Source organism: Gossypium hirsutum, chromosome D10, assembly GCF_007990345.1.
Source record: "Gossypium hirsutum isolate 1008001.06 chromosome D10, Gossypium_hirsutum_v2.1, whole genome shotgun sequence".
Lineage (NCBI taxonomy): Eukaryota > Viridiplantae > Streptophyta > Magnoliopsida > Malvales > Malvaceae > Gossypium > Gossypium hirsutum.
In genome coordinates this window covers 60,557,446-60,629,388 of record NC_053446.1, presented here as the reverse complement: position 1 = coordinate 60,629,388, position 71,943 = coordinate 60,557,446, and the positions used below count along the sequence as shown (strand labels likewise).

General features: G+C 30.9%; 6 protein-coding genes across 12 annotated transcripts; all 6 read left to right on the top strand.

Moving 5' to 3' along the window:
• Positions 1–23,280: 23,280 nt before the first annotated feature.
• Positions 23,281–27,611, top strand: LOC107934553 (ras-related protein RABF1). Its single transcript, XM_016867005.2, has 8 exons — positions 23,281–23,552; positions 23,876–23,955; positions 24,369–24,452; positions 24,627–24,721; positions 24,920–25,025; positions 26,305–26,394; positions 26,490–26,576; positions 27,326–27,611. The coding sequence occupies exons 1-8, from the start codon at positions 23,528–23,530 to the stop codon at positions 27,362–27,364; spliced, it is 606 nt and encodes a 201-aa protein (XP_016722494.1). The 5' UTR covers positions 23,281–23,527; the 3' UTR covers positions 27,365–27,611.
• A 799-nt stretch (positions 27,612–28,410) lies between these two features.
• On the top strand, positions 28,411–28,979 carry LOC121222104 (SKP1-like protein 11). Its single transcript, XM_041102012.1, has 2 exons — positions 28,411–28,546; positions 28,696–28,979. The coding sequence occupies exons 1-2, from the start codon at positions 28,411–28,413 to the stop codon at positions 28,977–28,979; spliced, it is 420 nt and encodes a 139-aa protein (XP_040957946.1).
• An 8,385-nt stretch (positions 28,980–37,364) lies between these two features.
• On the top strand, positions 37,365–41,192 carry LOC121222518 (U-box domain-containing protein 14). Its single transcript, XM_041103503.1, has 4 exons — positions 37,365–37,892; positions 38,938–39,054; positions 39,267–39,680; positions 39,796–41,192. The coding sequence occupies exons 1-4, from the start codon at positions 37,602–37,604 to the stop codon at positions 40,885–40,887; spliced, it is 1,914 nt and encodes a 637-aa protein (XP_040959437.1). The 5' UTR covers positions 37,365–37,601; the 3' UTR covers positions 40,888–41,192.
• A 2,813-nt stretch (positions 41,193–44,005) lies between these two features.
• Positions 44,006–48,188, top strand: LOC107915593 (putative ribosomal large subunit pseudouridine synthase SVR1, chloroplastic). The gene is made up of 10 exons (XM_016844730.2): positions 44,006–44,613; positions 45,104–45,183; positions 45,335–45,435; positions 45,532–45,604; positions 45,784–45,877; positions 45,997–46,045; positions 46,319–46,469; positions 46,661–46,717; positions 46,980–47,035; positions 47,801–48,188. The coding sequence occupies exons 1-10, from the start codon at positions 44,097–44,099 to the stop codon at positions 47,859–47,861; spliced, it is 1,239 nt and encodes a 412-aa protein (XP_016700219.2). The 5' UTR covers positions 44,006–44,096; the 3' UTR covers positions 47,862–48,188.
• Positions 48,189–58,406: 10,218 nt separating this feature from the next.
• On the top strand, positions 58,407–61,607 carry LOC107915812 (uncharacterized). Of its 2 annotated transcripts, XM_016845012.2 has the most exons (7): positions 58,436–58,704; positions 59,396–59,613; positions 59,698–59,893; positions 60,172–60,209; positions 60,301–60,368; positions 60,440–60,532; positions 61,079–61,208. In XM_016845012.2, exons 1-6 carry the CDS (start codon positions 58,672–58,674, stop codon positions 60,505–60,507), a joined length of 621 nt encoding a protein of 206 aa, XP_016700501.1. In that variant the 5' UTR covers positions 58,436–58,671; the 3' UTR covers positions 60,508–60,532; positions 61,079–61,208. The 2 variants fall into 2 exon arrangements, with proteins under 2 accessions (XP_016700500.1, XP_016700501.1); XM_016845011.2 differs by lacking the exon at positions 60,440–60,532 and having other exon boundaries at positions 58,407–58,704; positions 61,079–61,607.
• Positions 61,608–62,893: 1,286 nt separating this feature from the next.
• LOC107915811 (serine carboxypeptidase-like 18) lies at positions 62,894–66,303 on the top strand. 6 transcript variants are annotated; one of them, XM_016845009.2, is made up of 14 exons: positions 62,894–63,135; positions 63,239–63,375; positions 63,454–63,530; positions 63,679–63,801; positions 63,879–63,981; positions 64,058–64,095; positions 64,180–64,281; positions 64,365–64,451; positions 65,077–65,235; positions 65,321–65,392; positions 65,475–65,593; positions 65,665–65,778; positions 65,853–65,898; positions 65,976–66,303. In XM_016845009.2, the coding sequence occupies exons 1-14, from the start codon at positions 62,996–62,998 to the stop codon at positions 66,057–66,059; spliced, it is 1,401 nt and encodes a 466-aa protein (XP_016700498.1). In that variant the 5' UTR covers positions 62,894–62,995; the 3' UTR covers positions 66,060–66,303. The 6 variants fall into 6 exon arrangements, with proteins under 6 accessions (XP_016700498.1, XP_040959433.1, XP_040959435.1 ...); XM_041103501.1 differs by having other exon boundaries at positions 62,897–63,135; positions 63,247–63,375; positions 63,491–63,530; XM_016845010.2 differs by having other exon boundaries at positions 62,913–63,135; positions 63,491–63,530.
• Positions 66,304–71,943: the final 5,640 nt, after the last annotated feature.

The following is a 71,943-nucleotide window of genomic DNA, read 5'->3' as shown; positions in this document are numbered from 1 at the left end:
TATTTATTTAATATAAAGTAAGTTGTATGAAAATCATAATATATAATTTTTGAAGCATATAGTTTTAATATTTTAAAATCTAATTAATAATTAATTAAAAAGATGAAAGCACACGAATGCGGAGGTGTACACGCTTGCTTACTTTGCCTTTGAGGCAAACTTCAGTCATCAGTCAAACAAATGGCAACCCCAAAAAGGAAGATCTAGAGCAAAATCTAAAGGAAACTCTTTAGGATAATCTTAGGATTGTCCTTTAATTATTGGGAAACCCAAATATATATAATTTAATTTATTAGTTTTAACCTGATTATTCTCTACTTTTTGTTTTTAAAAATATAGTTTAAGCTTTTGAATACTACAATTATTACTTATATAATATATTAACGTGTTTAAAATTATTAAATTATCAATTATCATTTTAGAAATACATATTAGTAAGTTTCGGTATATTGCAGATTCAACTTAGGATAAAAAAAACCATAAATACCAACTAAGAGAAGGTCACAAAATTCAAGGGCTAAATCAATATTTAATCCTAATAATAATAATAAAACAATCCCTTTGCTTGAGAATGGATGACAGAGCATTTGGTCCATAAAGGAAGTTACCTTTTAATCCCTAAAGTATTGATATAAAACAATAAGATATACTAGGGTGTTATAGTCTTTCTAGATGTCCAATTAATCTATGTCCTTGAACATTATTATAAATTATATAAACCCCCAAAAATGTCCTCCTTCTTCACCATCAACCAAACTATATTACCAAGAAAAAAAAAACCAATCTCTCTCTCTCTCTCTCTTTTCGTCTAAATTAAATATATATATTCACAGTGAAATGAAGGAGGAGAGTAACACTAACAGAAGCTTCTGCGGACGACACGTGGGGGATCGGTGTAAGGCATTCGGACGGCGGTGCAGCCGGCTGGTGAAGGAGCAAAGAGCAAAGTTCTACATTCTCCGGCGGTGCGTCACCATGCTTGTTTGCTGGCATGAATGTGGTGACACTTGAAGAAAAGAAAAACCGTAGACAGCTAAAATGTAGAAGTTATATTAGTAGAAAATCCATGTTAATATATATTGTGAAAATCCATGTTAATCTCTTTCTCTTCCTCTTTAGTTCATTTTTGTTATGAATTTAGGGCAAAAACAGAAAACAAAAAACAAAACATAGTGTAGATCATCAACTGTCAGAAAATTAGTTCCATATAATTTCATGGAATTTTTGTCGGTTTCATTTTTCTTATTTTCTCCTATATATATATAGAGAGAGAGAGAGAGTTCATTGTTTTAATGAGTTTAGGGCAAAGAAACAGTGTAGACTGCATCAAATGTCAGAAAAATAGATCCATATAATTTCATGAAATCTTTTGTTGGGTTCATTATTTACCAGATTTTTTGAATGCTTTACTTATTTCATTTTTCTTTTCCAAATACATTAGCCCTAAGAGAAGGAAAATGTAAATCTGGGTTTTGGTTAATTATTTTATTTGTTTTTTTAAGGTTTTTTTTGTTTATTTATTGAATATAATTATCATCTGTTAGTCCATAAGTGAATGCTTATATCTCTACAGATTTAATTTGTTGGGGAAAAAACAAAATTATACCTTTTTTTGGGGGGGGGGTTGTTGGATAACAATGGCAAGTTGGCAACTATATATGATTTAACATATTATAATTTTTTTTCTGAAAAATAAAATAAAATGATTTCTAATTTGGGCTTCGATTGAATTACTAGTTTGAAACTTTGATGTATGAATTATGTTGCAATTATATTGACTCATAATTATAAAGATTATTAGATGTTTACTGCAGTGAAATTCTATGTAATAAATCTATAAAAACTAAATGGTAAAATTGAGACTATAAAAATCATAATTTTATGAGTTCAAATTCCAGAAATGATAAAAAAAAAACATCATTAAAATAATAAGTTATTTTGATAATTTCATAATTAAATTGAGACTCGAGTGATTGATGACACTAATTCAATTAAAGTATCAATAATATAATAGATATATGGTGAAAATTAAGTCAATTTGGACAAAACTCATATATAATTTATATAATATGAGAGTGCTTAAAAGTTTTAATCGAATTATGAATAATTTCTTTTAAAAATAATAAATATATTTTATGACTTTTAAATTTGTCAAATATGGATTTAAATTAAAATTTCACCATATTATATATTTAAGTTTTGTCATTGAATTTGAAGCTATACTTGCAATTTTGTTGAAAAATGGTTTAATTTGATTAGTGCAAGGGTTTGTTTATCAATTATGGATGTATGAACTAATTTGGGCACCTCTTCTTCGTACTCAATATGTTCACTTTTCAAAAAACCTTTAAAATAAGGCAGTATTTACAAAGCCGAAGTCTTTGGATTTTGGTATATTAAGTTGGATTCTCACCTTGCATAAATTATAAATGAGTGGGTGGGTGTTTGGGATGCCAAAAAAAACTTAAATTTTTTCCTGAAAAATTAAATTTGGAGCAGGATAAATCGGGTGAAATTAAAAAAATAGTTGGATCGAAGACGGGTTTGAGATAAATCCGCTAAATTTTAGGATATTTATAAGAATACTCTATAACATATATACATATAGTAATTTTTTTTTTCTTTCAATAAATGAATATATAAATAAAAAGATAAATATACTTTGCTTCTAAATAAAAAAATAAAATAATTAAATTAAATTTGAGTAAGGTCAAATTAGAGTCAAATTTTCTATTAAATTTCGGGTTTAGATTTAGGGACAGATTTTTTTTCTTAAGAGTCAAGTTCGAGGCAGATCGATCAAATTTTAAGTCGGGGTTGGAGCGGATAAAAATCTGGCTCACTCTGTCCCGTCTCGTTGCCATCGCTAGTGGATTCATAATAGATGAACGATTTTCATTTTAATTAAGAAGATTTGGATTTTAAGAAAGCAAAGAAGAAAGAAATAGTTTCAAATTTGGACAGGGATGGTTGTTGGTTATTGATTGAGTTGACTCAACCAACGGGATTTGGCGAACTCGGTAAAACTGAGTAGACTCAAATGGGTGGTTTGTTGAATCAAGGATCCCGAGGGAAGACGTAGACGTAATAAGGCCGACAGCAAGAATCGTTCGAAAGAGCGTGACGTTGAGGCTCCGTTAAATCGTTTTCACCCGCACGTGCAACGACTTTTCACGCTCTCTCTCAAGTCCCTTTGTTCAAACATTAAAAAAAAAAAACTCACACACTAAGTGGACCCCACTTCTTTAAAACTATAAAATTAAACTTATATCCCCTTAATCTTACCTAATAGTACTAGGGTTTTGGCATAATATTCAGATCCGAAACAACCTCTGCCAATCAACACCTAATTATGGGTTGAGTTGGGTCGGGTGGGGTCTGAATCGATATAAAATTTTAAATTTTATTTTGATTCAGTCTGAAATCTTGTTTAAATCTGACTCGAATTAAAAATGTTAAACCTGAGCTTAACTCAACTCGAATGTATTAATTTTTTAAATTTATTTTTTTATATAAAAATAATTTTAAAAAGTATAATATATCAAAAACATTAAAATAAAATTTTCTCAATAAATTGAAAATATATTTTAAAAAGTCTTTATACTTCAATAACAATAAGATTGTTGCAACTTAGCAAGCAAATACCTCTAAAACAGTAGCAAAATTAGCAATAAAACAAGAGTTATACAATACCCAAACGATCATAACAAAATAGTAGCAGCATAATAGCGAAATGATAGCAAAACAACAGTAAAATGACAACAAAATAGCAATGAAACAGCTGATTCCGGTCGAGCCAGATCCGAGCCAAAAATCTTATTCGAGACTCGCTCCATTTAAAAAACGGGCATTATTTTTGTCTAAACCTATTTTTTGGACTCATATTTTTTTTCAAATCCTCCTACTTTTTTAGCGAATCTTTAAACATGACCCGTGATTAAATTTATCTACAATCCTACCATGTGCTATTATATTTATATTTATAAAATCTCAAACAAAATCTTCAACCATTCTCATCATCCCTATTTTTAAGAAAAAATTGTTTAAATAATATTTTCTATATTATTAGACTTTATGTTATGAGTTAAATAATACTAATTCAATCATTTAAAATATCAAAAAAAAATTAAAAACCTAATTTAGTGTACAATGTTATTGCAATTTCTATACAAAGTTTAAAAAACTATTTATTTTTTATTAAACATTTTAATTAAATTAATAAATGAATTACATTATTCGAGGCATACCAAATTTTGAGTTAAACTTAAAACAACCTCTTCAAATGACACTACCTTAGTGGTGTGTTCTTAGAATAGAGTCTCACCATACCTAAATATTGTCTTAAAAACTATTAATGCTATTACTTTCTAAAATATAAAATTTATATAATATAATATTATGCTTTCCATTTGGGATAAAATTCATCTCTATTAATATTAGATTTAATATTTTATTAAATTTGGTGTCTCGAGTCAATCTGTTTCAATTAAATAATTATGGAAACACCCTCACTTTACAAAAATAAACTATATTATTTTAAAGGAAAACATATCATCTTTCATAAAGCTGTATATCGATATTGATGATTAATCAACCTTTTAATTACAGTAATCAGCCGAATTAATTGATCGTTAACTAAATTCAAAAAAAAATTAAACTTATTTAATAATGAAAAAGAATGTTAAATTAATTCATACCTTCTCATGAATAACACGCAAAAATACAAAATCAAATCATCAAATTACATGTATATTTTTTGGGTGAGATAATATAGTTTAGCTTGCCATAATTGTTCTCAATTTCCATCACAGCTAAAAAGATGGTGCAATGATACAATTCCCACTTTTGTATGCTTTGTCCCTTATTCTAAGTTCATCTTACTAGTCTTTATTTGTGGCCCCCAACTTTAGGGATGAAGCAAATGTGATGACAGATAGTCAAATTTTACGAAATTTCTGTTGGGAAGAAACCGAACAACCGAAACAAAGCGAAAGCACAACCGGTGTTCTTTCTCTCCTTATAACTCCTGTAAAAATTATGGCAAGCACAATAGCACAAGATATGTTCTCTAGCAACCTTAATCAACCACAAATCAACTAATGCAACCACAACAAAAATAAATAGAGACACCGATATTTTTACGTGGAAAACCCCTTTAAATCAAGGGTAAAAAACCACGGGACTTTAGAGTCCGATAAAGAGCTCTACTATCATCAAATGTTCGACTACAAGATCACAATATCAAGCCTACAACAAGCATTCAACTCCGACAAGGCTAACAATATGTAATCTTTAGCAAAAGAGAGAAAAATGAGAGAACATCACCAAAAACGTAGCTGCTGAAAAATGGGTATTTCCGACGCTACAAGACTCGGATGAAAAATCTGACCGTACAAAGTCAAGAACACCTTATCACCTAGCTGCTGTCCAAAAATCAGCTCAATCGAACCACGGATGGACCTTCGATCGAAGAGTTGATCACTGCTGCACCAAGCTTGAAAAACTGAAATTTTCTTCTCTCTTTCTCTCTGTTTTAATTTGAGATTTTTTTTTTTTTTGCTCTCCTGCTAAAATTTTTGCCCAACAACCGTTAAAAAAACCCCCAAAGTGGCTTTTTGACAAAACCAAAGAAGGGACAAAACATTATAGCATAAAATATGGGTTTCCCACATAGTGGGACCCATACCCAACAAATCTCCCCCTCCAACTATGTGGGGAATGCCTCCATACCGGAGGTCAAACAACATGCTTCAAACTTTCCTCTTGGTAAGGCCTTCGTCAACATATCAGCACCATTATCATTAATGTGTATCTTCTCAAGCTCTAACAGCTTAGCTTCAAGAACATCTCGTATCCAATGGTACCTCACATCAATATGCTTAGATCTAGCATGAAAAGTTGAGTTCTTACCAAGATGAATAGCACTCTGGCTATCACAGTACAGGACATACTTCTCCTGAGTAAAACCAAGCTCATGCACAAACTTCTTCATCCAAAGCATCTCCTTACACGCTTCGGTTGCTGCAATGAACTCTGATTCGGTGGTGGACAATGCAACACACTTTTGCAGTCTCGATTGCCATGCCACAGCTCCCCCTGCATAAGTGATTAAGTAACCTGAAGTAGATCTCCTCGAGTCAATGTCTCGGCCATGTCTGAATCTGTATACCCAACAAGAACAGGTTTCTCATTGCCGAAACAAAGTTTCATGTTGGAAGTGCCACGAAGATATCTCATAATCCACTTCACTGCATTCCAATGCTCTCTGCCTGGATTAGAAAGAAACCGACTAACTGTACCAACGGCATAAGCCAAGTCTGGTCTCGTGCAAACCATTGCGTACATCAAACTACCCACGGCTGAAGAGTAAGGAATTTTCTGCATCTCTTCCTTCTCCTTTTCTGTGGAAGGACTATGCTTAACACTCAATCTAAAGTGCATAGCAAAGGGAGTATTCACCGCTTTAGCTTTGTCCATACTAAACCTTTGAAGTACTTTCTCAATGTACCTCTCTTGTGATAACCATAATTTCTTGGCCTTTCTATCACGTGTCAGTCTTATGCCAAGAATTTGCTTTGCTGGCCCCAAATCCTTCATTGCAAAGGATTTACTCAACTCTTGTTTCAACTTCTCAATTCTAGAAGCATTCTGACCAACAATAAGCATATCATCAACATAGAGCAAAAGAATAATAAAATCATCACCAGAGAATCTCTTAACAAACACACAATGATCAGAAGTAGTCTTCTTGTAGCCTTGCTCCCCCATAACAGACTCAAACTTCTTGTACCATTGCCTTGGAGCTTGCTTCAAACCATACAAGCTCTTCTTCAATCTGCACACATAGTCATCTTTCCCTTGTGCAACAAAACCCTCTGGCTGCTACATGTAAAGCTCTTCTTCCAAGTCACCATGAAGAAAAGCAGTTTTCACATCCATTTGTTCAACCTCTAGGTCATAACAAGCTGCCAAACTCAGTATAGTTCTGATAGAGGACATTTTCACAACCGGAGAAAATATTTCTTCAAAATCAACCCCCTTTTTCTGAGTATAACCCTTGACGACCAATCTAGCTTTGTATCGTGGAGATGAAGACTTCTCTTCTTGCTTCAACCTGTAAACCCACCGATTCTTCAAAGCTCTTTTGCCCTTAGGCAGTTTCACCAATTCAAAAGTATGGTTCTCATGCAATGATTGAAGTTCGCCTTTCATCGCTTCAACCCACTGATCTTTGCATTCACTCTCCATAGCCTCTTCATAACATTCAGGTTCTCCCCCGTCAGTCAAAAGAACATATTCATCAGGAGAATACCTGACAGAAGATCGTCGATCTCTAGAAGACCTTCGAAGTGGAACTGCTGGTGGAGCTATAGGTGCTTGTTGTTGATCATTCACAACATCATCCATGGGAGTATCAAAGTCACCTATAGTCTGATGGTCACCACTAACATCACCATGCACATCATCCTGGATAGGATCTGGTGAAGAGTCTAGGGGAACCGGATTCACATCGATCAAGTCACCACTACCTTGTGAATCCACTTTCTCCGTCTTATCAATGTCATCAATGGTCTGATCCTCAATGAAGACAACATCTCTGCTTCTCACGAGTTTCTTCTGAACTGGATCATAGAGTCTATAACCAAACTCACCATCTAGACCATAACCAATAAAAATGCATTGTCGAGCCTTGGCATCCAACTTGGATCTTTCATCCTTTGGAACATGAACAAATGCTTTACAACCGAACACACGTAGGTGATCATATGACACGTCTTTACCAAACCAAACTCTATCTGGCACATCACCTTTCAAAGGAACACTAGGAGACAGATTTATCACATGTGTCACTGTATTCAAAGCTTCAGCCCAAAACGATCTTGGTAACTTTGCATCTGACAACAAACATCTGACTCTCTCAATCAATGTTCGGTTCATTCTTTCAGCTAACCCATTTAACTGTGGAGTCTTTGGTGGTGTTCTCTGATGTCTGATTCCCTGTCGCAGACAATACTCATGAAACGACCCTGTGTACTCGCCACCATTATCAGTACGAATGCACTTCAACTTCTTCCCAGTTTCCCTTTCAACTGATGCTTGAAACTGTTTAAACACCTCAAAGACTTGATTTTTAGACTTTAAAGTGTAAACCCATAGCTTTCTTGAACAATCATCAATGAAAGTCACAAAGTAAAGTGCACCACCATGTGATCTTACTTTTATCGGACCACAAACATCTGAATGGACCAACTCTAGCAACTCTGATTTCCTATGAGGAGGATGGCTTCTAAATGAAACTCTTTTCTGCTTTCCTGCTAGACAATGAGCACAATTCTTCAGTGTAGCATTCTTTAAACCTGAAAGTTGATTCTTCTTCGCTAAACAGTTAAGCCCCTTCTCACTCATGTGACTGAGTCGTTTATGCCACAACTCAGTTGAGTTGTCATTCAGTGTCACATTCACCGTCTCTCGAGAAGTCAAAGCTTGCATCAAGTACAAATTTGAGCTCTTCTTTCCTCGAGCCACAACCAAGGAGCCTTTAGTCAGCTTCCACTGCCCTTCACTGAAGGTGTTACAGAATCCCTCATCATCAAGCTTTCCTGCAGAAATCAAATTCAAACGGACATCCGGTGCATGTCTGACATCCTTGAGAGTTAACTTTGTTCCATTGTTACTTACCAAGCTAACATCTCCCATACCAATAACCGAAACCAAACCATCATTACCCATCTTCAATACCCCAAAATCACCAGGAGTATAAGATGTGAAGAATTCCTTCCTCGACGTGACATGAAGTGATGCACCAGTATCAATCACCCAACTAGTCCCGTCGCATGCTAGGTTGACCAAATTCTGATCACAAATAACTAACAAATCTTCACGAGTAACAGTAGCAACACGCTCGGATTTTTCATCGTCATTCCGGTCGTGTTTATCACCACCACCTTTGTTCTCTTTCTTCCACTTGAAGCAATATTTCTTGATATGGCCTTTCTTACCACAATGATGACACTCAAGATTCTTGTATCTCGATCTTGACTTGCTTCGGCTTTTATCTCTACCCTTTCCATCTTTGTCTCTGTTTCTCCCCCTATTCTCGATAACCAACACCTCGGACTGTGATGTAGAACCCTGAGATCTTCTTCTAACCTCTTCATTCAACACACCACTCTTAGCCAAATCCAAAGTAATAATACCCTGTGGGGCAGAATTAATGAGTGAGACTCGAAAGGTCTCCCAAGAGTCTGGTAGAGTAGCAAGCAACCAAAGTCCTAAAATCTCGTCATCAAATTTGACACCCATACCAAGCAACTGATTCATCATACTCTGAAATTCACTAACATGGTCAGCTATAGACATTCCTTCTTTATATTTCAGCGCCATCATTTTCTTCAGCAAAAATAACTTGTTATTGCCCGACCTCGAAGCATACAAGCTTTCAAGCTTCTCCCACAATGTTCGAGCATGTGTCTCCTGATCAATGTGATTGTAAACATTTTCTTCAATTAATTGCCGAATAAAGCCACACACTTATTGATGCTCAAATTCCCATTCTTCATCACTTTTCGAATCGGGTTTTTGAGTAGTAAAGACCGGAAGATGCAAAGCCTTCACAAACAACAAGTCCTTCATTTTATTCCGCCAAAGTTGATAATTTGTACCATTCAACATAATCATCTTGCTCGTATTAATTTCCATAATTATCTGACACAATAACCAAGCTCTGGTACCAGTTTGTTGGGAAGAAACCGAACAACCGAAACAAAGCGAAAGCACAACCGGTGTTCTTTCTCTCCTTATAACTCCTGTAAAAATTATGGCAAGCACAATAGCACAAGATATGTTCTCTAGCAACCTTAATCAACCACAAATCAACTAATGCAACCACAACAAAAATAAATAGAGACACCGATATTTTTACGTGGAAAACCCCTTTAAATCAAGGGTAAAAAACCACGGGACTTTAGAGTCCGATAAAGAGCTCTACTATCATCAAATGTTCGACTACAAGATCACAATATCAAGCCTACAACAAGCATTCAACTCCGACAAGGCTAACAATATGTAATCTTTAGCAAAAGAGAGAAAAATGAGAGAACATCACCAAAAACGTAGCTGCTGAAAAATGGGTATTTCCGACGCTACAAGACTCGGATGAAAAATCCGACCGTACAAAGTCAAGAACACCTTATCACCTAGCTACTGTCCAAAAATCAGCTCAATCGAACCACGGATGGACCTTCGATCGAAGAGTTGATCACTGCTGCACCAAGCTTGAAAAACTGAAATTTTCTTCTCTCTTTCTCTCTGTTTTAATTTGAGATATTTTTTTTTTTGCTCTCCTGCTACCCCCAAAGTGGCTTTTTGACAAAACCAAAGAAGGGACAAAACATTATAGCATAAAATATGGGTTTCCCACATAGTGGGACCCATACCCAACAATTTCCTTTTCTTTTTAGAAACATTCAAAGACGTGATACCTATCAAATTCATTGGTGAAGATAAGGTTACTATTATGGGGGTAGGTTATTTGTTTTGGACGTGTCTCCCTTATCAAGGTAATGGAAATGAGTTTGAGTATAATTTTACTCGGGTTGGAATTGGTATCCAGGTAATTAAAGTCTTTTCAATAATATCGATTTCAATATCCGAATTTGATCCAAATGATTAAGGAAAAAGTTTACTTCCAATTTCAATTCTTCTAATTATTAGTCATTAGCTTCCAGATTTTTGTCATCTAATCACTTTAATTTTGCATAGGTTTTGATCATATATGTTCTTTTTTAAACAATACTTAGAATTATCTAAAGCTTCTCCCCAACCCATAAATAGAAGGATATTACGTTTTAACGCACTCGAACTCATTTCCTCCTGCTTTGACAACAATATCTATACCAATCGAACTAATATCCAATCTACAAACAAGTAATATATTTAAACGAAGTAGAATAATCGGAATGTAAAGCAATTAATATTTAGCACGTTGCCATCCCTAGCTTGTGGTACTATTTTTCTACCCAAAGGAATTTGGTTAAATTGGATTTTGGCAACCTTTAATATTTGTTCAGAAAACACTATTGTTTCAAGGGACATTGTCTTGACTTTTCTAGTATAATAATTTTTTTTAATAAATTAGTTGAGCCAACAAGTGTTAATTATTCTTATTTTTTAATATTTTTCATGTTCAATTTATGTTCATGATTTATTGTTGTTCTTTCTAATAATATCGCCTTAAAGCGTGAATTTACGTTTTTTCATTAAGAATGTAATATGCCTTACTACTATACCTAATATTTATTGATATAAAACTTATCCGTAAAATTATTAGATTCTAATCTATTAGAAAATTTAGGAAAAGGACATATAATATCCTTATTTTAAAAATAAAAACTAACAACATAGATAAAATATGTGAGAATCTCTTAATTCGTTTATGAAAATTAAAGAATTTCACCATTGATGTGAAAAAAATAACTCATATTAATGTTTTGTTTTATAAAGTGAAGAAAATTAAAAAGAAAAATATATAATCTTGAATTAACATATATTTTTTTCTTATTTTCTCACCTCTCATAGTTCTAATTTAGAAAATTTGAGATAAAAAATTATAATTTCTCTTATTTTCTTTCCTTTCATTTTTCTTTCCTACCAAGTACATCCTGAATTTTATCCAACAATATAATCCATATAGAGAGATATTTTCCTTGTCCATTGAACTTGAGAGAGGAGTGCTCAAGTCTTCAGTTGACATAAATATTGGATTCAATTCTAGGAAAACCCTTACCCCTACCCCTTATAAAAAATTGTCTTCCTTCAGTTGTGGGAATGGATTGCTCTTAAATATGTAAAACCAAAAGCCTACAGTCTTCAAATAGAACTATTGAGTCCATGATTTTCTAGGGTTCATTCCAACTACAGTTTGGGGATTGGGTTTTTGATAAGATTTGGGGTATTATAAAAAGAACATGAACAAAACACTAAAGCAATGAGCCTAAATTGCTTAGAATTTAATTATAATATTGTCAAATAATGGACCCCAATTATCTTAAAACCTCAGGTGCTAATGTCTCCTAGTAGGTTGATTTGTCCATTCAAGAACTCCAAAAATATATCACCCATACATGTCAAATATGTGGCCTTTGTTTCATAGTTTTTTTAGTTGCTATAATTTAGTGGAACTTTAGTCACAGTCTCTTTAGCTACCATACATATTACATAGCACTTCCTTCATGAACTCCTAGCTTTTTCTCCTCACAAAATGTCTAGCTAGGTTCCACTTGTTATAGCAAGTTAGGGCCCAATGTTATTTTCATTAATGAAAGAGTTAAAAAGAAAAAAAGTCCCATGTGTTAGGATAAAAAGAAAAAAAGCCAACATCAGGTGTTGGCTTATTAACATAAACTTTAAAATACTTCTTTCACTTTCAAGTAATTTTAATGGATAAAAATATCGAGATTTCAACTTAAACAGGTTAAAAAGTATTTAGATAGAACTACCCAATGCTCAAAACTATCATTAGTCCTCCATCCATAAATAAGAGGATAATACACTTCAGTACACTCAAATTCATATCATCTTATATTGACAAACAATATTCATACCAATCGAGCTAATACTCAATCCATAATTATCTAATAGAATCATATTCTATTAGACTAAAAAGTAAGCTTGCTAAACAAAGTGTTTGTTTGATAACTCATATCAACCATTTGCTTGATAAAGAAATTTCAACTAGTGTACTATAACTTATCCTTTAATGCAATATATGTTTAGTCAATGTTAAAGATAAATATGAGTATGATTCTTTGAGTTCACATTGGGTTGATTATTTATTTGTGTTGAATTATGAACTATAAATTTGAATATTAAAATATATTTAAATTCTACTTTTAGTTTCAGAAATTTAGACACTCCACTTTTTGGATTTAAAAATTTAGGTCCAATTGTTAACACGAGTAAAATTCTTCTATTAAATTCACTAATGTGATATTTTGAAATTAAAAAATCACTTCTTAATCATGTAATAATAAAAATAACATTGAAAATGTTTATATGGATTCTTTTTCTTAAAAACATTTATTAGAACTCGTCGTGATAAAATAATTTTTTTGTTGGAATGTTGTTCTTTAGAAAAATTGAGGTCCTCATTTTGACTGAAATAGTTAACAATATTAAATATTTAGACTAACTAATAACATTATAAAAGTAAAATGATCAAATTATGTAAAAAAATAAAGTATATAGATTAAATCTCAAGTTTCAGCATAGTACAAATTTAAACTAAAGTTTCATATATATATAATCATGTAATATTTTAATCTAAAAATTAATGATATAAAATACTTGGACTAATTAATAACATTATAAAAATACATGGGCCAAATTACATTCGAAATTAAAGTGTAATAATTAAATCTAAAATTTAGGCATAATAAAGGGACCAAAATTGAAATTTAATTATTTTTTCTAAAACTACAAAATAAGAGGTAAGATCAATGCAAAACTAAAAGAAATAGGAAACCATGTGTCACTCTCTAAGACTTTTAGGGTATTGAAATTATATATAACCACATATTATTTTAACAGAAAAGTTAACAATATTAACTACTTGGGTTAATTAATAACATTGTAAAAATATACGGACTAATTTATATTAAAAATTAAACCATATTGATAAAAAAAATAGAAAGCATAATTTGGGATGCCACGTGTAAATAAAGGGAAAGGATCTTCCTTTTATATATAATTTTAAATTATTTTAGCTAAGAGTCTGTTTGATAAATTGAAAAATTAAGTGTTGAAAAATAAGTATTAGAAAATTAAATGTTGAATTTAAGTTATAAAATATGTTTGGTATATTACGAGTATGTTTAAATTGTTTGATAAAAAAATAATATAATCTTAATAGAAATAACATAAAAATAATCGAACTTATTCTCTATTAAGTGATAAGTAGGTCCCTATTTACTTATCTTTTTTTTTTTACATTTTTTTGTAAAAAAAATTTATCCAATAATTTTCATCTAACATCTTTAAAAATAAATAAATTACTGAAAATATTGATTTTCAATTAGATTTTTTTTCAACACTATATCAAACACCACTTAAATTATAGTCAAAGCTACCTAAAATTATGTAACATATTATGTTAAATTAATTTCTAAAATACAAAATTTACAATAATCAAATACTATAATTATATTATATAATTAATTTTTATAATATATTTAAATAAATTTTATAATATAACTTCAATAAAAAATTCAATAACTTATTTTTTATTTTATGGAGTAACATCTTAAACAACTTCTTAATATATATATATATATAACTACGATAAATTCCACTTATATATCTTGATTTGTATAGCGTGGCAATTACAACTTTTGTCAGACACCCGTTAAATATGTATATTGAAAATAGAATATTAATTGGTGTTTTGATTTGGACTATGGGAATTTCATTCATGGGATGATGTTGGATGAAACTTTAATTTATCTTCACCGACTTTTGCTTAAAAAGAATACCAACAATCAAATTCATATGGTCCTTCAAGGCAATTATGACGATGAGATCTGCCTCTCTAACTCAACATAATGAAAGGGATGAGAACCATATCTTTATCAACACCAAACCATCAATGCTACTTCATGCTTCTGTTTTTCCTTTGATTTAACATCCAAAAAAACACACTTGACCAAACTGGTTTTGGCATTTTTTTATTTTCTTTTTAAGACCCCAACATCCTCACATTAATGCTCAATCTTCTTCTTATATCTATATATATTTTAATCACAACAAATAATTATTATAGCTTCTAATCACATCTGATTTTTTTTTTTACATGATATCTAAAATTACCTTAAACCCCTCCCCAACCCATAAATTATGCCGTTGATTCAATTACTTTTTCATAAATAATTAATATTTAAATAGATTGATCAATATAAATTTAATTCACCTAATTGGTCTACTTAAAATCGATTGTCAAACTTAGAAATGTTAAGTCAATTAACTTTCTTTTATTAATGATTTTTCCTAAATATTGTAGGTTGAATTTATCTGTTCGTATTCAAATTAGGTTATATGTTTTAAATATATTTTTCAAAAATAAAAAAATATTGAAACAGTTAATTTAATAATTAATAATGAACCAGCTTAACTATTTTAATCAAAGTCTAATCTGAATTAGCTAAAACAATCTATTTAATTGAAATCAATAAAACTGAAAAATCCATTCGCCTAATTAATAGCACGAGGCACCTACTTTTTGTAGTAAAAGCCTTTGTAGCCTTAGGAATTTGGACCTACCATGTTAATACAACCATTCCTTTCTTATATATATTAAAATTGTCAATGGGTAGAATCGGACCAAGTAAAAGAGTTAGATCTGTTTTTAGGCTCAGGTTGACCTAAAAAATAGACTTAAAATTTTGCCCAAACTTGATCTGACCTGACTCACATTAAATTTTTTTATATAAAATTAAATTTAAAAAATATAATACATCAAATATACTTAAAATATTAAAAAAATATTTCTCAATAAATGGAAAAAATTTAAAAAAATTATACTTAAATAACTCTAAGAGAAGCAAGCAAATACCTCTAAAATAATAACAAAATTAATAATAAAACAAGAGTCGTACAACATTCAAACAACAACAACAAAATAGTAGAAGTATAATAGCGAAATGATAGCAAAACAATGGCATTAACAGTAAAAAAAACAACAACAGTTTTTTTCAAATTCGGGCCATTTATTTTTAAATATATATTTCAAACTTATATTTTTGCTCAAACTCTTACTTTTCGAGCAAGCCTTCAAGCTGGGCCACAAGTCTAATATATATAAAATAATAAAAATTTAGATTGAAAGTGTTCATAAATCATATTAGATCGGATTAAAGATAAATTTCATAAATATTATAAATTTGAGTCGATATCCAGCCCAATCTAACCCTCTCAAATAACTCATCTTACTATTAAAAATAATAAAAAGTATTTGTATTTAAATTTAATTATAAAAATGTATTAGATAAATTTTTTTTCATATTTTATATTATTTTAAGCAATAAAATGGGTTTTTGAAGTTAAAAATTTAAACCCAAACAGGCCAGACCTCTCGGCCCATAAATATATGTTTGATTCAAAAGCTGAAAGCATTTTTTTTTCTTGATGTGTTGAATCATAATTTTTAAGCCTAAACTATATAAATTGTCATTTAATTGTACTCATATTTCTGTTTTAGTTATTTAATTTTAAAATTTTTTATTTTAGATACTAATGTTTAAAATTTTTTTTGTTTTAATCATACGTCGTTAAATTGGTAACGAGAAGTATTTTTCTAACTGGTATAATAACATATTCAGTCCTCAATACTTATTTATTTTTATCAATTTTATCATAATTTTAAATCATTCAATAATTTAACCATTCACATTTCTAAATTCTATCAATTTTATCCTCAAACTTCCTAATCAAAGCTTTCTAACTTTTAAAATAGAGGCATTCCACATCTAGTAATTGTTTTATTTATGGTTAAAATTATTCAATTCGATACATAACCCTTTTTGTTTATATTTTTAAGAAATTGATGTTAAAAATTAACTAAACACCATTGAAAATAATAGAAATGTAAATTTAAAAACTATATAATATATAATAAAAATATATAAATAATTTAATATTTGTAAAAATAAGTTTTCACTCTGACTAGCATAATGTTAGTTTTTAATTAATCTAGTAAATGATTTGACACTGGATTGGATTATTAGTGATGTGTATTTCTTATTGTGGATTTAAAAATTAAAAATAAATAGAACACATAATAATCTCTTACCCAGTTTATAAAATTAAAAAATTATTATCAATGTAACAAAAGGAAATTCAATTAATTCTTTCACTTTTTTTTCTTATGAAAAATTAAATGTTCATAATGTTTTTTCTTATATAATTGTTGATTGAACAATTGAATTTTTCAAAGCCATATTTTTTAACTCTGGATTTAATTTTCAAATTCAATGAACAACTTTGAGGACTATTTCTATGTACCTTGAAGGAAATATTATACAGTTAAAAATCAGAATAAATTTAAAGTGTTTTTTTAATGAGTATGTGACTAAATTTCAAATTTTAACACCATAATTTGACCATGGATATTTGAACATCATATTGATTCTAACATTTATCTTTACTAAATTAAAATGTTTCAGTGAGTTGATATTACAAGTCAACGGTACAATAACTCAATTGAGAAATGATTAACAAATATTTTTATTCAAAAAATAATAAAAATTATTATGGTAGTATTTTTGAATTTTTTATAAAATATATAAAAAAATTTTAAACCCAAAATAAATCTAGGAACTTGAATTTCTAGCTCAGTCTCCTTTTTTTTCATTTCTTTTTCATTTTGCTTTTTTAAAATGCACACTTTGATTGGACTATAGTGTATTAACTAATTTTTTTAAATATAAATGTCTTTTTGAACCCGAAATGATGGCTTGATGGTTAAGGGTATTCACTACTCTAAGTATGGCTTGGGTTCAAGTCGCACTAGTCGCGTTTGTTGTTTAGGCTTTACCCTGTTATTGTAATTCACCAAAAAAATTTATAAATGTCTTTTTTAAATGCTACAAATTCTATTACATGTGTATGCGTTTAGAGCACATATTTAATATATAAACAATGTGGGTGAAATAATGTGTACTAATTTTAAAATGTATATAAACATCAAAACAAAATTATGGCTGAAGTAGTAAAGAGAATATTTTATTAGTTTTTATTAGTTCAAATCTCATCTTTTACAATTTTTTATTAGTTTTTTAATTGTGATTGGTAGCAATTAAATTCTCGTATTAGTCTTGCACTATTTTAAAGTTGCAAATTTAGTCCATATTCTTTAATTGGATCATTTTTAATTTTTATACTTTTTAAATTTTGAAATTTAAATCTTAATGCAAATGATAGCCGTTAAATCAATTAACTAGCTTTTTTGTGAGTAGCATGTGTAAATAATAAACCACATTGCATTACACATGTGATAGTATGCCTGCAACATCAGGTTTTAGAAATAGAAAACTTAATGAATTTAACAATTATTGTTTGGTTAAGGCTAACAATTTTAAAATTCAAAAATCACAAAGACTAAAAATGACCAAGTTAAAATATAAGGACTAAATCTACAACTTAGACATAGTATAATGACTAATAACATAATTTAACTGAAGTTCTAATACACCTATGCAAGAGAAAAGAAAAGGATAAAGAAACATTTAGTCCACCTAATTCTTGAATTTTTTCTTGTCCACATTAGCCTTGAACTTGGCAGCTTTCTCAATTTGGTCTCTGAACTTGAATTTCATTAAAATCTAATAATATGGCACTCTAAGATTATGCCTTGTCATCATTTTTTTTTAAAAATATTTTTTATTTTTTAGATTTTATATAAAAAATTTAAATATTGAAGTGATAACATGACACAACTTTAGAGTGACAAACATTAACATAATCCAAGTCCATGGACTAAATTAAGGAAAATTACCAACATTTGGGACTAATATAGAACAAAAATGAAGTTCAAGGACCAAGTTAAAAATTACTAAATTCAAAGACCATCCCAAAAAGAAAATAACTCAATTTTTGTATTATGTTTTAATGATGGTTTTGTTTTGTGTGGTCTATTATGTTGGTCATGAAATCCATTTTTAGTTTTACTCTTTTTTTTCCCCAAGAAATGATGAAATGATGCAGTAGAAATTAACATTTTTCAAATGGGTAAATTTACTACAAGTCATCTAATTATGCTTAAATTTCTTTTTTGGTCATCTAACTATAAAATATTACAATTCCGTCACTTGTTAACTTTGTGACAGAAAAACGATATGATAGTTCTATAGTTGGCATAACAAATTTGATCATTATTTTAAAAAATAACCTCCAACATTTACAAATTATCTCAATTTGATCCAAACTTTAAAAAATTATAAAAAAATTATAATATAACTTTCATTAATATAAAGGCATAATTGTAAAAAAATACTCTCAACGTTTATGGGTTTTTGTGTTTGAGCTCTTAACCTTATTTTTTTTTTTGGGATTGACACCCTCAACATTATGATTTTTTTCAAAAATCATGGTAAACGTGAGTTGACCGTCAATTAAACTGTAGGTCAATATAGTAGCCCATGTGGCGTGCCACATTAGCACGAGGTCAAGGATGACACATCTATAAAAACAAAATTGTTTAACAAAATTATTATTTTTCATTTTTTTCCCATCTTTTTTGTTCTTCTCCTCTTTCTCTCTTCCCCTCTATCTGTTGTTATCTTTGTGTCCAACCATCGATTGATCAAATTTTCACATCAGCCTATTTATTATAGTGTTTGAGAGAGAGAAATCAGAGCCATAGATTTCTAATCCTTTTTTCCTTCTCTTTTTTCTGCTAGATCTAGCAATATCTAAGTCGATTTTCTTTTATTTTCATTTTGGGTTCTCTTGAGAAGGCAAAACAGTAGAAATGAGGCTTTGTTGAGTGTTGCTTTCTCTTTGTTGGAGGTTCCAATTACATTTTGGAAGAGCTAAGGGAGGCTGATTAGTGGATTTATGTCGACTGATTTTGACTTGGCGTTAGTATTTCCATGGATTGGACCATAGATGAGCAAGCTATACTCGAAAATGTATTACAACAATGAGTCCTCTTTTTACTTTTTCTTTATTTTTTTGGTTGCATAGAATTTTGGGTGTTTGATGAAATTGTCTTTTGTAAATAGACATAATTGTTGAAAATATCAGACATTTACGCCACAATGATTTTCAAGTACGGCGACGAAGAAGATGTAGATGACTCCTTGCTCCCTTCTCTCTTCAAACGTTTCCTAAAGATTTCGTCGGTGGCCCTACAGACTTTGACAACGATGATGATGCTAGAGATTTTGGGACCGTGATCGTGAAATTTGATTGCGGACATAATGTTCACGATCAATTGTTGTATTTGTTTAAGCCTTTGGCTACAGCTGTGGCGAGCCCAATGAGGGCTAGGAGAGATAGATTGGACGTTGATGATGATGGTGATGATGGTGATGAGGAGGATGGAGATGGAGAAGGTTTTGGAACGTTTGTGGTGAGATCGACGGTGAGGAGTGAAAGGGAAGGGAACGATGGTGGGGGTTGAGACGGTGAGGAGTGAGAGGGAAGGTGGCGGTGGTGGGGGTTGGGATGAGTGGAGAGGGCTTTTTGAAGTTGGAGATGGGCAGACTGCGAGAGCAGGGGGAAAGAAATGAGAGAAGGGGTAGGCATCTTTGAAATTGGTCAAGCATCTTTGACACGTCATCTACTTGTGATTGACTGATGGGGTCAACTCATGTTTTCCGTTAAAATTGGGCTAGTTTCCGAAAAAATCGTAACGTTAAGAATGTCAACAAAAAAAAGTTAAGGACTAAAACTCAAAAACCCACAAGCGTTGAGGATATATTTTACAATTCTGCCTAATATAAATAAGTTTCTCTCTCTTGAGAGTGGATCATTAATTCATCCTGGGTTCTCTCCGTTTCTTTTAATATTATTTTAAGGTTTATTCTTTAATTATAAGGGTTTCTTGGCTTATTTTTCCTCGTCTGTTCCTTTTCTTAATGCCACTTACTTCTACTTTGCTTGATAATAAAGGTTTACTTCTTGCGGCATATCGTCGATCGCTTCTCTAGTAAGTGTTAAGCTTTACTTCTCTCGCTTCCGTTTTCCAAGATTTATTCTATCTGGGTTTGATTTAGTGGACCGTTTGTTGGAAGATTGCTTGAGGTTTGAGTTTATTAGTTTCTTGCTTCCTTTCTCTGGCTTATATCATTTCTTCATTTTTTTTCTTGTGTTTTTAGGGGTTAGGCTTCTGTTTAATCATTCTGCAATGGATTGTTTGGTTTAATCTATGTGCCTTCTCATCTCCTTTTTCACTCTTTGCCTCCTCTTCCCTTTATTTTAGCTTTGGTTAGGTTTAGTTTTATTAGACATATGTTTAGTTTTTTTGTAATTTAATTTATTTTTTTGGGTTTTATTTAGTTTTTTTTTTTGCATAATGTTATATCGTGGAATTGATGGTTTGGAAAAAAATCCACGTACCAAAATTTTATTGTCAACTAACGGTGTTAATACCAGGTACCATAATAAAAACACATATTGATAGTTCAGATATTATATTGTACATTTTTAAATTATAGGTATCACATTGGACATTTTATGAAAGTACAAGTACCATAATAAACTACATATTAATAGTTTAGGTATCACATTAGCCCTTTTTTGAAAGTACAAATACCAAATTTGACATTATATACCTTTTCAATTAAAGAGAAGAAAAGTGGTTAAGTTTTACTATTAGTCCATGTACTTTAATTTGATAAATTTTAGTCACTGTACTTTTTCAAAATTTGAAATTTTAGTACTAACCCAAAATAGTATCATTTAAATTCGCTTGATTAAATTCAATTACTGGTTATGTACTATGCATGCAATTGTAGATTTGATCCATATTCTTCAATTGACTCATTCTAAGTCCCAATGCTTTTTGAATTTTGAAATTTCAGCCTTAACATAAATGACAGTCGTTAATCCATTAATTGGATTAATGAGTAATATGCAGAAATAACAAGATAACATAGCATTATAGATATGATAAAATGTTTAGTACATCGGATTTTAGAAATAACAAAGCTTAACTTAGTTAATAGTGAGGATTAAAATTTTAAACTTTGAAAAGTACCGGAACTAAAAATGACCAATTAAAATATAGGGATTAAATCCACAAATTTTACAAAGGATAGGGACACAAGCAGATTTAACCAATGAAAAAATCCGTAAGTTCTAATTTGCTTTTTCAATATGTGGACATTGAATTTCGCCACGTGGAAATTATGGGGAAATTAATCATATCTATGTGTATTAGCCAACTGAGATTAAAATAATAGCTAAATGAGAAAAAAAATTATATAAATAATATTTGAAAGATTTACTATTATAAAAATTCGAAATAACGTATATGCACAAATAGAGTTGCCCATGGTTGGTCGAGTTTGAGTATGATATTAATATATTTTATATTTATTTAAATCTAGCCCAACTTGAAATAAAGATTTAAAAGTTTGCCATATGCCCATTTTTATAAAAGTTTAATCCAAGCCTATTTTAGATCCATACATATTATATTTTAAATATTTTTTAAAATATTTAGATTATATTATTATAATATTAATAATTTTATTTTTTATTTATTGAAAATTTTACATAGTCATCTTAATATTATTTTAATGTTTACATTAGAGTAATATTATATATTTAGTATAGGTTTATTTTTTTTAATGTATTATAAATTACATAATATATAAAAATAACATAATATAAAGTATTATAAATTTAAAAACGGGTCGGGTCGGGTCGAACTTGGGCCTTCAATGTTCAAGCCTGAGTCCAACTCATATTTTAAACAAACATTTTTTTACCTAAGCTCATTTTTTGAACTTCATATTTTTGCCCAAACCCTCCCAAATTTTGAGTGGGCCTTCGAGACTGGACGAGTAGCCCATAAACAAGTCTACCCACAAATTAAGATAAAAGACCCATACATCACAATTACGCATGATAAAACACAAATAAAAATATTCAAATACTCAATATCTTTCATAACAACATCTAATAGCTTTCAAAATACAATTCAACAGGTCAAAAGAAAAAAAAAGATAAATTACATCTAAACATGATTATAATTTAAAAAGACTCAAATTAAAAAAAATCAACTTTTTTAATTTGAAATCATTCTCATTTAGGAGTACGTCAGTTAGAACATAGTTACGTGTAACTTTTCCTCTTATATAAAAGTAGGCGAATATTGATGGAGTATTAACTAGATTGGCATAGACATTGTTACCAATTCAAGAGAAGGTGAGTTCGAATATGCTGAAATATATTATCCTCTTATTTATGAGTTGAGAAGGGTCTACCCAATATAATCTAAAAATGTGCAATCAATTATTAACAAGTGCTGGATGTAATACTAATAAACATTGGCACTTTTAAACTTAAAAAAGAATACATATTCGAATTTTAAAGATAATATTATTTTTAATATTTAATCATGAATTCCAAATATAAATAAAAAAATCCGAAAAAATAAAAAAAATGTAATCAATTTACCGATAAAAATGCAAAATGAAAAAAAAAAAGTTTCCGAGGAAATGAAAATTGGAGGACGTAATTGATTATTTTAATTTTGTAGGTAATAAATTGACCCAACGTTGTATATTATAAAGCTAAATCAAATATTTGACCCCAAAGCTAAAGCCTAAAAGGAGTACGGTGAGTGCAAATCCTACCAGCCTGCCATTAACGCCTTTTAGCAATTAGGAATTGCCCATTGCCCATTCCTGCACTAAAATCAATCAAAAAAAAGGAATCAAAATTCAAAACCTTGTTCTTTTATCCACTGCTTTAAAGCTCTAAATCAAATTATTACGTAGGAACTTATAGCAATTTATCCCTCTTCATGGGTTGCTCTTCTTCTCTCCCAGGTAAAATCCCTACCCAATTACCTTGATTTTCTTTTCGATTCTTTTTTTCTTTTGGGTTTTTTTTTTAGTTTTTAGGGTTTTTCTTATTCATCTGCAAATAGGATTGGTTGATCTTTGTAATTAGGTTGATTTCTTTGGTTTTGAGCTGAAAACGTTGTTGAATTTGATTTGGGAATTTTGGGTTTGGTAGTTGGTGATTTAATTGGGTCTTTTGTAGTTAGCTTTGGGTGTTGCTGAATTGCTTGGAATTTGATTACCCTTTTATGAGTAGTTGTTCAAATTTTGGTTCTTTTTGTTTTGGTCGGTTCTTTTATTGGTTGTAGATCGGAGTTCCGGGCGGTCCACTGGACTTAACAACGCGGACAATCCTGAAGGTCCCGATGCCAAAAATCTACGCGTAAAGGTAAATATTTCTTTTAGGTCCATGTCTGTTGTTGAGTATTCGAACATTGAGCAGTGAAGTGTTTGATATTTTCCAATTTCTTACTATTATAAGTACAATCAATGAAAAATGCGCCTCAGCCGAAAGGGTCCAAGGTATTTTTGCCGCATGGTGCTGAGGTGCAGCACCTTGACGACCCTGGTAATTTGTTTAGCATGTTTGGTGACTTCTATTTAGCATTTGATCTTGAAATATTATGTAAAAGATTGACTATATTACCTAGTTGCAAATGCTGAAAACTAACTTTGATAATTCTGTAATTTTAACAAAGTATCTCTTTAGTATACTGTGACTACTAATTACTATGACCATGATCTCCTTCAATTACATTCTAATTATGCAACTAACTTTTGATGTCTTTTTGCTGCACACAGCTGGTCTTGTTAGGTGATTCTGGAGTTGGAAAAAGTTGTATTGTTCTTCGCTTTGTTCGTGGCCAGTTTGACCCTACATCTAAGGTAAGGAGTTTTCTCTTAAGCCATCAACTTATGATATTGTCTTCTGGCTTTCTTTTTTAGCTTCATTTTCTCCAACCATATTCTAACGGATTGGTGTTAGCATATAATCTCTGAGGATGAAAAAGTTATATTCTGATGAGATTTCTTTGATTTGTCAATCTTTTAAAATTTCAGGTAACTGTAGGAGCTTCATTCTTGTCACAGACAATAGCTTTGCAAGATTCAACTACTGTTAAGTTTGAAATATGGGACACTGCTGGACAAGAGAGGTATGATTCTTGAAGACCATGTCGATTTTCATGTTCATTCATCAATTTCATACCAAAAGTACATTATATTATGATCCTCTGACCTCATCTATTTTTCACCATAATTGAGATTATAATTTAGTTTATTTTGTGCTTTTTATTTTTCTATAATCACTCCTTTGTCAGGAAAGAGTTAATTATTTACTTTGTTTCTCTCAGGTATGCTGCATTGGCACCTCTCTACTACAGAGGAGCTGGAGTTGCAGTTATTGTGTATGATATAACTAGTCCAGAGTCCTTCACCAAAGCACAATATTGGGTTAAGGTAGTTTCAGAGCTTGCAATTGTGATTTTTCTTTTTCTTTCCTGGATTACTATGCTTTCTTCATTTTAGAATGCGAAAATTTTCAAACAACACTTTTCAAAATAACAGTATAGCCTAGTGGTTGCATGTTGCGTCACAATGAGCTTTTACATGGTTTTGGAGCAGTATTCTTGGTGTGATAACATATTGCATGGAAGGTCTAAGTTTGAGTTCTTAAGGGCTCTAGAAAAGCATTTGGAGAAACTATCTGAATATTATTATTGTCTTGGTGTGACATTCTTTAATATTTACTTATGTATGTGTGGTATTTAATAGTGCAAACTGCTAAAATTCCAGATTTTTGCTCCTCTTGCCCTCATTTTAAAGTCATTTCTTGTTTTTCGAAATTTTGGTTTTCTTCCTTGTATTTCTTTGCAAAGGCTTAAACTATTAGTCCCAGTAAGATGGTGTTGTAGTTCAGGTTTGATTTTTTTTCCTATCATGCATGCCAAAAGGAACTTAATTCTTTTTTATTATTAAATTTCCTATAGTTTGGCCGAAGAAGAGTTTCCTAAAGGTCTTTTGTCTTTTTTTTTTCTCCTGAAGTACTGTCCATGGTATAGACCGATTTTTCTTTTATAAAGAAAATACTGTACATTTCAAATGATGTAATTATTGTCGTCCCAAAATCATGTTTTCAATTATGCCATTGGAGTGAAAATTTAGATCTCTCACGTGCAATGCTGAGAACAATGCATCTGCTCAAGATTGTAACGCAACTGTCTAATCGGGTTATCTAACTACCTGCTACTCCTCTTTGAGAGTTTGAACATTGATTCGGTTTCTGAATGAGTCTAACCCAAATTATCTAGTCAGTGCAGATTAGTTTATTTTGTTTTGGCTCATTGGACCTGTTCCACATTGCATTGTGTTATTGATACAGCTTTAGGATTCTCCCTTTTTATGAATTTTCCTTTTATGCTAGTGATAATGAACTTTTCTCTAAGTTCACTGGCAAGTGTTGCTTTACAATGGATTTTCCATAGCCATCTTTGTTTTCTAATGAAGACCCATCAATGTCTTCATCCCCTCGCCTCACTGTTCCCGCCCTTCCCCCTTTTCGTTTCTTTCCGAAAGCCTTAAAGTTGTTAAAACTATTATATGATTTAAAATTCTGCTTGTTCTAGAATTCGAAAGGTAACATACTATTAGCAAAACTCGTGTCACTTTAACTTTGTCAAAGCTTGAAACTTTTTATGCCCTAAAGTTGCCAAAATTAATGTTTTCTATCATCTGGCAGGAGCTACAAAAGCATGGGAGCCCAGGTATAGTGATGGCCTTGGTTGGTAATAAAGCCGACCTTCAGGAAAAGCGCGAAGTACCAGTCCAAGTTAGTGCCAAATTTAAATGAACGGAAATACCTTTATGCATATTGAATTATTCAATTAATGTTATCTTCTAACTTGTGTTGTTTTATTCTTGAAGGATGGCATTGACTATGCAGAGAAGAATGGGATGTTCTTTATTGAGACATCTGCCAAGACTGCGGACAATATAAATCAGTTGTTTGAGGTATTTCTTCGATAAATCCAAAAGTGTAATAGTAGTTGACTAATAATTATTGATACTGTTTAAACACTTTGCATAGAAAGATCTCATCCTGTGACTATTGATAAGGTCAAGATTTTATGAGAATTACTAAAGGATAGCAACTTAAGTATAGTCAAATATGCCATCTCCTGGAAGATTCTAGTCTATGTCAATATAACTTGTAGGTTTGCCGGTAGTTATTAAGCACCATTGTTCTTTCACATTTAGAGTAAATGTTGAAAGTATCAAAATATTCTGCAAAGTCCAAGATCAGTTCTTAAGCTTAAGCTTTAAAATGATATAGCTCAAACTTGTCAGCAGCATTCTAATATGGATAGTTATCTGGTATACTGGCATCGGAATTTAAGAACTCTACAAGCAGGAGTTTCTTTTGATGTGCAGGGAAACTTACAGATACTTGTCCTTACTAATTTGTTTGTTGTTATTGATAACCTCTGTTCATGTCATGGATGGCTTTAGCAAATCAAGGCACTGGTTTCTTGTCATCTAAATGCATTGTCAACCCTACTTAAGAGTTGTTTTCGCTCGTGTTGTTGTCCGGATCTTCAATTTTGTTTTCTGGAAATACCTGTGTCCAACATATATTCAAATGTGGGTATAGAAAATTTTAACATGCAATGCATGCCTGTGTCAAACACCTGGGTCTGAATAACATTTGAGGTTTCTCTATGAATTGGGATTGAAAGGTTTATTTGTTATCTACATGGCAGGAAATTGCCAAGCGGCTGCCACGTCCATCACCTTCATGATCAGAGGATGGTGATACCGAATCAACTACTAGGTATTTTTAATGTTATGCAGTTGGGATTTCAAGTTTGTGAATATCTTATTAATACGTAACTGTGATTACGACTGTTCTACGCTTTCTTAGTCTGTCATTATCATCACTTAAATCTGCCCACACTTGAATGATTGGTTGTAACTGTGAAAGATTATACTTGAAAAGTATGCTATGTTTCACTACCATTTATGTATTCATATGGTATTCATGTTAAATTAAAGCCAAGATGGTACATTGAACGTACGGGTATCAAATTGGTTTCTCAATTCAGTGCTTTGAACGAAAGTGCTAGTGCTTTTTTGGTATTAATTTTGGCCAAGGAAGTCAAAAGCATGAAATAATGGGATAGTTTCGTTGGTTTAATAAATGTTTAAATGATATTTTATAAGACGAACTCTCTTTTATGTGCTTCTAGTAAAGTTGTTTTCTTGAACAACTGGAAGTAGGTTCATAAATATAAATTTTAGAATAATTGAAAGTAAAATAAAAAGAATTCACAGATGATGGTAGGATTCTCTCTCTTTTTCTTTTTAAATATGATGGAAGAAATAAGAATCTTAAGTCTCTATATATCATTTTTGAAGAAATAATCTTAAATATTATAGTAAAGGGCTTTTACCTTCTATTTTCCTGGCAAAATACAAGAAGAAGTCGGCTAGTGAGAAAGGGCTTTTATCTCTTCTTTCAAGCAAAGAAAACCTCTTTTCCCAAAGAAATATGTATTTATATTATTAGTCTTGAATTTTTTTTTAAAATATAGGAATATATGGATAAAACTGTTCAATAAAACCCCTGAATTATAATATTGAAATTAGTAAAATAAAACATGGGCAAAAATAATCTCAATATCTAATTCTTTTTAGCAAAATAAAACCTAGTTCAATAAGGATTAAATAGGGCAAAATCCTTAAAAAAAGGTTATATTATATAAACTCCCTTCTCTTCAGAAACAATGTACTGTCTACTTTTTAAGCTTTTTCTTAAGCTATACAAAAAGAGGAAAAAATAACAACCATGTTGTCGTCCAAGAATTCTGCATTGGAGAGCAAAGACAATGAAATCTTTGAGGTCGAAGAATCCATTGCCATTCAATCTGAGCTCATCAAAACCATGGCGACCATGGTGAACAGCAAGGCCTACGTTAACGAACGTAATCAAATGGTGCCAGAAGCACGTTGATTATCACGTTGAACACCACCACTGCAACAATAACGATGACAATGATGAGGGACCGGAATTCGTTGATGTCGATACGGATGGTCTTAAAGAGATTGTAACGTAGGGGGTGCTGGAAACAAGCCAATTATCACGTCGAGCAAAACAACAAAATTGTTGATGAAGAACTAAGCGATTGGGAATCAAAATTCTTTGAGGTTGATATGGATGATCTTCACGAGCTTTTCATGGCAGCCAATTACCTGGAAATTGAAAGCTTGTTGAATGGAGTGGCGAAACGAGTTGCGGACATTATCAAAGCTTGCATGAATGTTGAGGTAATTCGTCAAACTTTTGGAATTAACAACGATTTTGCTGCTCAACAAGAAGAGGAAATTCGTAAGCTTAATTCTTGGAACCATATTTGACTTGTTTTTATCAGTTTTTGTTCTAAGAATTATATTAATTAAACAATATTATGATTTTGGTGTTTTAGGTTTGTTTAGAAAAAATAATTAATAGAACTTTTTTTTTATGTGTTTTGATGCTATGAAACTCTTTAATTTATGATCTATAATTAATTTCGTTGAGTGTTTTTGTTGTGTATCCTCTTGTGGGAAAAATTGGGTATTTATATGATATGGTTACTGTTCATGGAATTGACATTCTAGGTAGGCTCCGTGCATATCGACACGTATGCTACCCTAGACTTAACACATGTTCGTTGGTCCATGTGCCCGCTGATTCATTCGTTTGGCTTCGTACCCTATGCTCGCGAACATCCAAGGAAGTGCGAACTAGACTCATGAAGTTCCCACGAACCCCTTAATGTCTCCACATGCGTGAGAGAAGATTGATGCCATCTTTGAAATTTTCTAATCCTTCGTTTGGTGTTTCTTTTTCTCCAAATTTTGATAATTTGGTTTCTATTTTTCTTCTTCCTCCAACTCTCTCTCTTTTAAATTATAAATACAAATAGATACGTAGACAATTGACGTATAATTTATACATAATTTACAAAAGATGAGAGTCAAAGTTGAGACCTCAAAATCTCATATTTTTCTATATATTGACTACTACATAAAATTTCGGCTGATACAAGCAAAACAAATCGAAAAATATTATTATCAGTAAAACAAGTCGATATTTGAATCAAAATAAAACTTATATTTTGTGGTTCTAGTTTATGACTAGAACAATGATCAAGTATTGAAACATTATTGACTATATCACTTCCAAACCTTTTAATCGCACGAGATTTAACTTGTCAAAATAGTTTCTTTAAATATAGATGGGCATAAAAAAGAAGCTCAAATTAGTTACCAATGGTGATGTCAGAACCATATCAAAATAAAAAAATTGGTGGGTTGATTGGTTGAAATTGACTATAAATTAAATCATTGTGATAAGAAGAGAACAGAGACCAAAAACACCGGTTTATAATTTTTTTATATTTTTATATTATTATTTAATTGTAGTTGAACCAGTAGAACTCATCCAACTGAATTGAAAATTAATATTTTGACCATTTCGATCAATTTGGCTTTTACAATATTAATTAACAACATTGCTATGGTTAGACTCAATAGTAATACCACAAGGATCTGTCAACTTCAAAGTGGCAACAATCATTGTTTTTATAATTAGCTTGGTGATCGGATCGATCAAACTATTAATTTTAAATGTAATTATATAAATTATTAAAAATATTTTAAAATAATAATTTAATCTATTCACAAAACAACCAATTCAATCTCATTCTCCTAATTAATATACTCACCGATTTCCGAACAAGTTCCAACTACCTCGACAAAAAATACAGCAAATTTCTTTTATAGCAAGCAATTCAGCAAAAACCGAGGCAGTGAAATCGACAAACTTAGAACAACGTGGAACCATTTAGGTCCCTAAAAGTAGGGGTGAGTATTCGATCGAATCGAAAATTTTTGAGTTAATCGAGTTTTTGAATCTCATTTTATCATCCTAACTTTATTTGAAATTTTCTCGAATCGAGTCGAGTGAGATGAAATTCGAATCGAATATATTTATTTGAGTTAAATTTTAAAAAAATAATTTTGGGTCCTTGTAACCATTGTCACCCATCGTAATAAAATTTGTCCACCTTAATCAAACTTTTTATTAACTTTCATCACCTCATAATTTATTTATTCATTTTTTATATACTGGTTAGCTTATTTGTTTGCTTAGTTGTTTCAATTATCTTCAGATTCTTGTCACTATGTATTTTGGAATTAAAAAATATATTAAATATAAAAATATAATTTTTTAATAAAAGTTATTTTAAAAATAAAATGTGAAATTGATACCAATATAAAATTTTAACACGAATATTTTATGGCATAATTAATAATTCAATTTTAATATAAATATTCAATATGACTAAACAATTCAATAATATAAATAATATAAAATGTGAAATTTAATTTAATAATATAAATAGTAGATATAAATAAAATTATTACTATTTATGTTTAGTGATTTTTTTTGGATAATTTTGATTTTTTATTTGAGAGTAAAGGATGAGAAGTAAAAGTTTAGGGGGAAAATAAAAAGTTTTGGGGAATAAAAGTTTGAGGGAAAATAAATAGGGAGAGTAAAATTTTGGAGGGAAAATATTAAAAAAAAATTGGAGGGGGGAGGGTTTGGGGTAGATGGGAGGTGGGATGGGATGAGAATAAAAGTTTTAGGGGAAAAGTGGGAGGGAGTAAAAATTTTGGGGGAAAATAAAAGGTTTTGAGGGTTTTGGGAGTAAAATTTTGAGAAAAAGTAAATGGAAAAGTAAAATTTTGGTGGGAAATAGATTTTGGGTAGATTGGGGAGTTGGGAGGGTAGGGGAGTAAAAGTTTCTGGGGAAAAGTGAAAAGGAGTAAAAGTTTTGAGGGAAAAGTAAAAAAGTTTGAGAGTTTAGGGTAAAAATGTAAAATGTTATAGTTTGATATTCAAATTATTCGAGTTATTCGAATTCGAAAACTCAACTCGATTCGAACTCGAAATTCGAAAAAAAAATTCGAGTTGATTCGAATAACTCGATTAACTCGAATAACTCGATTTGTTTAACTCGAAATTTAAATTTTTTTTCAATTTTTTCGAGTCGAATCAAATTTTGCTCACCCCTACCTAAAGGTACCCCCAATGCCCGTAGGATTATGGCTGCTTCGGACAGCTCCGTCAACATGGAGGCAGACACCAATTACAATTCGGTTCTCCCTCAATTAGAATAGCAAACACTCAAGGATCAAATTGTAATAAAGTTGTTTATTGCTTAGTGATCATTTTGTAATTTTTTGTAGTTTTGTATTTAAAATGTAAACTTACTAATTGTTTAGTGATGTCAGGTGTAATTTGCCCTTAAAATTTTAAAGTAACGTAAGTAGTTTCTAAAAGCTCAACTTCTACTAGGAGCCCCTGCACTTTGTATAAATTGTGAATTTAATATTTGTACTTTAATTTAATTAATTTAGCATTTTTATTTTTTAAATTTTGTAATCTTAATCGTGGCCAAATGGTAACAACTAAATTTATTTGGTTAAATTATGTTATTAACTCTATATTATGTGCAAAATTATAGATTTAATTCATGTTCAACAATTGAATTATTTTTAATGGCTATATATTTTTTAATTTCAAAAGTTTAATCTTAATGCAAACGATAATCATTAAAAACTATTAACTGATTTTTTTGTGTGAGTAATATATAAAGATAACAAATTGACATAGCGGGCGGATGATATGTTTAACAGATTAAAATTTAAAAACAACATAATTTTCTTTAATAAATTTAATAATTATAATTTAATTAAGACTAAAATTTTTAAATTTTAAAAATATAGAAATTACGTGAATAAAATAAAAAGGGTCCAGGTGAAAGGATTAGTGAGGGGCCCAAACTAATTTACTTTTTTATGTGATTTCTGTCGAACGAATCAAATCAAAGCGGAAATTGCATACATCTTATTTGCCGCCCACGTTACGGCATCTGATTGGTCTGTGTTCCCATGTCAGCATGACGCAGAGAATATATGTTTCTCTGCCACGCGGCCGAATTTCACGCGTCGTTGACAAATCACTGCGGTTTGGTGGCTTCACGCGGCTGGCTAGCCGGTGGAATGATGACGTGGCGGCTAAAGGAAAAGAATTAATAATATTTGTGGTAATTAATTAAAGGATAATTATTTTATTATACAACCTATATATTAATCCGAAATAAAATAAAACGTAGTTGAATATAAAATTAGTGGTTAATTAGTTTCATCTATGTATTTATAAATAATATAAATAGAAAATTAGAAAATGATATATTTAAGAAAAATAATAAGGCAAGAGAAATATAATAAAAATAATATGTTAAATTGAATTATTGTAAGAAATATATTTTTAAATTAATAAAAAAGTTTTAAAAATGAAATTTATTTTTAAAAAATAAAATGACGGTATTATATATTAATTAAAATTTAAGGTTTAATAATTATATTAATATTATAAAAAAATGAGTTATCAAATTATGAGTTTTTTTTTCATAATTATACAATGCCACATAAGATTATTTTACTCCTATATCTTACTTTCATATTAACATATCTCATATATATATATTATAAAATTATTATAAAACAATTAATTAATTCACTTGCTGATTTAGTCTTAACTCGATTGGCAGCAGCATTATTATTAGTGTAAAATGACGTAGGTTCGAGTGCATTGAAGTATATTATTCTCTTATTTAAAGGTTGAAGGGAGACTATGAGTAGCTTTAGACATTGTATCAATAACAACTTATAATAAAATTAATGTTAAAAAATCACGTGTGATCAAGAAATAATCTTGGAACTTTTTTTTTTTAAATCCCACGATGGCATAATGTTTTAAAAAATATATATAGAATTCTATATGTTGGAATTGTGTTTATATATTTTTATATGTAAAATCTTATTTAACCTAATGTATATATCCTTATAAAGGTTGATATGTTGATGATTTCATATTATATAAATCATTCATATTTCCATCACATTGTTTGTGTTTTTCTTGTGTGAATGTTTATTTTTAATTTATTTGATTGTATATTTAAGAAACTTCTTACATTTTACAACTTTAAATTTATATTACTTACATGTTATAAAAATTAAACAACATTCAAATAAGGTAAATTGACTGTATTCATAATTCCACAAATTTCTCACTTATTGTGACGAGTGATACTTTAATTTATTGACGAGTGAAATACTTAAAAGATTTCATAATTTATTATAATATATATTAAATGAGTGAGCACATCTTAACTTTTGTAGGCACACCTCAAGAAGAGGTAAATATATATTTTATTGTAAAAAAATATTGATATTTTTCCAAGTCACATAGGAATAAATGTGTATACCTCGCCACATCCTAGCCTTTTCAGGTACAGGTAAAATATATATTTTATTGTAAAAAATATTGATATTTTCTGGGTCACAAAAGAATAAATATCATGTTGTGTGTACCTCGTCGGTAGATGAGTGAGCACATCCTAGCCATTTCAGGCACACTGCGATGAAAGGTAATATATATATTATTGTAAAAAATATTATTATTTTTCAATTCGCGTAAGAATAAATGCCATGCCATGTGTACATTGCTGATAAATGAGCGAATATATTCTAGCCTTCTCAAGCACACTCCAACAAGAGCTCATAGCCTTTTCAGACTCAAGATTGCCTTCTCAGGCTTGGCAATGCCTTTCAGGCTCGCTAAGTTCAATAGCAGAAAAGTTGCTAGCCTTTTAAGACACTTATCTACATTTTACAAAGTTTTAAAGTAGACACCTCGACAGGAAATTGGTCGCTAAGTTTAATAAAAGAATCACTTCTAACCTCATAAGACACTTAGCTAAATTTTATAAAGTTATAAAGCAAACACCCTAAAAGGAAATTGCTCACTAAGTTTCATAGAATAATTGCTTCTAGCCTCTTAAAGCACTTAACTAAATTTTACAAAGTTATAAAACATACACCACCCAAGCTTTTATCTCATAAATGTCACTTTATAACTTTTCCTTCGACTAAGGGGCAATTGTTATACGTATAAAACATTATTAAGTCTTATCAAGAGGCATACAAGTCAGATCCCCTATAACCCTATGATTGTTTAAATGTATTAAACTAACATGACCAAAGCCTATCGATAAATAGGGGACAAGGAAACAGTAGGAGGGTTTCTCCCCTCGAGCTTCTTCTATTCTCCATCTTTCTCCATAGCTCTTCATAAGAGAGCCCACTTCTTACATTATCCACCACCAGAACCAATTGGCTCTCCGTTCCGTCCTAATATTGGATAATTAATTAGAAGTTTAAGGGTTAAGAATAGTTTAGAAAATGTATTTAAAACAGCATAGCATTAAACCAAAAGAAATATTTTTGTTGGATAATTATTTGATATATAGATGGTGAATTTTTATTTTATTTTATAAGTGAGGTTAAGAAATTATCATGTGTCACTAATAGATGTTTAAATAAATAAATTGACTAATCAGCCTATATTTATGTTTGATTCTTTTAACCCAATTTGTTTTTTAAAGAAGAAACTTTTACGAGTACAAATATAATTTAAGTACGAACACAACATAATTTCAAGTACAAATACATATTCAAGTATCTATATTTCTTATATATACTATACCATTTTAAATTATTATATTCCCTCCATTCGAATCAACTTGTCATATGTTTACTTTTTATGGTTAAATTTTTTAAAACTTCAATCTCGATGTGATAAAAAAAATTATCAGTGAAATAGTGTTTAAATATGTATTTTAGATTCTACAAGTAGGATCAAAGGATTGACAAGTATTCTATAAAAGTATAATAAAATATTTTTAAAAAATAGATGTCAATTTTTCAAAGCTGCTTATAGAATAAAAAAATACACTAGTAACGTACCAAATATTCATCCATTTATAAAATGGAATTAATTAAATATTTAAAATAATTAAAATTTTAACTTTAATAATTCAATTATCACGTTTAAATTGAGAGATAAAAGAAGTTTTTTAAAATATTCAACTAATTCTTAGAATCTCAATTTTAAATTGAAATTAGAAAAAAGGAAGAAGCAATTAGACATGTGATTTTTAAGTTTAAAATGGAGAGAAAGAAGTCTATTTCTGACTCTAGCCAACATGGAACTTTGACTTGGTATGTAGCCGCTGGAAGCCGAGGCTTTTATCAACTCGACCGTCGGCTGACACGGAAGCCGACAACTTATTTGTAGTTGTAAAGGAATGGCAAAGGGCCTAAGCCAACTCATTATTATTCGGACTCAAATATCCTTTTTTCTTTTTCTTCAAATTATTATTTCATACATTAAGGGTTGAAACTTTTACATATAATTTTTATTTTTAATCTTTAACTTTTTAAAAAAGTCGTGTTTACTATCAACCTTTTAAAAATAGTCGAATTGTTGTTTTTTTAATGAACATACAATCCACGAAATTTGTATGAACTTTTTATTTTATTTTTGATTTTTTTTAAAAATTTTAAATTATTTGTTAACATATCATACAAGACAAATAACGACATATCGATATGAAATACACGTAAACTGCCATGCAGATTGCCACACCAACATTGTTAAAAAATAATGTTTTAGTAAGCATTTTAATTGAAAAAGATTTAACTCTTTTTATAAAAAAAAGTTAAATTGACAAAAAAAGTCAATGTTGAAGGCAGGGTAAATCTCAAAATTATACGTGAACTTTAATTTAATGTGTAATTGTATACATGAATTTTAATTTAATATAATTATACACGTGAAACTCTAGTTGTGGTTCAAATATATAATCGAAACTTTAATTTTGATTTAACCATGCACATTTAAAGAAATAAATACATCAATTTATTTTTATATTAGATAAATATAATTATTTATGTATGTAATATATAAACATAAAATGATGTTATATCAATAATTGTGTTAATAATTTACAAAAATTAGACCAAATCAAAATTTTATGTATAAAATTATACAAAACCGAAATTCATGTATACAATTACATATTAAACCATAGTTCATGTACAATTTTAGAATTTATCCTAATTTTAAAAAATTAAAAAAATAAATAAAACACATGACAAAATATTCTTCATTAATGAATCAAATAATTATCCTTTATTTATATACTTAAATTTCATATATCAAAAGCTTAAAATATTTAAATAAAAAAAACTTATATCTATTTATAAGTTAGAAGTTATTGAAAATGTCAATTTATAATCAAAGATATTTTAATTGAATTATTATAATCAATATTTTAAAAAAATAATTTCTTGTTGAGTGAGTTTTGACGTAAAATGCTTTTGACTTAGTTGATTTGACGCTGACATTAATGTAATTATAATTAATTAGCATGATTATTAAAGACTTTTTCCATTTTATCTATAATTAATCCGCACTTCCACCGTTTTGAGTGTAAGTGTATATTTTTACATGTACATTGTTGTTAATATAAATAGATATAAATTCGATTCGGATAAAATGTATTATTATTTTTATTTATGAGCTAAAAAATAATTATTAATAATTAAAAAAATCTTAATAATTTAATTTACATTCTTTTTTTCTTCTAAAAACCCTAGAAAAAAAACTAATTATGATTTTGTAAAAATGGACTCATCTTGTTAACCTTTCTTAACTACTCAAGAAAAAATTAAAGAGTTAGACCAAGTAAATAAATATTTAATTATTCTCATTCTCAATTAATTGAAACCAATCCTTGTCACAATTATATATATTTATTTATTTAAAAAAGAAAAAGAATAACATTCTTTAATTTCCCCCTCATTATTAAACCTCTCTCAAAATTTCCCTTTTTCTTTGTTCTAACAAGAACCAGCTTCAATTTCCCAGCTTCCATGTGAATCCCAAAATTACCCATTTCATTTAACTGAATTCCTTATTCTTGGTACCTTTTATTTTCCCCAAAAGATCAAAACTTTCCCTTTAATTTGGGAATTCTTTGAAAAAAAAAAGAAAGAAAGAAATATTGCTGTGTTTGAATGATCATGGGACTCACAGGTGATTCAAAGGGACAATTGCTGAGTCAACTAGCTGAGTTGGTGAAGGAGATATCTGGTTTACCAGAGTGTAGAAACTCGTGTAAAAAAATGCATGGGACTTTGGTTCGTAGAATCAAGTTGTTGAGCCCTTTGTTTGAAGAATTGAGAGACGGAAATGAGGAGTCGATGGTGAAAATTGAAGAGATTAAAGGGTTTGAGCTACTGAAATCTGCTTTGGATTCTACTAAAAAGCTTCTTCAATCGATTAATGAAGGAAGCAAGTTGCATCAGGTAATTTTTTTTTTAATTTCCTTTTTCGTTGTTAATTCTCTGTCTGGTTGTTGAAAAAAAGTAAATGGAAAAAAAGGGGAAAATTTTGGGTCTGTTTTTGGTTCCATGTGATGTTGGTTGAAGAGAAAAAAAAAAGTCAGAACTTTTTGTTTGGTTGCTCAGAAAATTTAGTGTTAGGTGGAAAAAAAAGAAAGAGCTGATATTCTGAATCATGTAAAATTGATTGTGTTGGGAAATTCATGTTATTGCTATTATTTCTAAGAAATTTGGAGGAGCAAGAAAAAATCTCTTATCAATTATCATATCTAATGGAAGATTAAAACTTATCATATATATATATATTTTTTTTCTAGGAACTAAAAATGAGTTCTTCCAATCACCCAATTAAGAGATCAATTACAAAATATAATTCTATCATCATAAAGTTATATTGGAAATCTTACAGCATAATTGTTAATCTTCTATATTGATGTTTCCTTCAAAATGAGAAAGTTAGAACCATCTTATCATGATTTCCTGCATTTTCTTTCATTTTCTTTTTAATTTAATAAGGTCTGTAGATTGGATATTATAATTCCCTGGGTTATATTATGTGATAAAAAATGTTATACACAATGAGATTTCAAAGCTTGTGTTTTCGGCATTGGTGTTTGGTGTAGGTTCTATCAATGAATCTGAGTGTACGAGTTTTGGCCTTTCGAGTGTTTAGTTTCTGATGAACTTTATCAGTTCCGGAAACTTATTTTTGAGGTTATCAATGGAAGTGTCAAATCTGTTTACCTTGGAGCTGAATAAAATGAAACCGGTCCTCGTTTTCATTCTTTTCAGCACCTATTTAGTCTATATGTAAACTTGTAAAGGGCCCCGAGTTTTAGAGTGCCATATGCTCATCTTTTTTCTTCAAGATCTATAGAAATAAGCTTGACCTTTTCGGCTCTTTCAAACGATCATTTTTGCTGCTAATTATCCTCGTTATATTTCGCAAATACCTTTATGCTCATGTAGTAATTATTCATTAAGTTGAGTTCTGCATTACTTTTCGCAGGCCCTGCAAAAGGATCAGGTAGCGTATAAGTTCCAGCAAATGACGGAAACCATTGAAGCAGCTTTGAGCGAAATCCCCTATGATAAACTTGATATATCGGAAGAAGTCCAGGAACAGGTACTTTTCTGCAAAAAAAACTTACTAGAACTGGTACTATTTCTTTTGTTTGAATTGTTCCCAAATGATTGGTGGCTTGAATGACTCGTTCTAGGTATTCGTCTCATTGAACTTTTGCATACAAAGAGAGGGGAAAGACTTGGCAAATGCATATAATAGATTGATAATATGGGACTTTGATAACTTGTCTGACCTGTTCTCTTTCTTATCAGATTGAACTTGTTCATGCACAATTCAGAAGAGCAAAAGGAAGACCGGAGTCACCAGATTTACAACTAGAACATGATTTATCGATAGTGCAGAAAGAAAAAGATCCCGACCCTGCAATTCTCAAAAGGCTTTCAGATAAGTTGCAGCTAAGGACAATCAATGATCTAACGAAAGAGTCGGTTGCTCTCCACGAACTGGTTATTACAAGTGGTGAAGATCCAGGAGAGCGCATTGAGGAGATGGCATCACTGCTCAAGAAGCTTAAAGATTTTGTCCTGACTGAAAATCCTGAAGCTGACACCTCTGAGGGCGAAAAGGGCTTGATGAAACACAGGTCACCTGTTATCCCAGATGATTTCCGGTGTCCAATATCTCTTGAGTTGATGAAAGACCCTGTAATTGTCTCCACTGGACAGGTTAATTGACAAAATGCACCCATAACTTCTTTTTCTCTTTTATGATTAAACAATAAACACTCAGATACTAATCTTGTTGGTTCGATATTCTGAAGTATTTTGCTTTCTTTTACAGACATATGAAAGATCCTGTATTCAGAAATGGTTGGATGCTGGGCACAAGACGTGTCCGAAAACACAGCAGACACTATTGCACACTGCCCTTACGCCAAACTACGTCCTAAAAAGTCTCATAGCTTTGTGGTGCGAGAGCAATGGTGTTGAGCTGCCTAAGAAACAAGGGACTTGTAGAAGCAGAAAAGCCGGTAGCAGTGCCTCGGACTGTGATCGTACTGCTATCATCGCTTTATTGGAAAAACTGGCAAATGGAAATTCAGAACAACAAAGAGCAGCTGCTGGTGAACTCCGGTTATTGGCAAAAAGAAATGCGGATAATAGGGTTTGTATTGCTGAGGCAGGAGCCATACCACTTCTTGTCGAGTTATTGTCTTGCACAGATCCTCGAACCCAGGAGCATGCTGTGACTGCTCTTCTCAACCTTTCCATTAATGACAGTAACAAGGGAACCATCGTTAACGCAGGAGCTATACCCGATATAGTTGATGTGTTGAAAAATGGCAGCATGGAAGCTAGAGAAAATGCTGCCGCTACCCTTTTCAGCTTATCCGTTATAGATGAGAACAAGGTAGCGATAGGTGCTGCCGGGGCTATTCCTGCCCTTATAAAGCTGCTTTGTGAAGGGTCTCCAAGAGGAAAGAAAGATGCCGCTACTGCCATTTTCAATCTTTCAATCTACCAAGGAAACAAGGCAAGGGCTGTTAGGGCTGGTATTGTGCCGCCATTGATGAGACTGTTGAAGGATGCTGGAGGTGGGATGGTGGATGAAGCATTGGCAATTCTTGCCATTCTTGCAAGCCATCACGAAGGGAGGGCGGCAATCGGTCAGGCTGACCCAATTCCTGTTTTACTAGAAGTCATACGGACTGGTTCTCCACGTAACCGGGAGAATGCCGCCGCCGTACTCTGGTCACTTTGCACCAGTAACTTAGAACAATTAAAAATAGCCAAGGATTTCGGTGCAGAGGAGGCATTAAAGGACCTGTCAGAAACTGGCACTGACAGAGCAAAAAGAAAAGCTGGAAGTATCTTGGAACTCCTCCAACAACTTGAAGTGAAGGAAGACGCGGTTTCTTTAAGTTCTTTATGAGATTCATGCTAATATAATTCGGTGTTTCAAACAGGTCGTGCATGATTGATATACAAGGGGTTTATATAACCAGACATCAGAATGTTCGAAAAGGGCAGTGAACATTGACTCTCATATTTCTCGATCAGCCTTGGCATTTGGAGGACTTGCAGGGAATCACCATATTCAAACAAAGGGGTATATTAAAATATATGAAACTTGATAAAGTTTAGAGGTTTTCATGTGTAAACTTGCATTAGCATGAGGTACAAGGTTATCCACTATTATGTTTCTCGTTTTTGGTAAAATAATGATTTGTTCTGAGAGATGCAGATATTTACTTGGAATCTTTGAATTGCTTGAGATGCATTTTAGCAAAATATTTATGCTCACAGCCCCATTTTTTCTGATATTTTTATTCATTTTTTTAAAAATACAGAATAAAATTCGACTTCTAACAAGTCTAACCTAAATTTCCATGGAAAAATATAAATAAAGTCGAAAGACCAAGAAGGGCTAATGCAACCACACAAATCATTGTGGAAATGAACAATTGTGAAGAGTGGAGACCAACCATTGGAACTGTTGCAAAAGAAATAATAGTCAATAAATTCATGCATTGAATGGGGGAGGAAATTGAAATTTTGTTTACAATCTTTCCCAAGTCTTCAAAATTTTAATCCCTAAAGTTTCAAGTATGACTTTTGATTTCACAATATTTATCACACAATTTTTAGATTTTGATCTCCAGGTTAACTCCAATCTTTCAACAAAATTTTTTTAAAAAAATTATCTCTTTTCTCTACCACCAACCTATCATCTTCAACAAAGATAGAAAAAATTTACAAAATACCAAAACTAATTTATAAATTAAATCATGGCTCAATACCTATAAGCGATTTTAAGCATTCAATTTATTCAATTGTCCACTAAAAATTCAAGTCACCTAACATAACAAGTAGCTATCAAGTCCCGACAATCTTATTAAGAAAGATTTTGAGCAACCAAAATTATAAGATGAACAAACGAGTCACTAAGCTGATCGAGTAATCTAAGACACCAACATGACTAGATGAACAATCAATAATCATCGCATACTGAACAATATTTGAGCAGTCCAAATGTTAAGTATACTCATCCCAATTATCTACACATTATGTCTATATTCTTAAAGCGACTTACTCTTATCTCGGCTTTATCTTTTGATGACGATGATAGGAGCGAGTCGAAAATACAAACTTTCGACTTCCAAAGAAATCTAGTCTCATAGTCCAGCTAACTTCCATATAGAGGTGGTAATGGTCGGGTCGGATTCAACCAAAATCTTAGGCCCGTTTATTAGGCTTGGACTTAGTCCAAAAATTGGGTCTAAAATTTTACTCAAGTCCGACCTAGATAAAAATGTTAAAATCTAGACTTGGTCTAATCAAGCCTACTATATTAATTTTTTTATATATTTTTAAAAAAATATAATATAAAAATACTAAAAAATTAAAATAAATGTTTCCTAACAAATTAAAAATCAATTAAAAATATGTATATTTAAATAACACTAAGACAATGCAGCTCAATAAGCAAATGCCTCTAAAATAGTAACAAAATTAACAATAAAACAAGAGTTATACAATATCCAAAAAAATAAAAATAAAATAGTAGTAACATAATAGTAAAATGATAGCAAAATAGTGAAAAATGAAAAGAGAACAGCAGCAAAACAGTAAAAAGAAAAAAGAAAATAGCAACAAAAAAACAAAATTTTTTTACAAAATCAAGTCGAGCTCGAACCAAAAAAACTTTACTTGAGGCCCGACCTATTTTCTAAACGGATTTTTTTTTACCCAACCCCATTTTTCAGCTTGTTTGCTCTAACTCTTTACTCCCAATACAACTCCCCTTTATCGGCCTCCAAATTAAGAGCTAACTTTGTATCAACATTGTCCCTCAAAACTTCATCAAATGGAGTCAACTCATTTAACATTTGGAGCTGCCTCTCAAGATCCTTTCTAGGCATGGATCTTTCATGTTTAACTTGTGCAAACCACTTATCCAACCCCTCCTCAACCTTACAAAGTCTCGTAGGAATAGTGCCCGAACTAGTTTACCACAAATTCTTTACCTCTGTTCCACAAGTATCCTCCAAAAATCAAGTCGCCTCAAAGCGAAAGTGATGCATTTTAGTGCTTAGATAATTGGGCAAAAAAATAATAGAAGAAATTAATATTTATCCTCTAAAAGCCATGCCTTATAATACTTTATATTATGTTATTTTTATATATATTATGTAATTATAACACATTAAAAAAATTTATACTAAATATATAATATTATTCTAATATAAATATTAAAATAATGTTAAGATGATTATGTAAAAAAATTCAATAAATAAAAAATATATAAAATAATTAAATATTAAATTCAAAATAATATGGATGAACTTAAAATAGATTTGGATTAATTTTTTTTTTTTTTTTTACAAATATGAATGAACTTAAACAAAATTTTAGACTTATATTCTAAGTCGGACTTAAACAAATATAAATTATATTAATATCATATTTAAACCCATCTCAATTTGATCCATGAATACCTCTACATACATTGTCCCTCAAACCTAGCTTACTATCGGAAAGAATTCAACAATATTTATTTATATTGATTTTTAAAAAAGTATTTACCATGGGAATTTAGAGGTCTATTAGTGTTATTATTTTTATTAATGGTGTATATTAGTATTTCGTTTTAATTATAATTTAATTTATTTTTTATTTTAATACTTTAGATATTATAATTAATTAATTTTAAATCATTATTATTTATTATATGTTATTTTTAAATATATATATACATTATAAATTTATAATTTTCAAACGTACTCACTGACTCGCATATAATAAAATTTCTAGTAAGAATTAGGTAACACAGGGAAAAGAAATTACATAAATCAACATATTTCACATAAAATATTTTAAATTTATCTACTTATCTTCTTTTAAATAGTTGCTTAAGTTACTTAATTAAATTTTTTTTTGAAAATTATTAAAAGCCATAAATATGTTATGCCTAGTTAAATATTGTATAAAAAAATATTAAATTACCAAAACTTATTTAAGTAATTTAATTTTCAAATTTTAAATAAAAGAAAAATATCCAAAACGTAAAAAGAAAATCCACAGTGAACTTAGCCAGTAGGCAGCAGGCAGCAGGAGCCAAGGTAAGCCAAGCAAGTAAAAATGGCGGCACTGTCATCCCTCCACCACATCTCAACCACCCTATCCCTCCTCGGCCTTGCCAAGCCGTCCCTTTTGGCCCCTCCTTTCCGCCGCCCTTTCCGCGGCCTCCCTCCAATCACCTCGTCTTCTTTAGAATTCAACATCACATTTGCCCCTCCAAGCCCCAAGCCTAAACCCCCACCCAACCTCAAATCCGACGGCGTTCTCGACTCCGACTCCCCTCAAAATGGCCAGTTTTTCATCCCATGGATCGTCCGCGGCGAGGACGGTAACCTCAAGCTCCAAGCCCACCCCCCTGATCATTTCATGAAAGCCCTTGCTGAAGCTAAAACACAAAAGCCCAAAAAGAAGGTCGACAAGGCGGCGAAGAAGAAAAAGGAGATTTCAGCCGTGGGAAATGCCGGTATCGAGCCGCCGGCGCCGCCTCCCAAGCTTTCCAAGGCAGCTAGAAGATTTTATAATGAACATTTTAGAGAACCTCCTCAAAGGTTAAGTAAAGTCCTTGCTGCTGCTGGAGGTAAATTCCCTTTGATTTTTACTTTTAATTTCATTTGCAATATTGGGTATTCATTGAATATTGAAAATAAATTTGCTTGTTTCAATTACTTAAGAGCTGATATTCTTTAACATACTGGGTATTTTATTTAGCAACCAAACTTACTATTGCTTGCAATACTGGTATTCTAAACAGCGGGTGGAGTTCTAAAACTTGAAAAAAAAAGAAGTGATTTTGTAATTTGAATGGTTTTCACTTGCCTGTTTAATTAAATGTGTTAATTTAGTATTACTTTTCTACTATAATATTGAATATTTTTGTGTAATAGGTACTAAATTTATCACTTGTTGAATTCATATTCTACACATTAATGGTAGAGTCTTAATATTTTTATTTTTAATTGATTTTTAGTTTCAAACTCCACTATCAGTGAATATGTATATAGTTCTATGTAGATGTGCATTGTGTGATGACATATATCTATGTTGGTTTTTAATGGTTGTGTTACTAGTGGCATCAAGGCGTGGAAGTGAAGAGCTTATTTTTAATGGCAAGGTGACTGTTAATGGCACGGTGTGCAATGCTCCTCAGGTAAGTTTATTGTTCATATGACTCTCAATCAATTTGTTGATAAAGTTGATTGCTTTTGACAAAATGCTTTTCTTTCTCACCACTTCTTTACCATCTATGTGAACCTGTTGAGCATTCGAGTTATATACTGTTTTTATGTGATAATTTGCAGACTCGAGTTGATCCTGGAAAGGATATTATTTATGTCAATGGAAACCGCCTTCCTAAAAAACTGCCACCAAAGGTGTATCTTGCCCTAAACAAGCCTAAAGGGTTCGTCTCCTTTACTGAACCACAATCTGCTTTTAGTGGCTTTTCAGATTATGTGCTTCAATTGAATCTCTATCTAATGCAATCATGTTATTGCAGGTATATTTGCTCATCTGGGGAAAAAGAGTTCAGATCTGTCCTGGATCTGTTTGAGGATTATTTAAAGGCATGGGTACGTAGACATTGCAAGTTTAAAAGCATGGTTTCTGCTGGTCGATTTTATTTAGAGCTACAATTCTGAATGCTTAGAAGATTCACTCTTGTCGATTTCATGTGCTTTAAATAAATTCATATCGTATGTTTGATTTATTCGTTTAGTCTACAAACTTATAAAGAAGTTTACTTTTCCAGGACAAAATAAATCCAGGATCTCCCAAGCCACGATTATTCACTGTTGGCCGACTTGATGTTGCTACCACTGGCTTAATTATTGTGACCAATGATGGTAGGCATTTTGCAGCATATATTGCCACCCTTAAGCTTGATTACTGAATCTTACCTACCATAAAATTTTCAGCAAACATCTGAAGCCATTTCACCTTTTCAATTTGTTGTCTGTTTTAGGAGATTTTGCTCAAAAGCTTTCGCATCCTTCATCAAACTTAACTAAAGAGTAAGGTTCTCCATAATTTATTCTCTTTTTGTAATGGGGATTATGATCATAACTGTCGTGAAAGAGTGGTTCCTCTAGTCTGAAGTTTGATATTATTGTCAGGATTAGTTACATTGGATACTATGTCTCTAAAGATGGTTGTGTCTAAAATTGAATAGCAGTGGCTTGATATTTTAAATGCCTTCTGCTTTTGGTATTGTCATTCTCACACAGATGCATGCATATATATATATATTGACTTATGCTCTATTCCTTGCCACAATGTAAGAACAGATACATTGCAACAATTGATGGTGAAGTAAGGAAGCGGCACTTAATTGCCATCAGCGAAGGGACAGAAATTGAAGGTGTTCTTTGTGTCCCTGATTCTGTGGAATTACTCCCAACGCAGCCAGATTTGTCTAGACCTCGCATTCGTATTGTGGTACTGATTTTCTCAACATGCGGTTTTGAAAATGCCAGTATTTGATGAATTTAAATTAGTTTGTAACTTTAGATAATTTAAATGATTTTGATCTTGGATTCTATGTAGTAAAATGTCTAGTATTCAAAGAAGCATTGATTGGTGGACTTATTTTGCTAATTTTCCCCCTTGTGCTGAAACTGGATTTGCAGGTTCATGAAGGAAGGAATCATGAAGTCCGTGAACTTGTGAAAAATGCTGGGCTTGAGGTCAGTTTCTCTTACAAGACATTCACTCATGTAATAAAAATTGGCCTACTTTTTGTGCTAGCCATAACAAGAACGTAAAATCGTTTCACGAGAATGTAGTTCGTATTATGAAATTAATGATGCTTTGGCATGATATTTTTAACAAATTATATTTGATCTATTTCATTCAAGTTTCTCTGGCTACTTCATTTGTTTCTTCAATTCTGTCTTTAACTTAATTACTTATTAAAATGGTTTCTAAAGCTATTGATGCTTTTTCCAGATTCATTCATTGAAGCGTGTTCGCATAGGTGGTTTCAGACTTCCAGCAGATCTCGGGTACTATTTCTGATAATTCCACTTTCGTGCATCAATTTTTTAGGGTTCCTTTTTATTTTCCTCTCTTCCCTTTTTTCTTCCTTTACGTAATCAACTCTGTGAAGAGTTAGCTTGACCACATGGATACAATTTTATAGTAGCAAAGCAAGCTAAGTATCGAACTGATAACCATTGATTATACAAAGGCAAAGCTTAGCTCAGTTAGTTGCGATAGCCATCCTTAGGAGATGGTATTTAGAAGTTTTAAAGTTCTAATCTTAGCATTTGGAACCCCTTCCTCTAAGCTTATACGGATACCTTTTTTGCACCAAAAACAACCATCGCAATGCTCTAACCTTGAGCTGATTTTCCTGCTGTTTATTCAACCATCTTAGACTACTACTTGCAACTATAAGGGATTTCATTAGAGCTCCATATTTTCCCCTTGTTTTGTGAGGGTTTCCTTTCATAATCTTTAGCTGCTATTCATATGGGGAAGTATAGTATTAATATACTAAAAAGCAACTGTTTTCCTTTAGTCTGTCTCATAGTGTAATGTAAACCATGTTCTCTTTTTGAAGTTTAATATATACTAATGTTTAATGTGACAATTTGTTCTTCTTCCCAATTGGTCGCCTTTGATGTACCATGTATTTAATAAGATTTTATCAGGTTTTGCCTGCTAAAGCCTGCTGCAGTTTGCATATGGATTATCGTGTAAATTAAATTCTAGCTTAGTTACAAATACTCATAATAGATTAAGGTGAGTGTGTTAATTACGTGCAGGATAGGGAAGCATATCGAGCTAAAACAGAGCGACCTTCGCACAATGGGTTGGAAGAGTTAAAGAAGTCGCTGCTTCATGGGGAGACTGTTGGAAGAGTCATAGAAGTCACTGCATCATTGGAAGCATCTGCATTTTGCTTGGGTCTCCCATGTTGGGAGAGGCTTCAATCAGATATTACACATCCCTTGTGTCGTGGATTTGTCTAGAGCATCGGAAATGATCCCTTAATGGCAACAGTATAAGGGACTTCATGTCATTTCTCATCGAAATGGATCAATGTTGCCAGAAAATCCCCGCCCCTTAGTTTGGAAAAGCCATAATTCTCGAATTACAATTGTGTGAAAATCATTTATTCATAGATGGAAGTTCCCAGTAGATCCTTTTCCATCCGCTTCAGTATTTCTTTTTATCTTCCATGTCCAAGTTACTCTTTTTAGGAGCAACTATTTTTCAATAACGAAAGATGACCTTTTCAACTCGAGATAATAAATGCCAAAAATTAAAGCCCATCCAGTAATGAGTTACTGTTCCTCTTTCCCACAAATGAATCAACGGCACCAAAATGGCAGCAAGAAGCAGTGGTGTTTTTATTTTTTTTGAGGTCGGGTTAAAAAAGTTTACCTAAGGTTTTACCCGTTTAGAAAATGAGTCTCGTTTTTTTATCTAAACTTATTTTTTGAGTTTATATTTTTGTCCAACAAGTTTTCGAGCTGAGCTGGATACTCAAACTTATGATTAGGTCTAATTGACATGATTTTAATCAATAATATTAACGAACTTTATAAATAATTAGATAAAACTACATGAACAAATGAAATCTTTTTTAGTTGCAAGTCTGGTGATGGTACAGCCAAAATAAAACATAAACAATGATTTGGTCACATTAAAAGGAAGAAAAGAAAGATTCTGAGATTTCATATTATATTCCTATAGGATGATGTCCTGGAGGTGGATTTTGTCTTGCACTAACACAACAAAAAGTTCATAGGGACACTGGATTAAATTATGAAATCAGAATAGGACAAAATATTACATGCTTTCATTAAAACATGGGCACTTTTATCTAAATAATATAATACAATATTAATTTCCAGAATGATATGAATTGAATTTTTTTATTGAAATAATAGGTTTTTTTTTTACAATAAAAATGGACGAGAAAAATAATTAAAAAACATATTAAATATTTCTATTTACTTATGGGTATGGAAAAATTACATTTTTATTAGTGTTATAAGAAATTAATAATAACCATGAATTGCGATGTGGTGATTGGTTATTTCATTTTTTTTTAAATTACTTTTTTTGATTTTATTGGCAGCGTTTAAAATTGTTTTATGAAATAAATACTGAAGTGTGGAATAGAAATGGAAAGAGAACAAAGAGAGTTTTTTATTGGTGTAGGCAATACAAACAAAGAAAGTCATATAGCATCAATTTTAATAGTCAGTGAGTTAAATGAATGCTTTTAAATTGTTCAGTGATCAAATGGTAATATCTTTTAAGTTAAGTGACCAAACCGAAAGTTTATTCATAATTTAGTTACTAATGATGTAGTTTACCAAATTTTGAACTAACATACAATCTTTCATTTTCTCCCCTCTTATGATTTCACTTTGGAAAGACTGAAGTTTATGTATTAGGATGAAAAAAGATTATCTATTTTCTTATCACTTTTTCATTTTTTCCTTTCTAGTTTTTTTACTTTTCCACCCAAATAAACACAGGTGAAGTTGGTAGGACTGAAAATTTTAAATTGAAATAATAGAAGGATTTAGTTTTAATTTTTTTTTTGATAGAACAACTAAAATTTAAACATAATTCAAGCTCAATTTCAAATTGGATTACCAGTATATATATATATATTTATATATATTTACAAACATGATCTTACTGAAATGATACACTGTGGAACAGCTAATTCGAGTTCAAATGTGGTGGAGTTGAGATTCTACGCTATTGTTGAAGTCAGTTTTGGGGAAGATGACATGAAGTAAGTCTTGAAATGTGCTGAATCCATTTTACTCGCTGGGAAAGCTTTTTCTTGCACTTTGTTGAAGAAGTGCTATTGAAGAAGTACTGTAATAGGGTATTAAAAAAAAAGTAAATCTTTCAAGTTGATTGAGTTTTAAATGTAGGAAGACGTGGCTTGAGTGCATTGAAATGTATTATCATCATTCGTAAAGCTTATTCTTGGACTTCATTGAAGAAAAGCAATTCCTAGAGAAAGAATAGAAACAAGCAAAAGACTTTTCATCCTTTTTTTCATTATACCTAACCTAATTGCTAGGAAGAATTTGTTCCTTTTTACAAATTTGATGTTGATAAATCCATAGATCTAGAAATTCATTTCGGACACTTGAACCTTCTCAAACTGTTTCTTTTTAAGAACCAAAAAGATTTTTGCAAAAATAATAGATGCCAAGAAGAACAAAAGACCTTAGACGCGTAGTGGGTCTTGAATCCACCCACATTAGGATTAATTGTTAATAGTTGATCAAGTTTGATAGATTCACCCTTTGAAACAAGAAGTTCTGGTCTTGGGGGGATAATATCAACCACTTGATGTCCATCCAAGACATCCGTTATGGTTATTTCGTACCCCTTTTTTCTTTTCGTATGATTTTGCTTACTATACCTGTTGCCGTAGCATTATAAACAGTATTGTTACTTTTGTTCCCGTCAGGATAAATCTGGCCCCTTCCCCTGTTTCCGCCTACGTATATGTTTAAGAAATGACCATCCTTATTACTAGCAGAGTCTTGGGAAAGAATAGGAAAGGTGATTTCACTATATTTTTTATCAGGAACAGAACCTATCACAAGAATATTTTTCTTAGTGGGGCGGTAGTTCTGAAAAGGCAAATTGCCTATCTTTTCTTTCATCTCGGGCGAAATACGATCAGGCGAGGCTAACTCAAACCCCTCTGGTAAAATCAGAACAGCACCCACATTCAAAGTCTATACATGCCAAATCATGAATTAGTAACTGCATCCAATCTCCAAAAAAAATCTCAATTGTTTCGAACTTTCTAGTTTTGGAATGAGAATATTTACTGAATCCCCATAAATAGGATCAAACCATATTCCATGATATTTACATGAGATTCCTCTTTCTTATTCTTAAGCAAGTCCCCGAGAGGGTTTAATTGATCAATGATTTATGTTTCAGCTTTAGTTTCCTTTTCGTTTGTTTCGAGAAATATATTGATCAATTCCGATCCTTTTTTTTTCTATTGATTCATTTCCGATTGAGATGTATGGATCCATGTACTATAATAGGGTATTAAAAAGTAAATTAATCAAGTTGATTGAGTCTTAACTTGATTAGTATGAGTATTGTTGTCAATATAAGAGGATGTGAGTTTGAGTTTGACATCGTGTTAAAAATATCAGATATGATCAAAACTCTCAAATTTTATTAGGATTATTTTAGATTTTTTTATTAAGTTTTAATAAAGTTGGATTTTTCAATTTCAAAATAAAATTAAATCAAAGTTGGAATAAATTATTTAATCAATTTAAATTTATTATAGAATTAATGATTATGAGAAATAATTTTTAAAATGGAATAGAATAAATTACTATTAATTTTAATTAATTAACTAATAACATAACAAAGCATTTGAACTTAAGTTTATTTATATTGTTAATAGAATTCATAAAAGTTCAAAATCAGATTAAAAGAAACGTAACACAAAAACCCCTCTTTTCTTCCCATTGTTAAAACTCAAAGCACGGAGGTTGCGGCAAGGGTGGAAACTCAAAGCAACTCTGGGGCTTCCCCATTGGCGATGAATTTAATAACCAAAGAACAAAATTGTAGAAGAAAGAAATATTTTTTTCCTCCATATTATTTAAAATATCACCAACATCAAGATTACAATCCAATGACCCATATTTTGTACTTCAAGCGGCCATAATTCATCCATATATCCAATGGTATTTTGGTAATTTTCTTCAAATTATTTATTTTTTTAAATGATTATTTTGCCCCTAGTGAAATTTTATATTTCTATTTATGTCCTTTTTACTTTTGGTTATTTGCACTTTTAGTCTTTCAACTTTTCAAATTTATACTTTAACTCCTCAATTTTTGAATACTTACACTTTGACCCATCACTTTTTACTTTTTCACGATTTAGTCAATACCTCAAATTTATCTCACAATATAACAATATATGTTTTATTTTTTTTATAATCTATTTATTTTTGGACCTTCTCCATTATCCAATACCTTCCTCTACTAGCATTGATGTACTTTATTTCATTACTCGATAATTCAATTATACACTTGACTTAATTCGCATCACATCACTAACGTATAATTTACTATACCACTCCATGACCTCCAATTCCAAGTATAGGATACTCTAACTTACTAATTTCTATTTGAAGTTAAATAGTCTCTCTAGTCATAGTAAACTTTTAGTTGTATTATTAAACTAATACATCATCGTATTTTTTTCATTCATTCATTATTTCTAATAATATGATTTCAAATTATAATTTATTTAATTGAATTTCTTATTTCATTTTTCTCTAACATCCTTTATCCTTTATTTTTTTATTTCTTATTTAACTAAGAATCTATCTCATATTATTTTCTACCAAGGGGGTTTTGAGGGTGTTATAGTTGTCAATATAGGAGGATGTGAGTTCGAGTGCGTTGAAACACATTATCCTCCTATTTATGGGTTGGGAGGGGTTATGAGTAGTTCTAAGTATTGTCCCAAAAAGAGCAGCAGATATAATCAGAACCTGTAATGAGATTATTTAAAAACAATCGTATGCTTTCACTAAAACAAGGGCACTTTTATCTAAATTAATTTTCAAAAAATTATTTATTGAAATAATATGTTTTTTTACAATAAAAATGGCAATGAAAATAAAAATATTGTTATAAATAAAGAGAGATATAAAGGCTAAAGAACAAAGAAAATATGGGAAGCAATAGAGAATGTATTTTATTGATGAATGGGATGTTTACAATGCTTCATCAGAACCTCTATTTATAGGCATAAGAAGTATAAAAGAAGTAGAAATCTAATTCTAATAGCTATTAGGATTTAAAGTATATCAAAACTTTATCTTGATCATGATGGACATCCACTTAATAAGATATTCATAACACTTCCCATTGGATATCCATTGGTAGATAATGTGACTCATTAAAATCTTATTGGGAAAAACCCTGTGGGATAAAAACTTAATGAAAAAAAGAGAGTACACAATCTTCTATTACAAGCTGTCTCATTAAGATTCTTTACCAGGAAAATCCAATGGGACAAAACATTGGTTACAGGAAAAGAGTACAACTTGTTTTAGACTCCCCCTAATGACAACATTACATTACATATTTGAGTTTACATATTCCAATCTTGTGTAGTAGTATTTCAAATGTTGAAGTTGGCAATGCCTTAGTAAAAAGATATGCTAAATTATCACTAGAACGAATTTGTTGAACATTTATATCACTTTTTTTTTTCAAGATCATGGGTGAAGAATAATTTTGATAAAATATGTTTCGTTCTATCACTTTTAATGTAACCACCCTTCAATTGAGCTATACATGTTGCATTATCTCCATCTAAGATAGTTGACATATTTTCCTGTAAAGGCAAATTACATATCTTTTGGATATGTTGGGTCAATAATCTTAGCCAAAATACACTCTCGACTTGCCTCATGCATTGCAATTATTTTTGCATAATTTGAAGAAGCGGCAGGTAATGTTTGCTTTGTTGAACGCCATGACATGACAGTACCACATGTAAATAAATATCTTGTTTGAGATCGACCTTTATGTGGATTTGATAAGCATCCAATATCAGTATAACCAACTAATAGGGATTTTGAATCATTTGAATAAAATAACCCCATATCAATGGTCCCTCTGAGATATTTAAATACATGCTTAATTTCATTCCAATGTCTACATGTTGGAAAAGAACTAAATCTTGCTAACAAGTTTACAACAAAAGTTATATCAGGTATTGTGTTGTTTGCAAGATACATCAATACCCCTATGGCACTTAGATATGGTACTTCAGGACCAAGAAACTCTTCATCATTCTCGTAATGATGAAATTGATCTTTATTCACATCTAATGATCGTACAACCATCAGAGTGCTTAATGGGTGTGCTTTTTCCATGTAAAATTTCTTTAATATCTTTTTCGTATAAGTTGATTGATGAACATGAATTCCATCTTTTAAATATTTGATTTGTAAGCCAAGACAAAACTTTGTTTTCTCAAGATCTTTCATCTCAAATTCTTTCTTTAAACAATTTATTGTATTTTGAAGCTCTTCAAGAGTTCCAATAATATTTAGATCATCAACATAAACAACTATCACAAAATCTTATCTAAACCTTTTTTATAAAGACGCCTAGACAAATTGGATTGTTTTTGTAACCTTCTTTTAACAAGTATTCACTAAGACGATTGTACCACATACGTCCAGATTGTTTTAATCCATATAAATTTTTCTTTAATTTGATTGAGTAATTTTCTTGAGAAACTCTATATCCTTTTGGGATTCTAAATCCTTCAGGGATTTTCATACAAATTTCACTATCAAGTGTACCATATAAATAGGTTGTAACAACATCTATTAGATATATGTTAAGTTTTTCACGTATTGCTAGACTAATAAGAAATCTAAATGTGATTGCATCCACCAGAGGATAATATGTCTCTTCACAATCAATGTCGGGCTTTTGCGAAAATCCTTGTGCTACAAGTTGTGCTTTATATCTTATGACTTCATTTTTTTTCACTTCACTTTTGCACAAATACTCATTTATATCCTATCGGCTTTACACCTTTATGTGTTTGGATTACAGGTCAAAAAACTTCACGTTTAGAAAGTGAATTTAATTCTACTTGAATTGCATCTTTCCATTTTTGTTAATCTTTTCTATTTTTACATTCCTCAATAGATTTAGACTCAGGATCATCATTTTCTCTTATTATTTCAATAGCAATTTTATAAGCAAAATTGTTGTCGACAACTAAATTTTTTTATTCCATCTTTTTCTTGTATTGACATAATTTATCGAGATCTCTTTATTTTTATCATTTTCACTTCCACTTTCACTTTTAGGTACTTGAATCTTTTCTTGAGTTTTATAATTAGTTATGTCAAGGGTCTCTTCAGGATCCTCCGCCTCCACTATATGACTACCTTGAATATTTTCTTCTTTTCTTTTACGAGGATTTTTATCTTTGGAACCAACCGGTCTTCCACGCTTCAAACATGGATTACTTTCTTTTACACTAACAATTTGTCCTATTAGGACATCAATTCGTATTGAAGCATTTTCAGTTGGTATGTCAGATTTAATGAATCTGGCAGTTGATTTGTAAAATGAATTATTTGTTGAACTTTTGGTTCACATTACTTTGTATGAGGATCTTAAATATTGATAATTCATTTCAAGTACTTTATTAATCCAACTTTTTATTCTCTCCCCCTAATGTTGAGAAAACTAACAACTCATGTCATAACTAAATCTCAAATTAATAACTCAAAAATATTTTAAGGAGACTCATATAAATATACCTTCTCAATCTCTTATGATGACCCATCTTTGTGTCTTTTGGTGGAGAAGTTAAAACATGTACCGCACAGCCAAAAATTGTAATATAAGAAATATTTGACTCTTGACCAAAAATATATTTTAATGGGGAGTATTTATAATTTATTGGCTTGATACGTGCATGTAAATCAATACAATCTCATCTTGAAATATGAAGTATTGTTCTCATAAGTAATGGTTTAGTTATTAGTTGGAGGCATTTGATAAATGATTTAGCTATATCATTTTATGTGTGAATATGAGCTATAAGATGTTCAATTTTTATCCCGATTGACATACAATAATTATTCAAAGCTTGGGGCATAAACTCACCAACATAAGCCAGATGAGTTGTTTTAATTGCATAATCTGAAATTAATCATTTAAATAAGCAATCTCGCAAGCGATAGGTTGCGAGTTGATAATGCATGTGATTATTTTGTAGATGCATCTACTAAGATCATATAATATTAAAATCATCCACGTGATGGATGAATGGACCCATATTCATTTCAAATATGCAAAATATTAAATCTCAACTTTAATCAGTGAGTTTGTAATAATCAATTTTCATTGAGAACAAACAATACATGAGAATTATTTAAATTAAAAAATCTTAGGGTTCTTTAATAAATGTCTATATTAATTTTTAATTAATTATCGCATCAGATATAATCCAAGATGCTCTAACCGGTCACGCCAAAGAGTAATTGTATTGGTATCAATAAACTTCTTATTTACTTAATCATGTTTTTCAATTATACTAATAATGTAAATATAAAATTTGACAATTAATAACTTTATCGTTATTCTTTTTATTTTATATTCACATATAAGAAATATTGTGACATTTACTTCTGAAAATGTCTACATCAATATGAAGTCCATAATATTATTAACTCAATAAAAGAAATATAATTTGCAAATAATTATTTGCAATATTCAGTTCAAAGGATATGCCAAAATCTTCAAATATTTTGACCACAATTTTCTTATTTTTCATTATTATTCTTTTTCTAGTGGTTAGAAATACCACTATTATAATCACATTGATAACTGCTATTAGTACATCTCCAACCACATCCTCAATTACAATAACAATCATGATATTTATATTTTCATTTTTCATAATTGTTATGTACTACTACATTCACTTCAGGGAATAAAGTAAAACTAGTGGCAAGAATTTCATAGTTTTTCATTAATAACTTATTATTTTGCTTAGCCACTAGAAGATATGAGATCGTTCAAAAATACTTTTAAAGTCATTTTCACAATATTGCTACTGTAAGGAGCACATTAGATATTTCAATCATATAGTATAATGTATTCCTTTGGGGAATATATATAATGCAAATACATGCGTATCTCATGTTATTTCTATAAATGTTTTAATGTAAAACACATGAAGGTTTTATTCAACATATATCTTCTTGATTTGAAAATAATATTATATTTTACAAAAATTTGTATCACAAGGAAGTAAAATATTAGCTCTTAAATTTTTTTTTACAATTTGATGCAATATTAAGTCTTCAGGAGCATATAATCATTTTATTATATAACCTTAATGAATGCTTAATTTATTTTAAATAATATACAGTTTTGCAATTCTTTTTAACATGAAATTAAAATAACTTTACAACTATAAAGTTTTAGACATAAACATTTTCTAACCTCCACCTCTTATGACATAATTTCATTTCAAATTTTACAATAATATGAAATTATTACAAACAGGATGAGTGTCCCAAAGTTCATGACAAATATTTTTACTCGTATTCCATAATAATCATATATCTTAATCAAAATCAAAATTAAACCAATCAATTCTATTAAAAAAATATTTATCTCCACATAAAAATCCCAATAACTAAATGCATGCGTGAAGGGTTTTATAAATTCATAGAGATACGGATAGTGAATTACTTAAATTGAATCTTTTAATAGAAATCAAATCAACTTTCAAAAGAACTTGATTAAATTGATTTACATTACCATGAATGAGAAGTAGCGATTATAAATATCATTTGTAATGAAGAAAAAGAGATCATCCTTAAGCAAATATCAAAAAGCAAACTTTGAGAATGGATCTTATTTCTCGATTTCATATAGATAACGATATCAAATCTTTCACCATACTTAAGAACAAAAAGTAAAATAAGTTAATCAAAACAATGATAATATATAATGAAAGAAGAATGAAAAATAATAATTAGATCTGAAACATTAAATAAAAGAAATTCCTGTAAAAACTTTACATTTTACTGTTAAAAATATTAGAAATCATGGAGGATAAATTTTATCGTCGATAAAAGGAACTATCACTTTGAGCAATATCATGTTGATAACGTGTTATAAAATAAAGAGAGATGGAGAGACTAAATAACAAAGAAAATATGAGAAACAATGGAATGATTACAATACTTAATCAGAGTCTCTATTTATAGGTATAAAAAGTATAAAAGAAGTAGAGATCTAATTCTAATAGCTATTAAAATTTAAAATACATCAGAACTTTATCTTAATCATGTTGGACATTCACTTAATAAGATATTCATAACAAATATACATTTAACATTAAGTAAGAAATTAAAAAGTTTCAGATTTATTTACCCGTATGTTTTTTTAATCAACAAAATCATAAAATAAAATACTTTTATAAATGGAAAAAGTTGCTTTAGTATAAAATTTCAACAGTAATTATGAGGGGTGACGTTGAGATTATCCATTTTATTTCTTAATCATAAGGTCAAACGTTGAATACGAGGGGATTAAATTCTAATCATATTTATTAAGTTACCTTTTTGCTCCATATTATATCGATATTGAAAAAAAAAAAGAAAAAAGGCCAAAGCATAAATGAAGAATAAAATCCACAGTGTGGAGGTGAAGTTAGAAAATTTGTTAGGGATTATAATTTGTACGATAATAAAAAATATAATTTTTATAATATTAAATTAAAAAATTATTATTATTATAGATTTTAAAATATAACTTTAACTAAAAATTTTAAATAGTAAAAATATAGAATTTTCCACAGTGCCGATGCCGTACCGCCTAGATTCTCTCCTGCACGGTGTATGCCTAAAATAAAGTTCTAGAGAAACTCAAAATATTCAACGAATGACGTTCAAACCTCTAACTAGTCCGGTCCAGAACTTGCGTACAGGCTATATATAGGAGGCTTTTCCAAATATGACATAAACCCTAGTTTCTTCCATCTCCCATTCTCGCTTTTATCTCTTCTTTGCGAGAATCTGCGACATTATATTTCAAAGGCAACATGGCAGCCAGGGCTAATCGTCATGGAGTTCAGGTAATCTTCTTTTCTTTCCTTTTTAGAATTGCTGCTTTGAAAGTTTCATAGTAGCATTTTTTTTTGTCAAAGGCAAAGCTGCCTCTGCCTTGCCCTGTTTGTTGCTTCTGCTTTTCTCTCTACTGAAATGCAGATATGAAATGGAAAACTGAGAATGGAGGGAAGGGAGGAGGGGAAGGGAAATGGGTTGTTTCTGCTTTCTCTCAACTAAAACTTATTCGCCTTGGCCCTATTTAGTACCGCCACCGTGTAAAGCAGCACCTCTAGTCCGAGCCTATCCTTTAGAACCACCTTTAAATGTTAATACCCCAAACTCAATAAACTAAATGGGTTTTACTGTTTAAGTTGGATCAAGGTAATTGGTCTTAGAAAGCCCAAAGCTTATAAAATAATATAAATCTGGTTTTCTGGGTTTTCTCGTCTTTTTCGGTTTCCAGTCGAGTTTTCTTTCCTTTTAATTGAAGATTGGAGTGCCAAGGGTTAAGGAAATCAAAGTTGTATTATTTTGTTCAGATAATTTTTAGGTTTTTATTTTTCTAAAAAATCTTCTGAAAAAGAAAAAGATTTGTTGAGAGGAGCCTGGCTGGCTTGAACAAGTCTCAATTCAATTTCTTCATAAATTTCGCTTTATGATCTCTTTCTACTTTGATTTTAACTTGCTTGGTTTTCAATTCTCCATCACTTGTTGCAGTTTCAATTTAGTTTTCTGCTGACATGGATCCTAGCAGTACAAGGAGCTAGCCAGACCCAGAGCCAGACCCCAACATTACAGTACGGGTCAATCGTGACGGGCAATGGGAAAGATCATCCGTCCGTGTCTTCACACCCTTCACCTGCGAACGGCCTCGGACGGAGCTGCAACATTGTTGACCTATGTAGGCAAATAATTCTGAGCCTGACTGACACCAGGTGGGTACAATGAAAACCCAGGTTTATTTTTCATTGGTTTTTCGTTTCAATATTATTCCCTGATGTTAGAGATTGTCGATCCAGCGGGACTCGAGTTGAGACTGTTGTTAATGTTACGATGGGCAAAGGAGCTTTGAACGGCAGCGTGGCGGGCTTGGAGGCATTGGCTGCCGGGGCTACTCATTGGTTTTATAACAAAACCCACTCCACCGGTCAATTAAACTTCACAATGGACCCAATTTCCGATGCCGCAAATGCATCGACAATGCTAGACTTAGAGGTAAATCTCCCTCTCCCTCAAGCATGAGATTTACATTTCAATACTATGATTTTAGCATTATTGCCCATTTGAATCCTCTCGATATTCAATTTTCGTTCAATAAATTTGTGAACAACTCATAAAGGTTAGGGAGTCCTTGAAATTGTTACTGCTTACATCTGTTAACAAACTCTGTTTGAAGGCAAGCAATTCACTAAAGCAACTTTTTTTTTTTGTTTCATCTAAGCATCTGTTTCTCAATGATTTTGAAATTTTAAGAGCCTTGAGCTTTGTTGCAGGCTGTTTCTCGAGGCATTTTTCGTGCAAAACCGGACATGTGAGGATTTTAATTTAATCTTAAAGTTCTTTTAAACAAATTTTGTATACAACTATTAGGATATGAAGTTTTTAATTTCCCTTATTTATAGGTATGCACCAACCTCTACTAATGACTCAAACATAGCTCCTCGGGTCGTCGGTTATTTTGTGACAAAAGGTATTTTCGAGTCACTTTGTTTCGGTCAAATTTGAGATTTAATATTTATGCTTAAATGTTTTGTTTGATAGTCGAAAGAAAGAAAATGTGGAATGATAGAAAGGTAAAAGAAATATTTCTCCTTTCCGTTCCTGCTTAGTTGAGATGGTTCGACGCTTAGAAAGGTAAAAATTGTTAGAATTTTGGTTCGTAGATTAGTAACATTTAAAATTTGTTTTATGAAATAAAACTTGGAAGTGTAGAACAGAAATGGAAAGAGAGCTTTATTGGTGTAGACAATACAAACAAAGAAAGTCATTTAGCATAGTAGGTTAAATGAAAACTTTTAAATAGTTCGGTGATCAAAGCAAAAGTTTATTCATAATTTAGTTACTAATGGTGTAATTTATCCAATTTTGAACTAACATACAATCTCTAGTTTTCTCCCCTCTTATGATTTCACTTTGGAGAGATTGAATTTTATCTATTAGGATGAAAAATGATTTTCTCTTATCACTTTTTCATTTTCTCCTATTAGCATTATTGTATCGATGATGATTAGACTGAATTTTAAATTGAAATAATAGAAGGGTCTAGTTTTTATTTTTAAATAAAATAACTAAAATTTAAACATAATTCAAGCTAAATTTCGAATTGGATTATCAATATATTTTGATTTTGTTTTTCATTTTACAAACATGATCTTACTGAAATGATGCACTGTGGAACAGCTAATTCGACTTCAAATGTGGTGGAGTTGACATTCTACGCTATTGATGAAGTCAGTGTTGAGGAAGATGATATGAAACTCGTCTTGAAATGTGCTGAATCTATTTTACTCGCTGGGAAAGCTTATTCTTGCACTTCGTTGAAGAAGTGCTGTTGAAGAAGTTTTTTAATAGGGTATTGAAAAGTAAAATTTTCAAGTTGATTGAGCCTTAACTAGCTTGATTGGAATGATATTGTTGCTAATGCGGGAAGACGTGGATTTGAGTACGTTGAAATGTATTATTTTGTTTGGGAAGTTAATTCGAAGTGTTGTAATAGGGTATTAAAAAGTAAATCATTCAAGTTAATTCAATTTTAACTTGATTGGTATGGACGTTCTTACTAATATAGGAGGGCTCATTTGAGTATGTTGAAGTGTGTTATCTTTGTTCGGAAAATTTATTCTTGCACTTCACTGAAGTTGAAAAAGTATTGTTGAAGTGTTGTAATAGGGTATTAAAAAGTAAATCATTTAAGTTGATTAAGTCTTAACTTAATTGACATGAATATTCTTACTAATGTAGGAGGAGATGAATTTGATGTGTTGAAGTGTATTATCCTTGTTCGGAAAGTTTATTCGTGCACTTTGTTGAAGTTGAAGAAGTGCTTTTTGAGTATTGTAACAAGGTATTAAAAAAGTAAACCATTCAAATTGATTGAGTCTTAACTTGATTGGCATGAATTTCTTATTAATGTAAGATGATATGATTTCAAGTATTTTGAAGTGCATTATCCTCGTTTGGAAAGCTTATTTTTTTATTTCATTGAAGTTAAAGAAGTGTTTGAAGTATTGTAACGGGGTATTAAAAATAAATCATTTAAGTTCTTAGTTTGATTGCCTATCTATGCAAAAGGATGTGTTCAAGTGTGTTGTATTTATAGATTGAGGAAGAGTTATGAGTAAATTTAAGTATTATGTTAAAAAGATCAAATATGATTAGAATTTTTAAATTGAGAATAAATATAAGATTTTTTTTTAAATTTTATTAAAATTATTTTAGATTGAAGATATTTCTATCTTTTTATTTATGTTATTTTTTTGTTAATTTTAATGAAGTTGGATTTCAAAATAAATTAAATCAAAGTTCAGTTTACTATCCAAATTATTTAATCAGAAATAATTTTTACAACGAAATAGAATAAATTACTATAAATTTTAATTAATTAACTAATAACACAACAAAGCATTTTGAACTCTAATAGAAACTTCTTCAAAATCAGATTAAACGAAATGTAAAAAGACCCAAACTACACAAAAGCAGATACTTCCAAATTCCAATTGTTAAAACTCAAAGCAAGGCCTCCTCTCCTTTTTCTCTCTTTTAAAAGACTATTAATTAATTTTTATATTTTTTAATTGTTAGTTCAATCGAATTTTTTTTAAAGATTAACTGAATTGAAATATTTCGATTAATTTAGTTAATTAATTAAATTAATCGAAATTTATATACTTTTATTTTTTGATTAAAATAAATATAAAATATAAAAATTATATTAATAATATTAATTTGACTGAGTTAATCAAAATATTAACAATTTATTAATTGATTTATGATCAAATTAAATCGATCAATTAATTAATTGAATTAAATTGATTCGGTCTATTAATTTAATTTTAATCGAAATTTGAACCAACCCTCGGTTCTTCTCTGTTTTTGTATTTGGCAGTATGGATAAATTAACTTTGAATGGTAGTTAATTAACCTAAGTTAAATCGGTTGGATTAGATCGATTATATGTGAACTAAAGATAATTATCATCATTATTTTAAGCAGTAATTTATCCGTTTCAAATGTCTTCAAAAGTTTGAGCTCATACTTTCCCAAAGACGGCTCTTTTGTTAATAGAAAGTTTAACCACAGAAGTAGGTAGTAGGGAGGATGTTTTCAAAGTATGTCGACTTACTAAGTTTTTACTACATAGTCTTCATTGTGGTTTGGAATAGGCATGTGGTTTCATTTTCAGACATCAGGTCCCTTCCTGGATTTTCTGCTTCACTTCCCTTCAAGCTTGAAACTGGGTGAGTTTCTCATTCATCCACTTATGCTTATGCTTTCCTTCTATGATTTTTAATAGTACTGGTTTCAGAATCATGTTACCTAGGGTTAATAATTGTGTTTCAGGTATATAGGGGTGGGAGATGTGGAATTTTTCTATTATTTTATTCAATCAGAACGCGACCCTTCAAAAGATCCTCTCATCCTATGGCTCACTGGAGGCCCTGGTTGCTCTGCTCTCTCTGGCCTTTTTTTCGAAATAGGTAAAATCTCTGATTATTTTTGGTGTTTAGTATCACCAACAGGAGATTCCATAGTCTCGTGTAATGATGTTAATTTAGGGCCCTTCCAATTTAACATGGTGGAGTATAATGGCAGCTTACCAACTTTTGTTCTCAACCCTTACTCATGGACAAAGGTGAAATCATTCATCCACTCATGATTCTTGTTTTGGGATAATCAGCTCTTCCGAGAGAAGTCTTCGAAAGAGTCCCTAAACAATTCTATACTATAATAATAGCTCATGCTTAGCAACTTCTACTTACTCATCCATCATAACTATTCAGGTTGCAAATATAATCTTCCTAGACGCACCTGTTGGCACTGGATTTTCTTATTCAACGACATTGCAAGGTTTTGAGACAGGGGATAAAAGATTTGCGAATGATGGGTATAATTTTCTGAGGAAGGTGAAGGCAACTGATACTTGTGAATAGTCTTAACTTAAAAACGAAATGTTTTCAACGATTACTTCTTGTCTGTTCAGTGGTTGCAAAGTCATCCCAAGTTCATCACAAACTCACTCTATATTGCCGGTGATTCATACGCTGGGAAAATTGTTCCCATCATTGTTCATGCAATATCAGATGGTAAGAGTGTGTTACCCCGCTTTAAACTTAATGTTTTATCTTGTTGTTTCTAATGGGACCAATGTCACGGTTTTAGGTATCGAAGATGAGAGCGTTCCAGCCTTCAATCTCAAAGTAATGCTCTAATATCAACTTCTTGATGACTTTTGCACTTTATGTCATCCTATGGAGAGTCTTTGATTTTAGCACTTGTTGCAGGGGTATTTGGTCGGTAATCCTTCAACGGGTTCGAAATATGATGACAACTCAAAAATCCCATTTTATAATCGTATGGCACTTATCTCTGATGAACTTTATGAGGTCAATGGACTAAACCCTTAATTGCAAGTGATTTGTTAATAAAACTGTATGTTTATATGTTCATTGAGCACTTCTCTTTGCAGTCAGCCAAAAGGAATTGTAAAGAAGAATACGTAGAAGTGGAGATGAGTAATGTAAAATGTGCAAAAGATCTTCAAGCTATCTCGGAGGTAATCAAGCAAATGAACCTGTTCTCTTTTATTTTTCCATTAGGGTAAACTACATCATTAGTACTAAACTATGTATGAGTATAGTAAGTTTTTGTTTTTGTTACTTAATTAAAAAAAGTTAAAATTTGATCACTAAGCTATTGAAAAGTTTTCATTGGAGTCATTGAGCTATTAAAATCAATGTTATAGGATTTTCTTTGTTCGTACCATCTCCACTGATTGAAAGCTTTCTTTTCTTTTTTCTTCTACAATTCAATTTTTTGTCATGAAACAACTTTAGATGTCACGATTTACAAATTTCCAAATCAAAATTCAAACAGTTTTTTTTTTCTATCTTCAACATTGACTGTTAGATTAACGTGGATTTAATATATGTTTTTCTATTCGTCTATGGGTACTAATCCACCATAACCGTTGTCAAATTGTCACTTGGAACTCCTTAGCTAAATATAAAAAAAAACTTAACAACTCAGTGATTTTAATGAAAATTTTTTAATAGTTTAGTGATCAAATTGTAACTTTTTTAGTTAAATGACAAATGAAAAATGATTGATGATGTAGTTTACCCTTTTCAGTATAACATCTCATTGGAATAGTAAAGAACAAAGTTTCACTATTTTCATAGTGCATTGCCTACATAAACAAGCCACATATCCTGGAGCCTCACTGCCCTTCTGACTTTAATACACCGAATAGTTTGGTCAATGAAAGGAAATACTTCCTAGAAACACGTGAAGAAGACTACCTGCAGGCGCCTGCCGAGTACCCTAAATTCGGATGTCGAGTAAATGTCTCTGTCACTTGCTAGTTAATCTGTCTTACCATAAATATATGTTAATACTTTATATTTGATTAAAACCGTGATACAGAACTACAATACTTACCTTTGCAAGATTTGGGCATCTGATGATGGTGTCCAGCAAGCACTTGGTATCAGAAAGGTAAACTATATTAGTACTCTTTCTCATGCCCCTTTTACTGACACTAAGTTAGATTAACTCAGTCTGGACATTGATTTACCAGGGAACAATCAGAGAATGGATAAGATGTAATGAAAGCTTACTTTATGATAAAGATGTTGGGAGTGTTGTAGACTATCATTTATCTCTCAATTCAGAGGGTTACAGGGCTCTAATATACAGGTCGCATACCTAGAACCGTTGGTTAAAGCTCTCTTTTTATGGGTGATTGCTGATTGTAGATTTCTTTACAGTGGTGATCATGACAGAGTTGTTCCCTACGTTGGAACCGAATCATGGATTAAGTCCTTGAATTTGTCCATTGTTGATGATTGGAGGCCATGGTTTGTTGATGATCAAGTTGCAGGGTGAGGCTATGACTATAAATACAGATTTTGTTTCCCATATGTGTAAGAGCTTAAATTTCGCTTGCTTTTTGCAGATACTCGAGAGAACATGGAAATAACTTCACATTTGCAACTGTAAAGGCAAGAATAGTGCAAATAGAGTTATGACTTTTTTTTTCTGAAGAAAATGATTTGTAATGGAGTGTGGTGTGTTGCAGGGAGGAGGTCACACTGCTCCAGAGTTCAAACCGAAGGAATGTTTTGCAATGTTCAGTCGATGGATTTCCAAACAAGCTTTATGATAAATTGCTCCATCTTAATTCCCCGGGATCTGTCTCAGCACTTTTGGGTTTTCTTATGCCATTTCAAATCTGTAAACATCGGAGGTTTCATGCTACAAATTCATAATAAACGAAGCTGATATATTGGACCAAATTATATATGGCAAATATAATCAAAGGTCTTTATATAAACATTCATTCCACTTTGTATAATTCAATTACTTCAAGGCATACAAGAATAGCACATAGCTAAACTCAATTTTAACTTTGGTTTAATGTTTAAATCTTGGCTCTTAAATTTTTACAAAAAGTTAAATTTGGCCGTTAATCTCTCAACCTTTTGGAGTTAGCTAGCTCATCCTCACGGGATTACGACATTTTGTTACGTCCATTGTAGCACATGTGTCACTCAGGGCATAAGGGGCATGATGATTTGATGTCATCCACACCTTCTTTCGGCTTATCATTGACAGTCTGTTTAGGGTTTCAAATTCAACAGTGGCAATTATATACGAGGTTGCACTCGTTCCATGACTTAACCCAACAACTTACAGCATGAGATGGCGACCATCATGCATCACCTATGTCTGCGTTCCCAAGGGAGCACCCCTCTCTTTCAAGAGGATTCGTGGCATGTCAAGCTCTAGTAAGGTTCTTTGCTTTGTATTGAATTAAACCACATGCTCCAATGCTTGTGTGGGTCGCTGTCAATTATTGAATTGTTATTTATTTTATACAAATATTGATTAAATTGTATAAATTTTAAACATGATATCTTGCATGACAATTGATGAGTATTTGATATTATTTTTAAAATTTTTAGAATTTTTTTAAATTTTGAATTATTTTATTAAAATTTTTTGAATATTTTTATATTATTTTTTAACATAATATACAAAATAAATAGTATTATGTCAACATAAAATACATATAAGCTATCATGCAAGTTCTCAAATATATAAACCTTAAAAGCTATTTTTTAAATTATGCCATAAAAATAGAAAATTTTAAGTATAATTTAACGGTTGGGTAATATTTATTCAAACATAAGGTTAAAAGAGGGAGAAAGTAATAAATCATTGTTTCGAAATCCGAATTATAAATCCATTATCTGCTGCAAATCCAATTAAAATTGGAATAGTTTTACCAATATATCAACAAAAAAAAGGCTAATTTACTAATAAAAGCTTTTTTTTTTATAAATTTACCGAAATGGGTCTGGTATTTTATTATTTACCGGAATGGGCCATTTTTCAAAAAACCGCGCCCACGTGAGCTCGATGTCAGGCGACGTGCCAGAAAATTGCGGCCACGTCAGCGCGCTTTGCTGACGTGGCAACAAATCGCGTCCACGAGGGGGCAATTTGTTGCCACGTCAGCAAAGCGCGCTTACGTGGCCGCGATTTCCTTACGTAGCGCGTTACGGGGGACGCGATTTGCCCGTTTTTGCCACGTTAAGTTTTTAGATTTTAGGGTTTAGGGTTTTTAGGGTTTTGTAGAAAAAAGTAAACAAATAAGTCGCGCCTATGTTTATGCGCTTTTGCTATAGTAGGTCCTGAAAAAATAATTTCGAGTTGACGTTTCTGAGCAAATAGTATAAAATCGCTTCTAGCAGGATGCTGTTTGATAAGAATTTGTGAAATCGCGGCCTCGTGGACGCGCTTTTTCTACAGTAGGTCCTGGAAGAAATAATTTCGAGTTGACGTTTCTGAACAAATAGTATAAAATCGCTTCTAGCAGGATGCTATTTGAGAAGAACTTGTGAAATCGCGCCCTCTTGGACGCGCTTTTGTTACAGTAGGTCCTGGAAATTGAGAGGAAATTTGAGAGATGATTAGTTTGTGAAAAAAAAGGGGTGGGGGTATTTATAGTTTTTTTTACCGTGGGGGGGGCAACGATCAAATTTTTGACCGTTGGCAAGTCGCGGTGATTTGTTGCCATGTCAACAAAGCGCGCTGACGTGACCGCAATTTTTTGGCACGTCCCTTGACATTTCGCTGACGTGGACGTAGTTTGCCGAAAAAGGCCCATTCCGGTAAATAATAAAATACCGGGCCTATTTCGGTAATTTTAAAAACATAAGCTTTTTTTGGTAAATTGCCCACAAAAAAAACCCTAGTGATGACAATTTCAACATGAATTGATTGCGAATAATTATTGCATGAATAATGACAATTTCAACGCTAATAATTATAAGAAATTAAATAGCTTTTTTTATAAAAATGATCCAAATTTTTTTATTATTTACATAAATGATCTACTTTAAAATTTATGTACATAAATAATTTGTTTTGAACCGTAAACGTCAGTGACGCTATTGTCATTAGCATCATCACAGGTCACTTCCACCCAATCATTAGTTGTAGGCAATAGAAATTTATTTTTTAAGGTCACGCCAATCAATGGAATGGCGTCACCGACATTTACTGTTCAAAATAGGTCATTTGCGTACATGATTTTCAAAGTAGGTCATTTTGTAAATAATCAAAAGTTTTAGGTTATTTTTATAAAAAAAACCTCTCACCGTTGGCCTAATCAGTTATGGAGTTGGGTCAAGTGTAATGTCCATGCAGCGATGTTTCAAGGTGAACGCGCAATAGAGTGGGGAGCAATGTTGAGGGACGAAAATGGAGTGTTTGACGAGCCTATCTATACTAGCTTTTCTCAAAGGGTATATGCTCTTCATGTTGCGTAAGCGGTTTCGAACAGAGGTGAAATCAATTGCCTTAGAGCGCTTCCAGCTTTAGTTAATAGATGGGTTGATTGTTGGAAAATAAGCTACTGCAATAACAAACTCTATTAGCACTATTTGAAAAATAAATAACAAATTAAGAAATTAGAAATTTACTACGTCATGGTAAACCATTGCCTTAGAACTGAATTTGTCCTAGTCGGTGTAATCGTGGAATAGATATTGTCCCTCAATGTTAATACAATACGTCAATATTCGTACATCCGAATAAGGAAGATGGAACTCGATCGGTGTTGCTCTTCTCAAGAAAATTATAGTAGGATCAATTCCCAAGAAAGTTTGGAAGGGTAATAGTCGACCTCGCTTAAAATCAAAACTCCTAGACAGAATTTTCTCTAAAATGATTTAGGAGAAAAACGATAGAGAGGAAAAAGTTTTTCAAAGAGTGTTGTGTTTTTTTCTGTGTAAAAATGAGAAAATTAACCCTTTATTTACACTAAAAAGTGGAAGGGCAAAACGATAAATAGGTAGAGGAAAAAGAGTAAAAAATGCAGGAACAATTTTGAAACTATCCCACTATTTTCGCCTAACAGCCAAATTCCAAAATTTTCGAAACAGTAAATATGAAAAAAAAAAATTGTTTAAAGATATTACTTTCTGAACAAAAAAATATCCAAAAAATATACTTTAACACAAACACAGATTGAAATGAGCGAGTAGCAACAAAGATAGAGAATCTATTGGGTTATTAAATGATAGGCCCAATTACTCAATTAGAGTAAAAGTAAAACTATATAAAAACTCTATTGATAACTTGTACTTAACCAATGTGAGATATACCCGCTAACACCAACACTTTGCATTACCATCACTAATGCCTCTATATTTGATCCTGTTAATCATGACTACCTCTGTCCGAAATTCCAGTTTCGTTCTATTTCCTTCCATTGGAAGGGTAGAAGTGTTAATAAAGCGTATCATAGCTTAATGTGGATGGCTTTATTTAGAGGCGAACCTAATTTTTTTTTTTGAATAACTAAAATTAAATTGTATATTTTTACAATAGTAAAAATATAATTTCACCATTTTAATAGCCGATATTTTATAATTTTTAATGGATTAAATCAACTTTTTATCATTTTTGGAGGCCAAAGTAAAATTTTACCATTACTAATTTAAAATTTTATAAACTATAAAGGGGCCAAAATAAAAAAAATTTCATTTCAGAGGGGACCAAGGGCTTCGCCACTAGCTTTATTAAATGATTGGAATAGTCATCGTAATTTTATGATTAATGCTTTTAACTTTGATGCTTGTATGACCGGTCCTTAAAATAGATGTTCGAGAGAATTAATAACCATTGCATACGAACCAAAAGCTTAGTTCAATTGGTTCATATAGCTATCCGTAAGAAATAACATTTAGAAGGTTTAGGATTTGAATCTTGCAGGTATGAATACCTTATTTGTACAAAAGAAGACCATCACAGTCCTCTAACCTTGAATTAATTATCCTGCTGATTATTTAACCTTCTTAAAGTACCACTTTCAATTGTTAGAGGTTTCATGAGAGCCCTATATTTTCCCTATGGAGGAGGCTTCAATCGGACATTACACATCCCTCAAGTCTTGTATTTATCGAGAGCATTGGAATTGATCCCTTCATAGCAACAATATATAAGAGCATGTTTTAAGGGTGCCAGAAACAAATTAAATAAAAAATTTAAGGGTTAATCATTATATTAATTTGTGATTTCATGAAAATTGAAGGGATTATATAAACCGTTTTTTATTTTTATTTTTTTATGGAGGCAAGGCCACTGCCACCCTGATTTACACCTCTAAACTTTATCTCAGTTGGTACCGTTGTTGTTGTAACAATAAGAAGAAGAACATAATTGAAGTTTATTTAAGCGCATATTTTAACTATTTGAATTTGTATTCAATGAATTAAGGAATTGGCTTCCTTATGTTTTTGTTTATGATTATTTAGTACATATTTAATGGAAAGTGATTCTTTGAAATATAATTACTAAGAATGTAGTCACAGAAATATAACATTACAAAGAAAGTGTTAATTAATAATATTACAAAAAAATATACATTTGGTTCATTGAGCAATTTTCTAGGAATGTAAAAGTCGATTTATTATTAATAAATTTGTAATTTAATATATTTTTTAACAATATTTATTTATTTTTAAAAATAAATTATATGATTAAATTTAAAATATTTAATATGTTTTAAGGTTTTTTTATACAAATATGTATGTAATTAAGTTAGAATATAGTTTTATTTTAAATTTAATAGTAATCAAAAATAAATTGTTTTTAAAATTTTATGGGGAAAAGTAGAATAGATTTGAGGAAGGTTTCTTTTACGAGTAAAAAAACTTCTACAATTCCACTCAATTTCGAAATTGAACAAATTGGTATTTCTAAAACAAATCAGAGTTAAAGATAATTAATCACGAATTTAATGTCTTACATCAATTGTACATAATTTTGAGACCCATATTATTTTTATAATATAATTAAAATAATAACAATATTTTTATAATATGTTAATTAATTAGTTTAGCTTAGTTGGTTAATTAATATAGGTACTAAGAGAAAAGAGCCAGCATCTTAACCAACTAAGCTAAACTAATTAATTGACATATTAGAAAAATATTGTTATTATCTTATTTATATTACTTACGTCCTAACGATTTATCGGACCTATTCCATACACGTGTCAAATCAGAAAAAAAATACAACAATTCTGTAAAAAAAATCTGGTATTTACTTCAAATAAATAAGGAAAATAATGATTTGAATGTTTCAAAATTCAATTTTAAACCGAAAAAATCAAAATTTAGGGGCAAAAAAAGATCTTTTTTGACGAAAACTGCGGCAAACCGCCTTCGGCCGTTCGTCAGCGTGTAGATCTTGAAAAGTTATTCGAAATAAAAAAAATCGTCTCAATCGGACAACCGAGCGAAAAGTTATGGCCTTTCAAAGTTTTCCAAGCTAAAAAACATAAACTGTTCATCCACGTCAGCAAATCGCGTCCTCGTAGGCGCGATTTGTGTCCACGTAAGCAAATCGCGCTGACGTGGACGCGATTTCGCGGAAAATGAACCATTCCAGTAAATAATTAAATAATGGGCCCATTTCGGTAAATTTTAAAAAAAATAGGGCTTTATTTGGTAAATTGCCCCTAAATGTATAAG

Bases quoted from the DNA above. Each gene is read 5' to 3' on its own strand.
- LOC107934553 (XM_016867005.2), top strand. From the start codon at position 23,528: ATGGGTTGCTCTTCTTCTCTCCCAG. The intron at 25,026-26,304 runs GTAGTTTCAGAG...ATCATCTGGCAG, and splicing joins AAGCACAATATTGGGTTAAG to GAGCTACAAAAGCATGGGAG. The intron at 26,577-27,325 runs GTATTTCTTCGA...TCTACATGGCAG, and splicing joins ATATAAATCAGTTGTTTGAG to GAAATTGCCAAGCGGCTGCC.
- LOC121222104 (XM_041102012.1), top strand. From the start codon at position 28,411: ATGTTGTCGTCCAAGAATTCTGCATTGGAGAGCAAAGACAATGAAATC. The intron at 28,547-28,695 runs GTAATCAAATGG...GCTGGAAACAAG, and splicing joins CAAGGCCTACGTTAACGAAC to CCAATTATCACGTCGAGCAA.
- LOC121222518 (XM_041103503.1), top strand. From the start codon at position 37,602: ATGATCATGGGACTCACAGGTGATTCAAAGGGACAATTGCTGAGTCAA. The intron at 39,055-39,266 runs GTACTTTTCTGC...CTTTCTTATCAG, and splicing joins CGGAAGAAGTCCAGGAACAG to ATTGAACTTGTTCATGCACA. The intron at 39,681-39,795 runs GTTAATTGACAA...TTTCTTTTACAG, and splicing joins TAATTGTCTCCACTGGACAG to ACATATGAAAGATCCTGTAT.
- LOC107915593 (XM_016844730.2), top strand. From the start codon at position 44,097: ATGGCGGCACTGTCATCCCTCCACCACATCTCAACCACCCTATCCCTC. The intron at 44,614-45,103 runs GTAAATTCCCTT...TTGTGTTACTAG, and splicing joins AGTCCTTGCTGCTGCTGGAG to TGGCATCAAGGCGTGGAAGT. The intron at 45,878-45,996 runs GTAGGCATTTTG...TGTCTGTTTTAG, and splicing joins AATTATTGTGACCAATGATG to GAGATTTTGCTCAAAAGCTT.
- LOC107915812 (XM_016845011.2), top strand. From the start codon at position 58,672: ATGGCAGCCAGGGCTAATCGTCATGGAGTTCAG. The intron at 58,705-59,395 runs GTAATCTTCTTT...CACTTGTTGCAG, and splicing joins CTAATCGTCATGGAGTTCAG to TTTCAATTTAGTTTTCTGCT. The intron at 59,614-59,697 runs GTGGGTACAATG...TTGTCGATCCAG, and splicing joins CTGAGCCTGACTGACACCAG to CGGGACTCGAGTTGAGACTG.
- LOC107915811 (XM_041103499.1), top strand. From the start codon at position 62,996: ATGTTTTCAAAGTATGTCGACTTACTAAGTTTTTACTACATAGTCTTC. The intron at 63,982-64,057 runs GTAAGAGTGTGT...TCACGGTTTTAG, and splicing joins TGTTCATGCAATATCAGATG to GTATCGAAGATGAGAGCGTT. The intron at 65,393-65,474 runs GTAAACTATATT...TTGATTTACCAG, and splicing joins AAGCACTTGGTATCAGAAAG to GGAACAATCAGAGAATGGAT.